General features: G+C 38.8%; 2 protein-coding genes across 3 annotated transcripts; both read right to left on the bottom strand.

Annotated features, from left to right (window-relative positions):
- Positions 1 to 19,052: 19,052 nt before the first annotated feature.
- On the bottom strand, positions 19,053 to 38,384 carry DEPDC1B (DEP domain containing 1B). Of its 2 annotated transcripts, XM_061480120.1 has the most exons (11): positions 38,234 to 38,384; positions 37,348 to 37,613; positions 33,087 to 33,222; positions 30,721 to 30,848; positions 29,055 to 29,185; positions 27,142 to 27,189; positions 26,580 to 26,720; positions 22,735 to 22,901; positions 21,118 to 21,294; positions 20,294 to 20,476; positions 19,053 to 20,043 (listed from the first exon to the last, which is right to left on the bottom strand). In XM_061480120.1, exons 1-11 carry the CDS (start codon positions 38,279 to 38,281, stop codon positions 19,882 to 19,884), a joined length of 1,587 nt encoding a protein of 528 aa, XP_061336104.1. In that variant the 5' UTR covers positions 38,282 to 38,384; the 3' UTR covers positions 19,053 to 19,881. The 2 variants fall into 2 exon arrangements, with proteins under 2 accessions (XP_061336104.1, XP_061336105.1); XM_061480121.1 differs by lacking the exon at positions 27,142 to 27,189.
- Positions 38,385 to 42,645: 4,261 nt separating this feature from the next.
- ELOVL7 (ELOVL fatty acid elongase 7) lies at positions 42,646 to 64,541 on the bottom strand. The gene is made up of 8 exons (XM_061480122.1): positions 64,460 to 64,541; positions 54,953 to 55,046; positions 52,391 to 52,581; positions 49,865 to 49,945; positions 49,401 to 49,457; positions 47,189 to 47,294; positions 44,320 to 44,456; positions 42,646 to 43,041 (listed from the first exon to the last, which is right to left on the bottom strand). Exons 2-8 carry the CDS (start codon positions 55,014 to 55,016, stop codon positions 42,838 to 42,840), a joined length of 840 nt encoding a protein of 279 aa, XP_061336106.1. The 5' UTR covers positions 55,017 to 55,046; positions 64,460 to 64,541; the 3' UTR covers positions 42,646 to 42,837.
- Positions 64,542 to 72,089: the final 7,548 nt, after the last annotated feature.

The following is a 72,089-nucleotide window of genomic DNA, read 5'->3' as shown; positions in this document are numbered from 1 at the left end:
ACAGGTACCTTCTGGTACATTCTCCCATTAAGGAAAGTAAACAAATCATTTAATCCCAACTGTGACAACTGCATTCTATAGGCTTAACAAGTAATGGGCCAAAACCAGCTTGTGGTCACATCTGTTTATCCTAAACCACTAAAATTGTGACAACTTAATGAAATAATTGCCATAAATGTGTAAGCTGTCAAGTGCAGAAACGATGCTAAGCTGCTTTTAATAAAAAACAGAGTGAGAACTGGAAGTTGTAGCACCACTTTACTTTCTTATGTCTTCAGTTCTGGTCACTTGATATCCAAGGGAATACAGCATAAATTGGAATGGGAAAGGACTACCAAGGTGTTCAAAGGTACTGGGAAACTTACATATAAAAAGAGAATTCATAACATAAGCTGTCTTTGGAAAAACAGAAAACATATTTGTCCCAAAAACACCAGAACCAGCACACATATACTAAAATTAAAAGGCCATAAGCTCACAGAAAGTTGTTTTATAATTTGCTATTAGAGATCCAAGTATTTTAAATATGTATAAATATCAAAAAAGTTATCTTATGTCCAAAGTAAAAGTTTGCATAATTTTCCATTTTTCATATTCCAGAAAATGGCCCTTCAAGCTATATCCACGTAAGGAAGAGATTGTCCATACAGCTATACCACAGAGTAATGAATAGGATTGGAAGTCCCTTTGAAAATATTTTTCATTTCTGGTAAAGAATACTACTTTTTTCATTGGCATTACCTGTTATCTTAGGAAAAAAGATCAGCAGTGTTAATATGTTTCTAGGTATCTATATGAAATTAATAACATAACCTTTTTAGGTGTCACAATGGAACAGCATTCTTTTCCTCTTTTAAAAAAAACATTGTTCAAATAGGTTGACAACAAAAACGTTAAGACAGTCTGTATCCTAGCCAACTGACCTTTAAAATGTGTTGCTTGACTATGAAGCACTTTTTAATAAGTACGGATTTGGCACTAGACACATTCTTGCATAATTCTTGTTTCCATTATACAGACGATATAGTTCAGGAGCTATTGAAGAAAAATACTCTCACAAAGTAGGCTTTGTCAATAGCTGAACCATAGCTTTACGGTTACTGAGCCTCCTCTGTCCCACCTTAATGCCAGCAAATATCAGCACAATGGAGTCCTTCATTCTCTCAGACTAATAATGAATCTGAGAAGGTACAACTTCTTTGAATCTACTGTCTTTTCCCTCAAAAGGATATAACAGATCAAGATTGTCTTGTCCTGCTAAGCCAGCATGAGAACATATTGGATATAGAGTTTGGTAGATCAGTAACGCCTAAGTGACTAATCTGTAGGTGGTCTAAATAAAGAGATATTTAATGTTATTTATAAATAAAACCTTATTCCATGAAAATTATCTACAAGCTTTATAGACAAACATTTAAATACTTATGTCATTTATTTGTCAATATATTGATTGCTGCAGAATCTATAATGATCCAGTGTGACAGACATTTGATATTGAATCTTGCTAAAGCCATGAAATAGGAGGGAGACAAAGATTTATGTTTCGCTAGAGTAAGGAGCCTAGCTAGTGCAGTATAGAAGGCAATAATTAAGTAGAATGGCTGAATGTCTCCTGAACATGAAAAAGTAACATGATTTTCAGGAAGGAAGACTAACTTCGCAGAATTTTCAAGTACTACTCCATACTTCTGTGGAGATTCTTGCTGAAAATCCACTATAACCCCTCTGTAAGCATTTTTAATACTTAACTTTTTCTACTAGTATAATAAATAAGTGGGTCCTAATTTCTAATCAAGGTTTGTCTGAATTAATTTTCTACTTGTTTCCATCTCACAGTGTTTCATCTCATAGGTGATGAGGCTCCTATTACTAAAATTTCTCTCTTCAGAATTATAAAGTCATCTCTTACAATACTCTGAATGTTATGCAGACCTTTTGTTAGGGACATTATTACAAACTACTGCAGTAAATTAGACGGACATGTCCTGTAGGAAGCCATGACAATTAGGCATAATAGATGAAAATTCTCAACTCCTATATAATACAGGAGACAAGCTTATTTTGAAGCTTCAACTCAAAATCCACCCATCTCAGCCTTTTGGACAAGCTACCCTGCTTGAAATCATACAATGTGTAACTGTGTAAACATGACAACCCTTACCTATGACAGTCTTTTGGGATTCAAAGACTGCTTGCCAAGAGGGGAATTAAACAGGGTAACAATTAGGAAACAGTTACAAAGAAGTACAATTACTAAAGACAAAAGTGTTTGCAGGAAAACAGGAAGGGTGAAATAATTCAAGAGGTTGCAGCCAGAGAAGCAAAGATGGTTCTGGCTTTAAGATGGGGGATACAAAGAATCCATGGGGTGGCAGGGAACAGTAGAGTTGTTGCAAGGAGAGCAGCGTGCCACACTGAGGGTGATGCTGAATAGCTGTAGTTGATCTGAGTTTTGATGCTTAATGAGCCTGGTAGGAGCATGGGTCTCACTGGTATAAGGCTCTGGGGAAAAGCTTACCTATTAACTGAAAGAACTGCAGTTGGAAACAGAACCTGGAAATATGTTCTTATGCTTTTCAAGAGGCGTGGCACAAGCTTGGCACATACTGGAGGGTTGGCAGCCCTGCAAAGGCAACTGCAGCATGCTTCAGGGTGCCAGTTCAGTGAGATTCACAGGCAGCTGCTCCAAGCAATGGAAAACCAGTGCCTCAGCGAAAACCCACAGAATGATTAATGTGAGGCATTCTGAGCATTACTAGCAGTGTGTGTGTAAGATAAAAAAAACATTATGCTTCTTTACCATCTAGGGCAATGCCTCTGAAGAACTTCCTTCAGTGTCAGGACAGCCTGCAGTGCAGCAAAATTATTGTTTTCCCACCCCTATATCGAAGTGCCAGGTCCCAGAGATACAGTGACCTTTCAGCAGGGGCACAGTATCTTCAAAGCTAAAGGAAGAAGATACAACAAAACAGAATTCCATACATAAGGGATTTCCACAGCACTGAACAGACTGGAACTGCCCTAACTATCAGAAGCAATAATATAGTAATAAGAATATCTAAAGCATATGGACAAATCCTGTGCACTTTAGTATTCATACACAGATTGTTCTAGTCATATTTGTTTCATTAAAAAATGGAACAAAAGGTACTGTTATGTCATACAGTTTGGACTCCTACCTGTAATAAAACATCATCCTCACACATTCCCTGAAAAAAAGAGTGGCAATTAGAGCCTGGATTGATTTTTGTTTGTTTACAAGCATTTGTAATCACCAGTTACAAGTCTCAGAACTTTTACGGCTTTTTAAACAAAGAATATAAATGCCCCTGTTGAGATTCGAGGAATGCTTGGATTATTCACACAATAGTGCACTTATTCTCCATACTTCTTTTTGAGGTAGCTATGGAATAACAGCAAAACATGCCTGCATGCTCCCCACAGACACAAATAGACAGCTATGAAAAATGAATGGTGACAAAGTTCCTAATTTAACCTACCGGTTTGTAACTGCCACGAATATAATAAAAAATTACTTCATGAAACCTAGATGGCAGTTAGCACCTGCTAAGCTTTTAAGGCAATCTGAGGAAATAGCAGTCCTACTGCTCTGAAGAGTCCATTTTAAATGGGGTCAGGAATAAAAAGGCATGTCTATTTGTGGACACACCACAAATGCAGAAGTTTAACCATCAGTTTTTCTTGAAACCTGCAGCAGTTAACCGCAATTTAAACTACAGCACAGTATTGTGAAACAAGCATTCTTACAAAAAATGTTGCCTGCAATACACAGAAAGGGAAATACTAACAAGACTAAGAACATTCTAGATGACATTCTATTATTTCCATTTCCTTGTGTTCTTTAGATTGTGCTTTAGAATTCATGTGATTCTGGTGAGACCATAGCAAGGTCGCAACAGTGGAGATACACCTCTCATTCTAAAAGGTAATACACAACAATTCATAGTTTCAGCTTTGCTTCTGAAGGTGCTTAGTGATTTTGCTTTCTCTCTTCAAGTAAGCTTCAAGGGGCTTTCTTGAATACAGAACATGCCGTGGTTCTACTGTTTGTTTCAAATTAACAATCCTTGAAAAAGTTGCCTGAAAGAATCTTTCCTGCCTCCTGAGCACAAGTCAGCTTTCAATATTTTTCCACAGGGAACTGCTGGACACCTTTTCCTTCCCACAGTTTAATATTTCATTTTGGCAAAGGCAGAAACGTGTCTTCGATAGAAAACAATTCAGCCAACTACAATCCTTCAGAGCAATATATGGAAAGAATGATGGGCTTTCCTCCTCCCTGGTAAAACCCTAGCTAAAAATCCTAGGTAAAAACCCTAGGTAGCCCCTCTCTCTTTTTCCAAGCCTTCTCTTATTTTAATTGTCATTAAGAGAATGTCAGACTCAGCTAGTCTCATTACAGAATCCTTTTGCTTACTCTCTTCTGTGTTATTTTGGTTTCTGGTGTTCATATGGGCATGTACAATGCTGAATGAACTGTATTCAACTCTAACACTGCCAGACAATTCCCACGTGGCTACAGCAGGCGTCTTGACAGTCAGAAAAGTTTCCACTCCCTTCCAATATCATCACTCCCTTGATTTTGTCCAAACAAAACCTAATCTCATGGCTCACCTTTCTCCACACACCTGATTTTGCCACATCCTCTTTTTGCATTACTCTCAGTGATTGAACTTACTGTGCCAAACTTGCAAAATGCTCTCATGCAGTGTTTCAGGATAACACTAAGACAGTCCTGTTACTTTCGGAGGCAATCAGGCGCAATCACAATCATACTTGGAGAACAGACTTCACAAGAGTCAAGTTTGGAGCTAGAATTAGTGAGGTCATACAAAGACCTGGTCCTTACTCTGGTAACAAATCATGTCTAAGGGTCTGATATATCAGCATCAGAAAAAAATTGTGAGAAAAGAGGAGTTTCTGCATACACTACATTTAGGCAATTTCCAAAAAAGTAATAACCATGTTAGGGCAAGAAGTAGAGAGATGGGAAGCTGAAGATACCATCTTACTTAATGCTTTCAGTGGCATAGAACATTTTTTGGCAGAAGCTTGTATTAATAGTGGCTGTTTTTCCCTGAGCAAAGACACCTACAGATACGGAAAAATGTTTCCCACCAAAAGCAAACACCTTGAAGGATAAGTGTTCAAAGCAAAAAAGAACCAAACAAAAACCCACCACCACCACCAACAAAACTTTTCAGAAAATTGAATGATTCACAGTTAGTGTCTTTCTCCCCCATCTGGACATGTGGGTAGCATTCAGCCTCGTTTGCTCACTTGTCTTAAGAGAGCTTCTACTCTGTGCTAAGCCTTTCAAATGTTACTGTAGCATTACTAATGCATAATTTCATTTAGTCTTTGAGACAACCTACTTGTACCAAGTTTTGGCCACTCTCCTCTGCTGTACCCATGACATGCTGCAGCATTATTGTCAAGATACCTCACCTCCTCAAGCATTAGAGCAATTCCTTCGTCTCAGCTGAATGGCAGCAGGCAATAGTCTTTTTCAATTTCTAAATAAAAATGAAGTATGACCAAAATTCCTCAAGTAACACACCAGAGGTAGCACGAAGAACAGAGGTACATGTGTGCCCTGTATTTAGCAATCAGTGACATGACACCTATCTCTCCTATGCGAACACTAAGCAGAGTGCCCTGAGTCAGCAACACACTAGTCTTTGCTACTCTTAGACATCAACAGAGAACTCCACGAGCCAAAGCTTTAGGGCAAAATTTTAATGGTGTGCTGTGAACCATTATTTGTACGGTTTTCAGTTTCTTACTAATTTTATGTCCATGCAGAACAAGAAATTTAAGTTCTTACTATGTCTCTGTCCTCTCAGGGCAATTTATCCCTGTTTCTGTTTTGACTTTCAATTTGGCAAGAATAATAAGCTAAAATAAAAACCAAACAAACAAACAAAAAACATTTCCTTTGCATGTTACATTTATCATTCAAAAACTTCTGAGGTCAGCATCCCTCCTGCATCCTTGACTGCTTAATGTCTCCTATTAAAACAGTTACAGATCTTATATAAATGTTTATGCAATTTTTTTTTACTTCCCTTCAGTTATTTCATGGCTGTGTACCCCGTTTATCATGATTCCTGTGTCAAGTTGGTTTTGCCTTATCTTGAAGAAAATCCCTTTATACTTGTATGACACACCACTTTTCACAGATAAGTAGAGAATCAGAGAAGATTTCAGAACACAAAATTTCTTTTCAAGCCTTTCATTTTTCCCTAAGTATACTTCCATGCTTCTAAGTATGTGCTTTAAAACATGATAGAATCTTATTTATCTCAGAAGTAATGTAGGATTATCACTTCCTTTCTTTAAATATATGCCGGTAGTTCAGCTTTACTAAGATTTTTACAATTTAAGTATACAAGCAAGCTCATGAATATTGTATATAAAACACTGTAAACCTAAATTTGGATTAATGGTTTCTTAAAGAAATTCAGGTCAGATAGCCTTTAAAATCTTCGTTCTCCAAAATACGTATTTCCTATAATATGACGATGAAAAAGTCACAGCTTTGAGTTAAGGAATCATTAATAACAATCCTAGAAAAAAATCATGACAGCAAGGGTTTCTCAGCAGACCAGAAACCTGAGTACATCTCCATGACTCCCTGCAGGCTTGCATACTGCTTTGAAAGATAAGTTTCTTCAACTTTATCTAATGTTACATGTCGAATTAAATTTAGCATTTTATAGAGTACAGCAACCTTATATACATTTGGCTTTGTAAAAACAGAATAATACAATGGTTTTAGTTGGAAGGAACATTAAAGATCACCTAGTTGCAACCCCCTTGTCACAGGCAGGAACATCTTCCACTAGACAAGGTAGCTCCAAACCCTGTACAACCTGGCCTAGAATACTGCCAGGGATGGGGCAGCCACAGATTTTCTGGGGAACCTGTGCCAGTGCCTCAGCACCCTCATACTAAATAACTTCTTTCTAATGTCTGATCTAAATCTGTTCTCTCCCACTTTAAAGCCATTCTCCCTTGTCTTGTCTCTACAGGCCCCTCTAAAAAGCTCCTCTCCAGCTTTCCTGTAGCCCCTTTAGGCACTGGAAGCTGCCCTAGGGTCTCTCCCCAGAGCCTTCTCTTCTCCAAGCTGAACAAGCCCAGCTCTCTCAGCCTGTCTCCATAGGAGAGGGCTCCAGCCCCCTGAGCATCTTTGTGACCTTCCACTGGACTCACCCAAGCAGGTCCATGTCCCGCTTGTGCTGGGGCCCCAGAGCTGGATGCAGGACTGCAGGTGAGGGTCTCACGAGAGAAAAAAGTACCAGGCTGATGAATTTTATTTACAGTTTTGTTACATTCACAGAGCAATACAGGCACTTTCTGAAAACAATTCATCTCAAAAGGCAGGAGACAAGTACTCCCATAAAAATGGCAATAGAAAGGGATTCAGTTGGGATTTAGCTTTTATGTGGTTGAAGTTACATATAATGACTCCCAACCTAAATAAGAATAATTAGCCTGCCAAGCTTTCTCAACAACTCTGCCTCTGAATTTAAGTTTCATTTTCGTAGTTTCCAGCAACAGTTTTCTTCATTAACAAGAATCTGAACCAATGAGAAAATATTACAAAACTGATATTACATCTAAGAATATTTTATTCCAACCTTCCAAACACAAAGGTGTTTACTTAACGGAAGCCAGCTAACAACGGTATTCCAACATTTCATTGTTTTTAAAAATAAAATTGGAATAAATTTTAATTTGATTAAATAAAACTTTCTAGATGGCTGAAGAAAATTCCAGCAGATGCTATAAACCAAATGTATTTGTATCTTTACTTACACATTTGGCATTATGTAGCATAAAACTTTTTGCTTTGGTTCTATTTTCTGATATGATAGGAATCAAAACCTACCAAAAACTATTTATGTTTTGAGCAAACAGGTTGTCTAGAATAATTGTTAGTTATTTGATATAGACTGATATTTTCCAGATATTTTGAATATGTTCAGGCAGAATATCAACCAAATATGCAGAACAGTTTGGGAAATCATGTAGTAAAACATCATGCCCAGCACAAGCCTTGACTTCCTTCTTTCCTAACTGGGGGAAAATGAGCACAGCCATGGTAAGTGCAAATATTTTGGGGGTCTACAAGGATGCTGGAGAGGGACTCTTCATCAAGGACTGTAGCGGTAGGACAAGGAGCAATGGGCTCACACTTAAACAGGGAAGCTCAGGTTAGATATAAGGAAGTTCTTTACTGTAAGGGTGGTGAGGCACTGGAATGGGTTGCCCAGGTAAGTTGTGAATGCTTCATCACTGGCGGTGTTCAAAGCCAGGGTGGACAGAGCCTTGGGTGACATGGCTTAGTGTGAGGTGTCCCTGCCCGTGGCAGGGGAGTTGGAACTTGATGATCTTAAGGTCCTTTCAAACCCAAACCATTCTGTGATTCTATGATTACTTTTCCACACTGAGATAACCTGCATATCATCATTGTAGTAGACCCATTATTAATGAAAAGAAAACTACAAAAGGAAGTCAAAGGAAATTGAGCCTATTTAGCTCTAAGCAAGAAAAAAATCCCTCTTAGTAGTCTATCCTGAAGAAAGACTCATTTGAGTTAGAGAAACAGAAACAGGCATTTCCCAGAGAACAGAAGACTCACAGGTGAGTCTTTATCTTCAGAAAGTCAAACATGATTTCTGAGTCCACTCCATGTACCTAGTTTCTTTAAAAAAATAGAGGAAAAAAAAAAAAAAGCCTTTTTAAATTAAAGTGGGCACTGGCTACAATCATAGAATGTTCTGTTCTCCAAATCCAAGCTGTCTGAATATGTTGTATTCCTGCTTAAGTACACATGGTGCAACTTCGCTTCGCAGATTTGCACAATTACTCTTGCATTTTCTTGAGTTATGTAAGCATCATGTGTCAGATTTGCATAGCAACGTTTCAGTAGTAGGGGAGTAGCTTCTGCAAGACATTCTTAGAAGCTGCCCTTATGTCTGACAGAGCAAATGCCAGATGGCTCCAAGGTGGACCTACTGGTGGCCAAGACCAAGCCCATCAGCAACAGTGACAGCACCTATGGGATAACGCAGTTAAGAATGAAGGAGAGGGCAAAGGAGATGTGCAATTGCAGCCAGAGAGAGGATTGACAATGCGTGAGAAAGAGCTCTGCAAGCCACCAAGGCCAGTGCAGAAGGAGGGGAGCAGGTGCTCCAGTGCTGGAGCAGAGGTTCCCCTGCAGCACCATGCAGCAGTGCCCATGGAGGTCCATGGAGGAGCAGATCTTCACCTGCAGCCCATGGAGGTCCATGGGGGAGCAGATCGCTGTTGCAACCCGTGGAGGACTCCATGACAGAGTAGGCAAATGCACAAAGGAAGCTGTAACCCTGTGGGAAGCCTGTGCAGGAGCAGGCTTCTGGCAGGAGCCGTGGCTCCCTGGAGAAAGGAGCCCACACTGGAGCAGGTTTGCTGCAGGAATTGTGGCCCCATGGAAGGGACCCACACTGGAGCAGCCTGTTCCTGAAGGACTGCACCCATAGGAAGGGACCTATGCTGGAGCAGTGTTTGAAGAACTGCAGTCTGTGGAAGAGACTCGTGTTGGAGAAGTGCATGGAGGACTGTCTGCCATGGGAGGGACCCCATAGTGCACAAGGGAGGAGTGTGAGGAGGAAGGAGCAGCAGTTAACATGTGATAAAGTGACCACAAACCCACTTTTTCATCACCCTATGCCACTGGCAGGGAGGAGGTAGAGAATCCAGGAGTAAATTTGAGCCTGATATGAAGAAAGGGGTGCAGGAAAGGTGTTCTAAGATTCGTTTTATATTTTTCTCATTACTCCGGTTTGATTGGTAATAAATTAAGTTAATTTCCCTGAAATAAGTCTGATTTTCCTGTGGCAGTAATTAGTGAGTCATCTCTCCCTGTCCTTATCTCAACCCACAAGTCTTTCATTATATTTTCCTTCCCCTGTCCAGCTGAGGAGGTGAAGTGATAGAGCAGCTTTGGTGGACACCTGACATCTAGCCAGTGTCAGTTCAATAGTCCAACACACCTCTCCTCACCCCAGACTGGGAAAGCAAAGTAAATGTTACCAGATGTGTTGTTTTCTGATGCCCATGCTGTTTCTCTGCCTCAGTCTACCATGCTTATTTTAAAAGGACATAAAACGGCTGCTGTCTGGGTGGGGTTTTTTTTCAACTCAGGTGTGTAGAACTTCAGGAGTAACATGCAGAGTAAAAGCACTTAGGCTTTTTGAAGGTTTTGGACAAAAGCTTTGCAGACAGCAGCCCAGAGCCTAAGAAGTTGTGTGTATTTCCATTCACCTGAATTATGTGTTTGAGGTAAGTTTATGGATGAGTTAAGTTTGAACACCCTTTATGGATACGTATGTCTAAAGTCTGAAGAGTTTAATACCCGAGGCTTAGATACCTGCTGTGGCACGTTGAGGAACAGGCTTCTCTGTCAAAACCAGACCAGGCATTTCTGCACTGTGTTCTCACAATAAGGTGTCATGGTGAGCACCTTGCAAACATTTCTGATTTTCCCACTTAGATCATCTAAATTCAGCTGGGCTTATTAGTTTCAGTACACCTGGACCTAAGCTGATTCTATTCAGAGAACCTATTTCTGCACTCACTGTTGTTTCTTGTTGTTTAAGGAAGACTTATTAAACTGAAAAATTGCTCACAAATCTGGGGTTTCTCTTTAACAGCTGAAGCGTCATTGTGCCAAAGACAAAACATGCTTTTGAATGAGAAACTCTTAAGACAGCAGAGTCAAGTACTCAAGAGCTAAGAAGCACCATAAAATGAGACTTATTTATGCAACATTAATTCACAATATCTTTTCTTTTGCATACCTATTAGGTTAAGGTCTAATTACATAAGCACATATTATTAAGCCTACAGGATGCCCAAAGCATTCAACACTATTTCCATTTCAATAGAGTGAACAGGAACAAAAACATACCCTGTTGCTGATTAGCATTAAATAAGTTTTTTTTTTTTCTTGATACATTGTCTTTCCTATTCTCCAGAAAATAACAAACATTAAGCTTCCTCAATAACATATTCAAAAAGAAGGCTAGAGCATTCTGGTCACAGCACACTAATAAAAGCTTCCATCTCAGGAAAGGCTTCCATTTAACAAAGTTCTTATTTACCTCTCTCTCTAATTGGAGAACATTTTTGTAAGATAATGCTTTGTCTGGCAGGTTTTTGAGTGGTTTGTAACCATCTTTTCCAAAAGATAGACAAAGCAGCTGCTGTTGTTCTGGTCTGATCTTGCCTCCTTGAGGGCAAAATTAAAAATAAATAAATAAGAGAGAGAAGAGGATTTTAAAAGAAAAGCAAGCTTTAAAAAGCAGCCTCTATTTCTGAGGCTGACTACTTGCAGCCTTGCTGCTGCGAGACACAGAATATGATTTTATTACTCCAAAAGCTCAGAATATTGTTCTCATCAGTGTTTTTAATGTCTGAAAAACAACTTTAGAGTATACAAAAATGCAGTAAAAATAAAGGAGTACATCTTCACAAAGTTTAGAAAAACTGGCTAAACAAAAAAGGCAACATTTTCCCTGTTCCCAACTCCATGTTCAAGTCATTTAAGTGCGTTCTATTGCAGAAGACTCAGTTGCAGCCTTCACAGTGCTGTTATATTGCATATTCAGTTCTACTGTTTAATTGGATAAAACTACTTCGGGGCTAATTCAAGGTACACAGAAGATTGTGTTGAAGAAAAGCAGAGCAAATACATCAGCTGTTGTTGAGTCTGCCAGGTGAAACTAGATTTACACACCAGGCAGTCAGCCAATTTAAGACAGGATTACCCCTATTCCTGATGAAGATTATAATTCAAATCATCAACTTGATATACAATTAGACTCTTATTAGCATCAAAGAAACCACAACAGATCATTCTATTATCATTATGTTACAACATAGGAATAACATTTTACATTATGACAAATAATTTGTGTTTCTGAGCTGGTTTATGAATTCACCTTCATTCACCAACTTTCACATTTTTAAGCATCACAGAGGAAAAGCTCTTTTATGGAAAGGTAATAACTCCTTTTATTCTCATAGACTCTTGGAAAGAAGTGACAAAATGCTTGCCTATTCTTGCCACCACCCTCCCCACTTTTTCTTACCCTGCCACAATCATTAGGGTTACACAGACGCACTACTTCAAGAGGTCATTGTGAACCTGAAGCATGTACAATTTAAACAAGTTTCATGTGTTCCCTCTTGATTTCAGTTTTCACTGAACTACATAACCAAATACAACAAAATACTCCAAGTAGGTATTATAGTATACCAATGAAGGCAGCATTTAAGACAATTTTTAACAATTTCACAAAACAATAAACATTCCTATTACATAAAGAGTAGTTACTGAGATATTTAAGCCACAGATCTAGCTACAATAAGAATTCTGAGCTGAAGGAATATATTTTATAAAACAAAATTCCAGAGGCTTTTATAACAAGAACTTTGGCTCTACTTCTTTTCTGTGAGTGTATGTTATTTAAAATGTCACAAGGCTGACCTCTGCTGGGTCATAAATTGCCAAGCATCTAGACCAATGCTTAAAATATTAACTAATTATCAAGGAGGAGAAATGGAAGGAATTTTTCATAGTATCCCAAAATATTTTCCATAGATTTCAACATTAAAAGAGCATACTAATCTTCGCACAGTCCCCTGTGACAAGGTAGTGAATATACTGAAAGTCATTATAACAAACAAACAACTAACAATCCCACTACTTATTCTCTTACTAGCATTTAAATACAAAATTAGCTACAGAATTTAGGACTACTGTTTTTTATGGTATCAAATTTAAAAGCTAGCACTGCATGTAAACTTTGAAATCATATATCAAAACTTAGTCATGCACAAGGCCAGATCCTCATGTGAATAAGCACAAGGAAACAAAAGAAAGATTTGCAAACATGTACATATATTACATTGTGCCTTTTATTCAGCTTCAAAGTCTGCCTAAAAGTGCCAAGGTCAGTCCTTCCTCTTCTCAGCAAGCAAGCTCAGAAAATCATTGCCAGAATCTTCTCTCTCAGTTACCACTGAATTATCAGAAAACTTTGCAGTGATTTCAATCCACAATTGTAAAGTATAAAGAAAAAAAAATCACAGAAGGAAGTAGCTATAGGGAGCCTTAAACTAATGCTAAGACAAGAGATACTTCAGGATGCTCTCGATGCTCAAGAATTGTCTTTCATAGATATATGATCAGTTCAGCACCACATAATCCCAGGTTTAAAAAAACAAACAAAAAAAACCCACAAAACTAAACACATGACTAAGACATACATTTCAAAATACCTACTTAGATTATAAAGCAGCAGTGACTGCATTACTGTAATTCAAACTACATTACATTTTTATGTATTTTATTCTTAATCTCAGGAAAACAACTGCAGCACACAAGAGACATGCCTCACCCTCCCTGACCAGAGCTGGGCAGAGCAGAGTTGATTTTCATTGTCCCTAGATTCAGCTGTTTCCTGGAAATTCAAAAGATGACCTCTTTTTGCTATATTTACTGAGGTTTGGCTGAAGAACAGAAGTAACAAATGCTGTTTTCTTTAATTGCCTCAAAAATCAAGAGGAATGGCAAATCGGCTGTTTCACATCACCTCCTCAATATCACATTGCTGACTGAAGCTAATGACTTCAACAAAGTGTGTGACTCACATGTGAAAATCCAGACCATGTGAAGTCACGTGGAGTCCTGAGATTTTGTCCAATCATCCACTCAACACATTATACAGTCATTATACTTCCTCTCTGCTCGCCCTGCTCTGAGCTCAATGACTTGGGTTTCAGTAAATATCTACCAGAGTTCTTGCTCTGAAGATACCAGGAAAAGTAAAAATTCACCACATTCCTATCATTCAGTAACTCAACATAAAAAAAGCCCAACATACCCAGCTCCATCTTCCACCCACTGAGTATTACTCCCTTCTTAACTCAAGTCTTTACTGCTTACCAGTGTAAGTACTTCAAGATAACCAAGTGACCTCCTGTTCTTGTTTCCCATAAATGAGAAAGACTGAAGTAATGCAAACTCCCAGTTTAAGGCAATAATTCCAAATACTCTCCTTGCATCATCTACAGTTTTATAAAAGCTGCAAAACCTGCAATGTTTCAGTGTCAGTCAGCCTTGATGTCACACAAGATGAGTCAGCTGATTTTATGTAACAACCTCCAATTTAGACCTTCAAGAACTACATTAGCCCTTTGCCTAATGTCAGGAAGCCTTGTTCACTGTGGGAGACTCCTTTTACAGAGCTGTAGTTTTCCAGAACAGAGTCTTTCCTCCTCTTTTTTTTTTTTTTCCATGACCTACATAAATTGTTCTCAGACGTATAACTTTGAAGTGAGCATGTTTGAAACAATTTTCAACCTGCACTGCTCCATATTAATGCTTCTGTTATTACTGACATCTGAAAACACTAATAATATTACCTAATGATGCCAAAAGTTATTTTTGTATTTTTTTTCACATCCTTAAGGAAAAAACTGTCTGTTAGAAAAATCTAATACTGCTTTCCTGAAAAAAAAACATAAAGAGTATCTCCATCATGATTCCCTTGTGCCTACATTTAACATTTAGCAGTTCCTAACCACTTACTGACATCATCCAAGAATACTATTTTCAGATGCTATTAAAAGAAATGCTATAAAAAGCCTATTGTAGACACAAATTTCAGCCATATCCATGGCTCCATCAGTACCTCCAAGGAATCCATAAAAAAACAAATAGGAGCAAAGTCTGTTGTCTGTTTACCTCCATCAATAACAAAAGCAAGCTTGCCATGCTCTCTCTAATAAGAATTAAGAGTACATTGACATATCTTTAGCTCTATTACTGTGCTTTAGGTTTTTCCAGTAAAATTCTCTATCAGTTTTTCTACTGTTTTGCCCATATTTGCCATTAGACACGTTTGCAATTATCTATTTCTATTATTCTTAATTATTCTCTTGAACAACAATGTATTTGGCACAGTTCTGTCTGTTATTTTTCTGCTTTTGTTAGGACAAGCAAGAGATTTTTTTTCAGGCAGCTTTAGATACCTATTCCAAAAAAGCGATGAAATTGAATATTACTGTCCCTTACTCAATACTGTTTTAATACCCTGCCTCTTTCAATTACTTTTAGAAAAGTATTCATGAACATGTATCAGCTTCCTTTTTAAAACAGACTTGAGCATCTCCTTTATGTTATTGAAGTATCTTGTTAAAATTAAATGGAAGTTAGGCACCCAGACAGAAACTCATTAAGGACTTACTTCACCTAATTTTATATGTTTGTACTTTGTAATTTTTTTCAACTCCTTTTACAGACAGTAGAATGAAATACTTCCCAAAAATGATTCATCTAGAAAGAGAAGATAAATAGTGTCCTGGATGCATAACTATACTATAATCTGAGTTTGGGAGAAGAGGGGGGAGAAGGAAGCAACAGAATTGACATTCAGCACAGGAAGAGATGTTGATAAACAAATACCATAGTGCAGATAATTAAAAACAGTGCTAAAAGCTTGTATAAATTCTAATCTAAATTTTACAGGCTTTGTTTTCCTGAAAAGCTTGTCACCTCACACTTCTGTCTCAAGGCCACTGAACTGATGAAAATAGTAATATTAATGCATGACGTGGAATAAAGTATATCAGTTATTCCAAGTTGATAACATTAGTTCAAGCGCACTTACATACCTAGAAAATGGTATCTATGAGTTTGTGGAGTAAAATCTAAGAAGCATGAGCTTACTTAGAACTACAATAACTAGAATCATCAGTTCTGAGGCAGTGTTTTTAAAATTGTGGTTAAGAGATAAAACAAGTAATCTGAGTAAGAACGGACTCAGTGAAAAAAAGATGCACTTACAATGTAGAACTTTTTTAGGAAAAAGGGGAAAAAAGCTCTGGCATATCACACCAATAACTTTAAAAGTGTGGTATGTTAGCATACTACAGTCTTCACTTTAGTTTTTGTTTCCACTTATTGGAATGAGAGGAGAGCACACAGATTTTGCATAAGCTTCTCCAATATGAAGTGAAATAACATCTGAAACAGTTTTAGAAAATAACATCAGTTATCAATTGTTCTCTAGTTACAAGTGTAAACAACTGATATCTCAATACCGGTAAATTAGGTGATGACTTCATACAACATATGAGTAATTAAGTGATTTTTCTGTGTTAACAACTAATAACAGAAGCTACTACTAAAATAACATCAGAGGTCTAGAGCAGAAAGAGAGACGTGAACTGAAAGGTTTACCAGATGACTGTTAGTTTAGGAAATGGAGCAAACCATCATGTAAGGAGAGAAACCAATGTGACAATTAGCAAGAAAGATGTATGTTAAGCTCCCTTCTCAAGAAAGGAAAACAAATACTGTTCTTCCCTCTTTCAGGAAATGCTGGTGCAAAGTTGTGACAGATGTGTCACTAGGAAACAATTGGTCAGGAGAGATGTTATAAACAAGGTAGGCTACATGGTAAGGAAAAATAGAGATTGCTCTACTAGAGGCATAACAAAGAACAAAGCGAAAGAAACCCCCAAACAAAAAAAAATATTCAAAACCAAACACCCCCACAAAATAGAAGCTTATAGTGAAAGTCCTTGCCCAAAAAGCCTAACAGTACCATGACAGCTAGCAACATTACACTAGAAGTTTCAGTACTAAGGAGTTAAACAGTATTGTCCAAATTCAGGAAGAAATAGGTCCCACTTACATATGAGCTTACAGATGGGTATTGCAGAAGCTCCTCTGTAGATGTCAAACATTGGTCTGACATGCTTTAAAAAGAACACCAGCTAGCAGTCCATTTAGTGATCCTCTTTAGAAAATAGCCACCAGCTTAAGCAAAAGAACATTTGGCTTATGGTCCTCACAGGTCAAGGGAAATAGATCAAATAAAGCCTATGCTGTTCAGTCTTGACAACATTAGGACACCACAGGCTGAATTCCTAAGAAAGTTAATATTAAAACTCTATTGACTATACTTCATGGATACAGAGCCTGTTTATTTTCTAAGGTACTTCATAAAGTCCATATTCTTCTCTGAATTAGTTTTCAAGGTTTCTTTTTCAAATCCACAGACTGAAATGAATAGGCACTTTTGTGCTCAAATCATGAGTCTTGCGTATTTGCAGTTGGTTCAGTTCTGAGACTAGGAAGAGCTGTAAGCAGTGGTCATAGTCACATGTGTCCTCTTACAAAATAAGCTTTCCTAAGTGTCTTCCAAGATAGGGCAACAGCTAAAATTCAGTCTGTGAAATTATGAACTCTCCCTACAGCCCCATCAAGGTTTTAGAAGGCATTTTGTGGTGGTATTTTTCATGGGCTGGGGAATTGTAAGCAAATGGACTTTCTTGTCTTTACTTACTTTAAACATAGTCAAGGAAATAATTCTTTGAAAGAAAAGTACAGTTGGTCCATAGAAACATGACATAGACTTATAGAACAGTTAGGGTTGGAAAGGACCTTAAGATCATCTAGTTCCAGCCCACCCAACATAGACAGGGACACCTCACACTACACCATGTCACCCAAGGCTCTGTCCAATCTGGACTTGAGCACTGCCAGGGATGGAGCATTCACAACTTCCCTGGACAACCCATTCCAGTGCCTCACCACCCTTACAGTAAAGAACTTCCTCCTTATATCCATCTAAACTTCCCCTGTTTAAGTTTTAACCCATTACCCCTTGTCCTATCACTACAGTCCCTAACGAAGAGTCCCTCCCCAGCCTCCTTATAGGCCCTCTTCAGATACTGGAAGGCTGCTATGAGGTCTCAAAGCAGCCTTCTCTTCTCCAGGCTGAACAGCCCCAGCTTTTTCAGCCTATCTTCATATGGGAGGTGCTCCAGTCCCCTGATCATTCTCGTGGCCCTCCTATGGACTTGTTCCAACAGTTCCATGTCCTTTTTGAGGACACCAGAACTGTACACAATACTCCAAGTGAGGCCCCATGAGAGCGGAGTAGAGGGGCAGGATCACCTCCTTTGACCTGCTGGTCACGTTCCTTTTGATGCAGCCCAGGATACGGTTGGTTTTCTGGGCAGCGAGCACACGCTGAATCTGGCTCATGTTCAGTTTCTCATCGACCAACACCCCCAAGTCCTTCTCCACAGGGCTGCTCTGAATCTCTTCTTTGCCCAACCTGTAGCTGTGCCTGGGATTGCTCCCACACAAGTGTAGAGCCTTGCATTTGTCATGGTTAAGCTTCATAAGGTTGGCATCAGCCCCAAGCATCACAAGCATGTCAAGGTCCCTCTGGATGTCATTCCTTCCATCTTCATCTTCCATTTTCAACTTCTCATGGAAACTAATGGGCAAACTGTAATTGTTGTTTAAAATAGGCTCAAGGAAGGCTATACCTTTTCAAAAAGTAGCAATGGGGAAAAATTCAACATGACATTAGAAGGCTTATTGGCAGGCAGCGAGATTGTTTCTGGTGGCAAATAGATTAACTCCTACTTCTCTGAAATTTAGGAACTGATGTTTAAGTTTCCGCTTTTACACAATACTTGCTTTCCAGCTAGCCTTACTCATTATTGTACTTCATGGATTAGTGCTGTAGCCAAATTACCATATAGGAGTAGTCTAGTCATAGTCAAAGCATACACAGAATACTAGGAAACATCTAAAGGTCACCCTTGAAGACATAGTACAAAAAGCAAGAGGTGGCCTCAGACTACTTTAGAATTAATATTTCCTTATTATTTGAAAGTGTACCCCTTTTGTGCCAATTTCACTTAAGAAAAAGATGTAGCGTACATCTTAAAGCTTATTGACTGGTTGGAAGTTTAGCAAAGTGAAAATACTGTCAATATTGCATTACAGGATAGTCACCACCATGTTGCCTCCTAAAATGTGAGATAGAAATTTGTTGAGATGTCAGCTGTCTGCTCTCCTGCATAGACTACTTTGACACTCAATAAGGTATGAAATGCTGCTCTTTAAGTCTGTAATGGATAACATGAAATCACCACTCTAAGAAAATACAGGAAAATGATAATGCTTTAAGAGTTCAAAAGTGCTGGCAATCACATGAGATGCACAGTCAAATTATAGGTACAGTGGATTTCATAATGCAAAACAAAATTAATAAAGGCACGTGTGCTTCAAACTCAATTCAATATTTAAACTCCATTTCCAGAAAAAAAATCCAAGGCTTCAGATTTTTTCAATAAAATCTGTTGTATTGTCAAGCATGCAATTTCATATGACAATATTTATTAGAAGCACATGGGAAAAGACAGGGTTTTAAAGGGTAGGTCAGCACTTCAGAAGTGAATGGAATTTTAATAGTGATTGGCTCAAGCTGTAATGAAGCATATGAATCAAAAATTAGGAATGAGTTTTTATGTAAGATTTTTATTTTGAAAAACTGTAAAGAACACTAAGGTGTACAACAAAACAAAATCCAGTGTTTCATACTTACTCAAGCAAATTAATTCCTCAAGTTACATGTGAACAGAGGCTAGTCTGTGCAAGAAACTAATTTTCAGGGGAAACAAAACAAAGGAGGCTGTTTATTAGTTGCCAACAACACATTACACAAGTACATTTAGACCTTATCATGACCGTAGATTAATCCCCTTGAATTTTTGTTTTTTTTTAAATAACTGACATTTTAAAAAAATTATTTACAAAAGTACTCCAAAGGTTCACATTTCTACCACCTCAATACTTTCCTCTTCTTTCGACCATTTCTACCATCTCAAAAGTATCCCCAATGTTTTTTTTCAGTAACTACATGGTTCTCAGGCTCCTTTGGCATAAGATCCATTGATATACGCTCTGACTCAATCTATTGATCTGTTTCAAACCTTTTACATCCGAAAACTTCTGGTTCGGTGAAATGGTTGAAAGGGCTTTTTTAAGGCCCACCTCAGTATTGGTGGCTTCTGTTTAGTTTTTTCTGGAAATAGCACCGCTTCAGTTTCAGGCGTGGGAAATCGTACTCTATACACTTCAGGGTAAGATTTCTGAAACTGGAAAAGTACATCGAGTTAAATGAAGAATTTACTCAAACTTCTATACCTCTATATATAGAAAATTAGGTGATCTTTTCTAATATGGCTTGATGGATCACAGTACCATTATTCCAAACAATTAAAAAGTTTGACATCCCCAAGTGTATCTATGATTTTAAATCTCAGTATTTCTCTGAAGGTCTACATGTCTGAAACTTGATAAAACTTTGAAATTAGAATTAAAGACTGTGAAGGAATTTTTATTTACTTGCTTAAGCTTCTTCTTCTTATCTTTCACAGATATTTCTTTATTCATTGCAATTTCTTCCAATAAAGCTGCCAGTGGTTCTTGAGAGCCAGTTGCTTTTTGATATTCAAATTCATCTGTACTGATTTGGTGGCAAAATGATTGAGGAAATGTTGCATCAGTATCAGCTCCAGCATATTTTATCTGAAGAAAGATAGAAAAAAGAGCAGCTATGTTTTCCACAATAGATTTTTAAAACTGGCTTAATCACCTGAAGTCATTAATTAGAAAAGATATGGAATAAAGACCTTAAATTGTACCTCCTATCTCTTGCACTAGTTGAGTTTTAGTAAGTCAAATGATGACACAGATTGAGCCTTTTTAACTCTTGGAAAAAGTAAAAAAAATCAGTTTTTCAGTAGCAATTAAATAAGAAAGAACTGAAAAGAAGCTTTGAACAAAAGAAAGTATAGTATCAGGAAAAATTATATTAAACAGCTGAGCAAGTAAGGATGGCTCTAAAAGAAAATCAGAACATTAATGGAAACACTTATTAACCATCCACAGTTTTTTTCACTACCACAACCATAGCTTGCCCATTCCATAGAAAAGATAATGCTGACCTACAGAAAACATATTTAAGAGTTCTTGATCTAAAGTATTCAAAGTCTGCAATTTACACTTAAATACATACTTATGTTTTAATATAGCAGTCAAAATTAATAAACTGTTCATAATCTAACAGACACAAAAAAAGTCTTTAAGAACTGTCAAACTTCAGAGCAGAAAGGATAGATTTAATCTAGAAACAGAGGCATAAGAGGCTTTTTTTGTTAGACATCTACTTGGACTCTCTGGAGATTAAGAACATGCTCCTCTATAGAAGATTTTAAGGTGGTGGGAACACTTAAGATCTCTTGATAATTGTCCATGAGAAAAGATACTAGTTTAGCAGCAAGCAGTTCATCCAAGTCCATTTCATCCTTTGAGCAGAGAATACAATGGGAAAATGCCTGAACCATCTGAGGGGAAAGAAAAATAAAAAGAAAAAAAACAACATAAAATTAAATTGCAACATTACTGTATATTTTTCTGTTTGGTAATGGGGAATCAGGCTGTATTTAAAAACTGATGTTTTAGAAAAAGAGCTTTTGACAGCACAATACTTCAGATACTTCCAAAAAACTTCAATTCAAGGTGGGGAGAGTAAAAAGTATTGTTATCTGGGTGGACTGAAGATGTCTCTTGTGTCATATACATAATCTAACCCTGACTTTAGACTTATGACTGAATTAAGTTTTATTCTAAAGATTTCATCAAATGGCCACTTTGTGTCTTTTCCAGTTAAACAGGGCACAAACAATTCAGAGATTTTAAAAATAACAAAGGAATTTGACAAAAGATAAGCACCAGAGGTGAAAAAATTATAGTTATTTTGAAATCGAAACAAATTTCAGGTCTAGATCAATTCATGTAGTCTCATGCCCAAATATTCAGTTACAAGACTTTTCTGAATGTGCTCCAGTAGATTCTAACAATAAAAACACAGAAAGCAATCAAGACTGTCATATACCATAGACTACACTGCTGAATTAAAACTTAGTACAAAATACTTGGACTGTAAAGCATTCACTTCCAAAAATAACATTTAGATAAACATAATTACTTTCAAAGATCATTTACAGTTAATTAAATTTTAACCTTGGCAGTCAAAAAAATTATCTTTTTTTAATCAAATACTATTCATGGTTAATTAAAAATGCAATTCCTGTAGAACAGATTTACATTTATGCATGCTACTATAGTATTTTTATTGGAGTGGCTTTACAGCTTAGCTTTCTGCAGCCCTTCTTACAAAAGACTTTAGCCAAAATAAATACATGTTCTTAGACAGTCAAAATTGCTAAGTTTTGCCTAATAACTTTGTAATAACATGCTGTTGCAAACATCAGTGGTAACTCTACAAGAAGTCCTACAGAAAGAGTATTAACTCCTGAGGGCTTTGTCAAAATCTGTAGTTGAAGTGATGAAAAATACTGAAATAAACTGGTAGGAATGTTTTTCAAATGGCTAAAACCAAGTAACCAAAGCATTCAGCTGCATATTTCTAACTATGACCGAAACAGGCAGTCTGTTTCTCTCTCACACTCTCTGCAGTGATGAAGAACACCAGAAGCCTTATCTACTGTATTTTTTCTTTTCTACTCAAAAGGGAAACCTGTGGCAATTTAATTTTGAAAGATATGGAAGTCTCCAAATTCTGAGCAAATTCATTTATTCAAAACTGACCAAGAAATCCCAATTTATTCAAATTCAGAGTAGCTTTCTAGAATTTAAACTAGAATAGACGAACTATTCTTCAAACAAGCAAATTATATTTTGCACAGCAAATGCAGAGAATCTTTTATCTGTGCTACTCCAAAAGCCTTGCGTAGACCTTTTGCCTTACACACTATACGTACCAAGGTTCTGGTCCTCACTGATTCAGAAAGAGGTGGTAAATCCTTGTTTAAGCTAATTCTTGCCATCATCCTCACCAACAGCTGTAGTCTTTTCCGATTTTCTGGTGGCAGCAACAGACAAGATATCTGAAGAGCTTCTATGGCCTTGCTGTGTTTTTGCAGCAGACCTGTTTTATGCAAGATCAGAAGTTTGAGCAAGATTTCTTAATTACGTTTCCATAACAATTAATGTAACATTTTAAAATCTGTCTTCCCACATTCCTTTGCTACTCATTTGAGACTACCTTATAACTCCGCTCCCCAACATGTTTAGGAAAACACCCATAGAACTGGACTAGTAGAACTGGGCACCTTATTTAAGTATTCACAACATTTCATTCTGATGCATCAGGAGATATTAATAACCATAACCAACAACTCTAGATAGTGGTAGACATGAAAAACTACAATGGTTTTGTCCATCCTTTGTTTGTTTATAGCCCTTAGCTTTAAACACATCTGAGATGTATGCACAGATGTATCAAGCACATAAAAAAAGTTCAGTCTGAGGCAACAATCGGAGAACCTAAATAAAACGTGCTTATGTACTAGTGACAACTGCGGCAACACTGACGTGTCATTCACGCCTATAGAAGTTAAATCTATGGCCAGTTGTAACTAGAAACTCTTGAGAAAATGCAGATTGTGAGCATGGCATTGATATTTGAAGACTGGGCAGGCACAGTAGTCTCTGATAGTAGTTTAGGTACCTATAAAGAAGTCTCACCACCAAAATGTCATCCACTTTTGGGCTTCTAAGGCTCATTGAAGGAAGCATCTACTACACATTTACCTAAATAGCACTAGTATCAAAACAAAGCAGAAGTCAGGACCAAAATATCCACGAGTGAAGTCTAACAGCAACTTCTCTTAAAAAAAAAGAACAAGGAAAATGACAGATACATTTTATTTTTCCCACATAAGATTATAGAGGTTGGAAGAGATCTCTGGAGATTATCTAGATTTCTCTGCTCAAAGCAGGGTTACCTACAGCAAGATGCCCAGGATTATGTTCAATCAGGTTTTGAATTGTCAATTGTTCTATTATTGAATATCATCCATAGAAGTCTGGCTCTCTTTGTTCTCCCCACATCTTTTATAGTGTCTTTTATACACATTAATAAGATCCTCCCTGAGCTTCTGTGCCTTCTCTTCTCCAGGTTAAACAGTCACTGCTCTCAGCTTCTCCCCACATGATAGGTTCTCTAAGGCTTTGATAGCTTTGGTGGTCCTCCACTGCACTCACTGAATAGGGGCGAGATAAACTCCCTCAACTTGCTCCCAATGCTCTCAAGGTAGCTAAGCATGTTGACGGTATTCTTTGCCAAAAGGACACATTGCTTGCTTATTGTCACTTTAGTGCCCACCAGGAATGCAAAGTCCTTCTCAGTAAAGCTGCTTTTAAGAGTCAGCCCCAGCATACACTGGTGCATGGGGCTATTCCTCCCCAAGATGCCCTGAGAATAAATAATTAATAAGAGTTGTTCATAAAGAATCACTATAACCTGTGCAAAAAGCAAGTTTAATCTTACCAAGTTAGTGAAATATTTGATGATTACTGACACCTTAGTCCTATTTTTTTAGCTATTCTTGAAAACTAATTTCAGCCAGCCTCTTGGAAGGGAAGTGCTCTAGACAGTCTTCATTTGACAACAGAAGCAAGTGAGGCATCTTAATATGTTTACACAAATAACCTGTCATTTCTGCAAACATTTCTCAGGTTTTAAGATGGAACTTTTAGACATGTGCATATCACATCACGGCTGCACCAAATGACTAAAAATACAATCTAATAACACTTTCTTTGCTATTTACTGAAGCCCTCCACTAAACAAAGTTTATCCACTGAAAAAAGGAGCCGTGTGGGAAAGTTGTAATTCCCTGAGGGTAGCAATATGAAAAGTTTAAAACTCAAAGATTGAAATTCTGGTTTATAAAATTCTTTATCTTAAGAATTACTACCAATTTAGAAAGCCATACTCCATTAAAAAAAAAAGGCGCAAAAATGAAACCATAGACATATTTTCTAAATGTACGACTAAGGAATTACTGCTTCACTGCTGGCATCAGTACTAGCATTGTCACTTACTATAAAATAGTATTCTATGGAACACGCATAGAATCATAGAATGCTTTGGGTTGGAAAGGACCTTAAAGATCATCTGGTTCCAACCCTCCTGTAATGGCCATAGACACCTTCCACTAGACCAGGGTGTTCAAAGCCCCATCCAGCCTGGCCTTAAACACTTTCAGGGATGGGTCAGCTACTTCTTCCTCTACATTCACCTGCAAATTCATAGTTGTTTGTACATTAGCCTCTACTGTTAAGACTTAATTACTTATTGCACAGAACAAAATTCCTGCCCTTTTTCTCGCAGCTGACATCACCCACCCACCCCCACCCTCCCCAGTCTTCTCCTCTTTCCCTCCAGCACTCAAGAATCATACCTCAAATCTCACAAGTGTGAGAAGACCTTGCTACCAAAACTACAGATCAGACATCTCTGCCTTATATTTACTTTTTTATTTTCCTACAATTGGTTCTAAGTAGTTTGGGGTACAAAAAGATGAGTTAGGTTTTAGAACAGGTATGATGAATTGTCTTCTTGAAATCTGTCCACCAGTTAGATAGTTAGCATATTCTTGAATTAAAAAAAAAAGTGGAAAAGATACCTGAGAAACATGACATTTTCAAATATATATTACCAGTACTTCACAGTAAACTGAATAAACATGAAGATTCAATACAAAGTAATTCTTGAAAGTCTGCATCCCATGTTTTTTTTTTTTTTGTGTAAATCTATTTTTGTTAGTAAGGAAGTATTCCATACTAGTGCCTCATTTTTTGAGAAACATTTTTTTTTACTTTTTGAAATAGTGCATGGTTTGCTTTCATTTCCACATAAACATTGGCATGAATTCTTTCTCCTCATGTTTACATCTGTGAAATACTGTGAAATGAAACTCTTAAAACCTGAAAGATGTAAAATACAATGGAAAAGCAAACAGAAAGGGGGTATGAATTGACAGCAAGAATTCTTAGGAGATATTATCAAGAGTATCTATTGTGGAAGAAAAAGAAGTCAGAAGAAAAGGAACTGCATTCAGTTTGAAGCAAGATCATCAACTAATAACGTATAAAAATACTAAATTCCAGAAGCCCTTTTTCAACTCAACAGTTTGTTAAAAGCAGTGGTGTTCCCCATTAAAGCAGCTCAGAAAAGTGACATGCTACAAAGCATGCTTACTTTTCAACCCAGTTGTTCTATTCTGAAATGTAACCATAAAAAATAAAATACTTTCACATTTACTGTCTTTCGGTAGGCCATCTTTAGCTGCAGTATAGCTGAATCTGATATAGCATGAACCCTTAAAGTTAGCTAATACCGAGACTATTGTTTCTGTAAGCACTAATGTCTACTGTAAGTTTAAGCAGTAAAGTATTTCCATTTCCTTCAGATATCATATTGCCATAGTTAAAAAAAAGTCCTTACAGCCCTAATTTTTTTTAAATGTAGACATCAGTCAAGCAATTTATAAAAGCTCCTGTGAGTTTCTAAAATGCTTAGGCATTTAAAAAAAACCAAACTGTTAAAATTCATCTGATAGGTGTGGCAGCACTAAGCAATGAACAGAGGCCTTTAAAAATCATGAAGACAAGCAATGGAAGACTTGTGATCTGTAATAAATTTTAATATTAAACTGTTCACCATGTAGAATGGACAGGACAGGTCCTAAAGAAATGAGTTGTGATACATCTGGATATGATGAATTTAAATGAATAGTTTATATCTTAAACTACTTACCTAACACACTAACAAAAACATCAAAAAAATTAAATGTGAGAAGAGGTTCTTTCATCTGGCCAAAGTAGTCCACTATAGTTTTGAAGACATCTCTTTCAAAGCCTGAGTATGTAGGCTGCTTCAAGTCTGAGCAGCTGGGCCCTAGAAAGGAGGGGGGGGAAACAACAAACAAATTGAATTTGCAGCCATCAAACAGATCACCATTTTCTATTCCTGCCATTTAAAATGCAACATCAAGTAGAAAAAACCCAACAACTTAGACTCATTATTCAACATAAAAATGAATAATGTATTCAGCTATTGAATTGACCAATTTCCAGTAGGTCCAATGGAAATAGATAAAGTTAAAATAGGAACAGTTAAACCTCTATATATTCCATTGAAATAAACTGCATTAGTAGAATATATGCTGGTTGACCTTTTCCAGCTTTTAGGCAACAATCTGAAAAAATATCAACTGTGAATATAAACAGGATTTGATAAAGCAGTAAGGCAGACAGTTTAACTGTCTTCTATGAGGGTGGGTTGGCTTTGTTCCCTCTCTCCCCCCAAAAGGACTTACAATTTGCTAGACATTTCATTGCTGATAATATCCAGTGAGGTAGTTCTTCTGCATTGAGGAGAAACAGACAGAAATTAAAAGGACAAAAAAATCTGAGAAAAATTTAAAGATAAAAGTGAAACAGAAATTCTTTAAGAAGTTCCCCCTCTCTGGTAGTGCAACTGATTGCAAAGGCAGGCTACACCTTAATACAGGATATAGCTTTAATTATATCTTACTTGAGTACCTCCAGTACTCCCTATCATCAACCAGTTGTGCCTACAGCTCTTACAATTCAACCAGCAAAATTAATTGTATCTCAAATACTTAACCTGCCCCTGCAATAAACAGCCAAACTAGTTCAAGCTACACCTTCAAAAGTGCCTTACAGTGAAATGTTTACTTTGCATTGAAAATGATGAAAAGCACTCATACATGCCGTTTCATCATTTTTGCAAGGAGATGGTTAACGTCCTGAGGTGCTCCAATTGTCTTTAAAAGGAATATGTATATGCTCTGGAAAAGGGTTCATTTACAAACCAAAACAGGTTACAATCTCATAGTTTAATACTCTACAAATCTTCCGGAAAACATGGTGACAATAATATTGTAAGTGATAAATCATAGAATTATAGAACAGGTAGGGTTGGAAAGGACCTTCAGATCATCAAGTTCCAACCCCCTGACATAGACAGGGACACCTCACACTACACCATGTCACCCAAGGCTCTGTCCAACCTGGCCTTGAACACCACCAGGGATGGAGCATTCACAGCCTCCCTAGGCAAACTATTCCAGTGCCTCACCACCCTTACTATAAAGAATTGCCTCCTTATATCCAATCTAAACTTCCCCTGTTTAAGTTTGGACCCATTACCCCTTGTCCTATCACTACAGTCCCTAATCAATAGTCCCTTGCCAGCATCCCTATAGGCCCCCTTCAGATACTGGAAGGCTACTATGAGGTCTCAATGCAGCCTTCTCTTCTCCAGGCTGAACAGCCCCAGCTTCCTCAGCCTATCTTCATATGGGAGGTGCTCCAGTCCCCTGATCATCCTCATGGCCCTCCTCTGGACTTGTTCCAACAGTTCCATGTCCTTTTTATGTTGAAGACACCAGAACTGCACACAATACTCCAAGTGAGGTCTCACAAGAGCAGAGTAGAGGGGCAGGATCACCTCCTTCGACCTGCTGGTCACTCTCCTTTTGATGCAGCCCAGGATACAGGTGGTTTTCTGGGCTGCGAGTATATGCTGAAGCCGGCTCACATTCAGTTTCTCTTTGACAAACACCCCCAAGTCCTTCTCTGCAGGGCTGCTCTGAATCTCTTCTCTGCCCAACCTGTAGCTGTGCCTGGGATTGTTCTGACCCAGGTGTAAGACCTTGCACTTGTCATGGTTAAACTTCATAAGGCTGGCATCAGCCCAAAGCATCACAGCAGCAAAGATGCTTTACTTTCTCCCTGATGTGCGAAGAATTTTTAATCTCAGCACTGGTTTCAAAACTCATTAACTGAAAATCAAACCAAATTTTACATATTTCTCAGCATACATTCTGATTTTTTTCTCAATTTTTATACACATTTTCTTTATGTAAATAGTCCAGTTCAGGCAGTTAAGGCCTGGGCTGACAAAGCCAACTTGAAGTGAGTAGTATCCTTTTCTTTATAAAGGAAAAGTTGCTGCTTTTTTACTTTAGTCTTTCAACCCTGCTGAAGCAGCAATATGTTTAAGAGAGTAAATATGTAATAAACACCAATTCTGACTATTGGGTTGTCAGAGTACAACAACGGCATACTTTGTAAAAACTGTAGTATAGATTTCATCGCACAAGTAGAAAGATGTTACCTGTTACTATAGATTAGAACAAATACTTTTTATATACTAGTAAGCTATACTATTAAAAAGTTAAATGAAAACTTCTAAAATACTCACTTGATTTGTCTTCTAAAATGACAATGCCTTGCTTATTGACATTGTACGCATTTTGGAGTATATGCTTTGAGTTCACAATTTTTATGTCTAACACTTCATTCAGGGAATCCAAACCCAAGACCTTTTGTAATCTGCAGAAACACATAAACACACAGTTCATACATCATGTAATCTGAAAAAAAGCAAACATGTAATTTCAAGATAGATAGGATTCTGAAATTGAGACCTCTCCATTTCATAGACTTATAGAACATTGCAACTCAGAAGTGACCCATAAGGATCATTGAGACTAGCTTGCTGCTCCTCACAGAACTAGCTAACACTAAATAACATGACCAACAGCATCATCCAGACACTCCTTGAACTTTGACAGGCTTGGTGTTGCCACCACTTCCCTGGGGAGCCTCTTCAGTGACCAACCACCCTTTCAGTGAAGAACCGGTTTCCAAGGTCCAATGTGAACTTCCATTGACACAACTTTATTCCACTCCTTTGTCATCAGAGAGAGATCAGCACCTTGAGCTCCATTTCCTCCCTTGAGAAAAATCGAGGCTGCGATGATGGAACCCCTCAGCCTTCTCTTCTCCAAGCTGAACAAACCAAGTTACCACAGCAGCTCCAAGTCCAGCCCTCAAGGCCTTTCACTATTTAACAGGAAACTGTTAAAAGTGTGCTTCATCTGGAAACACACTTAACAGATTCATGAAGAGCTCCAAAACCACACATAGGAGTAGAAGTGGGGCCACACCCATGCAGTGTAGGGTGGATCAGTTACCTCCCTCAATCATGTGGCTGTGCTGTGCTTAATGTACCCCATGACCCACTTGGTCCTTTTGGCTGACAGTCTTTTTTTTCCTTTATGCAAATAATTTTGATGCAGGGTGTAGGACAACTTAACCTTGGTAATACCTCCAATCAGGATGAACCATCATCCTCATAATTGTTCAGTTCCACATATGCAGAGCCTCATACTTATTATACAAGGGCATTGGGAAAAGTGGGGTAGTCACAGAGGTGACATGCCTGCTGTGTTGGGCAGGAATTTGTCACCATTGCCCCCTATCCCTTCAGTCACTGTGGAGAGGATAGGAAATCCTGCAGATCACATGTGCTGTCTGCCTGCTGGGTCTGTCTCACAGAAGGTAGGGTATGATTCCATGTATATTATTTTTTCTCCTGAATAAATGTTCTAAAGCAATGTCTTTAACTTTGTATAGATATTCCTTTTGGAAATAGCAGAGAATATCTGAATCCTAAAGCCTTCAGCACCCAATTAGCGACTCCATTTCTTATCTCATAAAAAGTATTTTATTTGTTGTTGAAAGGTTTCATGGTATTGCACTTCTACAGATGTGCTTTTATTTCATAGCAACAAGAAAAAGAGGAAGACTGCGGAGAAAAGTGATTAATAAAGACAAAGCCTACATAACAAAAGGACTTGTGTAACACAACAGAAAAAAAGTCAAAAAAACTATTAAGCACAGTAAAGTTTCTTTGCAAGCTTTATTTGCTCAACTCGTTAGTCAAATAATAAGCATATAGTTAGTCCAGCCATTATGGCTTTAATTGCAGCAATGAAAAGTGAACATTATCAGTGAAGACAGACAAGACTACTACTTACTACACAGTTTTACTTTAACAGCAAACGGCTCACAAACATACTCACTGTGACAAAGTCTGAGATTTCCATATCTCTTCTATATTTGCTTGTGTTAGCTCTCTGCGGAACACAAGCTTGCAGGCTGGTACTTCCCCTATAGCTATACTATGTCTCTTATACCACATCTCAGAATTCTGAAATCAGAAAAGACAATCTTCATTAACTGGTGACTTTTCAAGTACTGAACAGTGTAACTGTATATTATATATATATAGTATATAACAGTTTAAATTGTATGTTTATGGTACAGCATGCTCCTTATTAGAAGTATTCTAAATACTCCTAAACTCCAATATATTCCCCAGGATGCAAGTGAGTGTTCAAGTTTCACAGGCATGCAGAATCTTTTATCATTTACATAATTTTTCAGCTTGGGTAAGTTATGTGAGTCAGAATAGCCATTAAAGCTCAGGAGTCAATGGCCTCTAGCCCTGTGTTCAGATCCTTTCCGTTAAAATCAGTTCAAGTCACTTGCTTTCAACTACCATTCTAAGATTAAACATCTGCTCACAGAAAAATTGTTGGAGAATTATTAGATGAGATATCTAAGACTGATATTTCTCCCTGCTCAGTGTATACTGATCATAACTAAACATTAGTTTGTTAACAGGTTCTCTACATGAAGAAAGTAAAACCAAATAGCTACAGCGGAAGACACTCTTTAGACCTAGTCCAACATTATAACAGAATATAGCAAAGCATAGAATGCAAGAGACTACTATCCTGTACTCAAACTTCACATCCAAGCTCAGTGCTTGAAGATTGCCATCAATATGTCAAGAGGTGAACATAAAATACAGTTTGTGTCAGTGGTGCACTTTTTTAGGCAAAACTCCTAGTCATTCACAGTTTTTTGATTTACATCACAGAGCAGTCCCCCACCAACAGTATTCCTTGTAACCTCAACCAACCCACAAAATGCACTCCAGTAATGCGCTTAATTATTCCAAGCACTAATCATCTGTAATTCCACAACAGTGGACTACAGCTAGTTTGGAACAAATAGCACCCTCTGAAATTACAACCTGGTCTTCCGCATCAGTAATTCATTACACAGAATGCCATCAAGCCACACAGAGCCAGTATGTGGCCTGACAGATGCTGGAGCAATTTAAAGTGCCACCACTTGCAGCTACCTGTCTACTTCACCATTCCAGAGGAAGTTACACCTTTCTGTAAAAAAGCCAGTAATAGAAGATCTTTTTTTTTTTTGTCTCAGTTACACCAATTTACAGTCCACTGTATTAGCTAAAACTGATAATAAAAGAAACTTTGAGCTATGCCAGAATGTATGCTGTTGTATATTGCTAATTCTTACCATGCCAGGAAGCTTGGACGGACATTTTGAGCAGACAGTTGGAGGCTGCAACATGATAAAACTGCAGCAGATACTTGCTCAGTAACTAACATACTCTACCCTCTTGACTTTTTTCTTTCTTCCGTCTTAAATCTTCTACCTACTGCTGAAATTCTAAGGACCTTAATGCTTTTTCCTCTTCAGAAAAGTGCTGTAAATGAAAGGTGCACTGGATCTACACATACGTAGTTGATTTACAAATATGGAATAACCATTCACATTCAGGACCTCTAGATATCCAGCAAAACGGTAGGAGCTATTTTTCCAAACAAACTATCAATCACCAAGAAATCGAAGGCTAGTGTCCTGCATTGAGAAGCATTAAGGAAAAGGCCAAAATTATCAATGAAGTCCCAAGAATTCACAAAATTTGAGAACACTCACATACAAGGTAACACTGGAGGGACTGTTCTGAATATACACAACTCCAGAAGCCTAGGCTTTAAAGATGCCCTGTGGTGAGAGTTGATACAAGTTTTGTTTACTAATAAAAGAAACAGTCGTTTCAACAACTTTGCAAAAGCTGGATCAATCCACATAAAAATGGGGCAGGATGATTCTCCAAGCTGAAAGGGCAACAATGAAACCAGGATAACTTCTCCTTAGCTACAGCATATTCCTTTATCAAAAAGGAATTCTCCTAACAGCTAAGAAGGAAGTAATACTGTATATATTCTGCTACACAGTATCTGAATAAGAGTTACAGCATAAACGACAGTATTTTTCTTGTAGTGTAACAAATGCCATACCCGAATTTGAACAAGCTGGAATGAAAGCATTCTGGCAAATACAGCCATGCTGAACTTCAGATGCTCAGGACATAATCTGTAGCAGAAAGAACACTGAAAGCCAGCATCCCCAGCAAATCATTAACAACTTTACTTCACATAAGTTTAGAATAAAAGTATGTTGCATTTAATTTTATAGCTAAGTATTATGTGCAACAACAAAGAAATCATTAGTTCTGCTTTCCAAATATGCTTATGTCTGGGGAAATAAAAACTGGATATCTTACCATTGCAACTGTTTTCACTAGGATGTGGTCTTGAGAAACACCAGCCTTTGCTTCATTCCAGTCTGGAAATTTAATTACTTGATTTCCACACGAAGGTTTCTTTGGATATGACTTCAGTGGTGAGGAAGGAGGAAATCTACAATTAGAGAATATTTTTTAATGTCTCTGAACTCCACCCTATTCCATATTTGCCAAAGCAAAACTGTAGTAAGCCTTCACATGCAAAAAATACAAAAAAAATGCCTTGGACATTCACAGTGCAACCTAATTGCCTGAAGACAGGTTTGAGTGACACATAAAACAACTCAAAGTGTCTTGTTTGGTCTCCATCTGCTGCTCCAGAACAGTTTAGGTTCTTTGCACCTCCCATGACACAGCTGAACCATGGGTGAATGTCTGATATCACAGTGCATCCCAAATAGCAGCAGCTGCCTATGCATAGCAAACTAACTCAGGTCTTCACCAGAAAACACTGACTCTGCTGAAAAAGCTGTGGGTAGATTTTCTGCATGTCAAGTGAACTGCTAGCATGCATCATCTCTTAAAGCAAAGCTATCTAAGTCACATAACTTTTAAAAGACTTAATTAGCATACACACATGTCCACACAAGGTTTTGTCCATATTACCATGTTCTTCTGTGTTTACATGGTTCCTATGTGAAGACCATATCCAGCAGTTTTTTTCTGAAGTCTTTTCCCAGCTGACTATGCAGGAAACTCATTCAATTTTTAAGGCATTTCAAAAAGTGTCTTGAAGAAATCAGCAGAAATAAACCCTAAGGTAGCCCTTGCAGAAAACAAGGAAAACAAACTATCCCAGGTCACATTCAGCTCAGTCACATCTCCAGCTTGACCAGAATTAAATTACTGCTAAACCTAGGTCAGAGCACGTATAAGATAATTAATGGCAGCACATCAAAAAGACAAATCAGTTTGGTGGCATCAGCAAACTGGCCCAGATCAGATCTTATTTATCTGCACTCTGATATCCCCGAGATGATGAGATCCCTGATGCTTCAAGAAAATGCTTCCACCTCACTCTTGAATATAAAATAGTTATGTCTGTGACCATGCAACTAGAACTTGTTTGCCACTTTATAGTATGTGTGTATATAATAGAATCACAGAATCACAGATATAATGCAATTCCAAAAAATTTAAAGCCCAACAGCTTCTGAAATTGTAACTTCTCTTTTATTATTGTAGACTATGCTGAGCCCGTAAGCCAGAATACACAGTGTTTGCAAATTTTTGAAGCCACAGTAGTTCTCACCTTCATATTTAATACTTGCCCAATACTATCAAACAGATCAACAGTTGGGAACATTTCTTTTCAACACTCAATGAGCAAGAGCAGAAAACTACATTCACATGGGAAGCTAATGAATGACAGCCGTGTTCCACAGTGTACAGTTACAGTAAATTAACACAGTAGTTTATAGAAAAGATATAAAGCATACGAAGGTTTCCAGAGAAAGCACTGCCAGTGGAATTAAAAGCAACTGGTACTGCTATCCATACCAACATGATGAAAACCGTATTTACAGCATAACATTAGGGAAGTCCACAAGAGGGAGCTGCAAGGACATTAAATACTTGAATAAGGCGGGCTGGAAAACCGATGTTTAGCTCCATAAACACGAGAAAAGCATGCTCTAATAATACTTAAAGACAGACACCAAAACCATGACTAGCATGCTGTTTATTTATACACCAAGCTGAGTGGGGAAAAAGCTAGCTTCACTTCAAGATGCATGAAAAATAGGCAGTTTTAATTAAAAAAAAAAATTGTTAGTAACTTCATTGAATGGGAGGTGAATAAAGAGCATCATTAAGACAGATACAACAAAAAAGCTCTGTTGTCCAACAGCAGATAAGTAGGCAAAGCACTAATAAAAATAATAATTACAAAGTACTAATAAAAGAAAAAAAAACACCAAAATATTTCACCCAACCAACTTCCACAGCCTGGAGCTCAGGAAAGTCATGGCTGAAAATACAAAGGAGAAAATAGCAAAATAATTTGAATGTGCCACAATGCTAATTCAAGAGACAAAAAAAAAACCACAAACACAACAAACGCAGACAAATAAATATAGCATAATACCAGTGGTTACCAAATCCCACATTTAATCGTTCAACAGAGTGAATGCCCAGAAAGAAAAGAGGCAAAGGACTTAATACCTATGGCACCAGTGAAAAAAATGTGTGCAGGTAGAGAGCTATCCTAAGAACAGACAAAGCAGGGCTGAGCTAGGAATATACCAAACCAACACCACACCTATGACCAAGTGCTGTACCAGTATCTAACTGCTTTTCTAACTCTACTTAGACAAGTAAAAACTAGTCCATGAGTAGGTAAACCACCACAATATTTTGCCCTTCTATAGCAGCCATAAGCAGATAGCCAGAGAAGAATTTAAGAACAGGACAAGCATACATGACACTTCCTCCTTTTCCAGCTCTTGGTCATGTTCAGTTCACAGACTGCAGAACCATATCTTGTTTTGAGATACTTAGCAACAGACTTTCTCAGGTGAGCTGCTCATAATATCTTCAGATACAAATCCTCTGGTACACTAGATCCTTCAAATTTGATTTCCAAATTCTAAAATTTAACATTTTCCTTGACTATTACTTGGAATTTCTTTTTATGGAGCTAAGCTTGGAAAGAACATTCATTTTTATTCCCCACAAATTATTTAAAACTTCTTCCATTAAATCTGATTTAAATATTTAATTTATTTGGCAGGGAAGCCCTAGCACTCAGTGCCGTTTTCTTCATAAGGTAGACTAAAAACCAGCTACCACTTTTATTGAAAGATATCATGCAGCATGAATCAGTGCTAATTTGTTACTGGAATTTAACAGAAATCCAACCCAATTTGACTGTAAATCAACTGAACTGCAGTGGAACAAGGTTAAAATAAATCACAGGTCTTTCATGAAAAAGAATCTTGACCCAAATTTGTTTATGACAAAGTAAAAGAATTGCATCTTTTAAAGTATTTCAAGTTACTTAGTGTGTACAGTTCTGGTGTCTTCAACATAAAAAGGACATGGAACTGTTGGAACAAGTCCAGAGGAGGGCCACAAGGATGATCAGGGGACTGGAGCACCTCCCGTATGAAGACAGGCTGAGAAAGCTGGGACTGTTCAGCCTGGAGGAGAAGGCTGCGTTGAGACCTCATAGCAGCCTTCCAGTATCTGAAAGGGGCCTATAAGGATGGTGGGGAGGGACTCTTCATTAGGGACTGTAGTGATAGAACAAGGGGTAATGGGTTAAAACTTAAACAGAGGAAGTTTAGATTGGATATAAGGAAGAAATTCTTTCCTGTTAGGGTGGTGAGGCACTGGAATGGGTTGCCCAGGGAGGTTGTGAACGCTCCATCCCCAGCAGTGTTCAAGTCCGGGTTGGACAGAGCCTTGGGTGAGATGGTTTAGTGGGAGGTGTCCCTACCCATGGCAGGGGGGTTGGAACTAGATGATCTTAAGGTTCTTTCCAACCCTAACTATTCTATAATTAAATAATACTAGGAGAGTAACGAACATATGCACATACAGCACAGGTGTACAGACTAGGGAGCAGAAAAGCTTAGGCACTCTCTGCAAAAGAAACTATTCAAGTTCATAAAGCAAAATGAAAAGATGATTTCATCCACACCAACTGGAAATTCAGATCTACCTTTCTGCAGAGACAATATTAAAAAAAACTTATTAAAAAAATCCATAAAAGGGTAAAATAACCAATTAAACTTTGCATCTTTCAAGACATTTTCAATCTACAACTCAAAGAGCACTGAAAAAGCTTACATCATGAATGACTTTTAGTTTCTGAAGGCCCTTCTCTCAGGAGTAGAAAGGCACTCAAAATAGCCAAGGGGCTGGGGAGAGGGAGAACAAGAGGAATTGAATGCTCAATGGCATCCTCATTCTCATACATATATTCTTGATATGCATTCTTCCAACACTGACAAACCTGATGTCTGCCAACAGCAAACAGAACTCATTACATCATAAAATCTGCAAAAACTTGTTAGCATTCATGGAATGCAATTGAATAAAAGTGCCTTTCAGAAATATCTAGAAACAAAGGAGGAGGAAAATAAAAAAAGGGGGGAGGGGGAACCCACAACAAAAATAAAGTCTTTAAGGGGGGTGGGACGGACACATTAACCCCTTTACAAAAGTATTCTACAAAAACATTTGTTACACCAATGAGCAATTACTTAAGTTTTTCAGACACCATATACAGTTTTACCTATATAAATGGCCATCATCTTGAAAGTCCTCTTTGCCCCATCTTCCTTTAATATCCTCAATAACGTGATTTTTCAGGAATTTTTTAAGCAGTTTAACCGTTTGATTGCGAGTCACTTCTGGGCCAAAATTTTGATTAGAGCCAAGCAGTTCATGTAAACAGTCCACTGCCTCCGAGGCTTTGAAGCAATGCTCGTAGCTTTTGAAGCGACACCGATGTTTCCGTAAAGGCATCCCAGCACGAAAATGTTCTATTATCTCATTCCACTAAAAAAGAACAAAGCAAACCGTTACAGCTATTCTAGAAGCACTGAGTCGTGCAAAGCAAGGTGGGGATACAACCAGATATGAAAGCAGAACTACACAAAATTTTTTATCATCTGCATTTACAAGCACACTGAAACCTAAAGCTGTGATTTAAAGAGTGAGACCTGAGAGCAAACACCAGATTGAGAAAACTGAGAGATGTTAGAGCCCCATGCTGCCTATGGCTGTGCAGGTACAGCTTTAACGTCCCTGCGGCTTTTAACTTGACAAAAAGCCGGACTAACGCTCCCTTCTGCCGGGTGCTGCGGCCGCTCCACAGACACCCCATACAGACACCGCGTGAGGAGTACCAGCACCCGGAGGGCGGCTGGGAACTACCCCGCCGAGTCCCGGCCACCCGAAATAGGCCTTGGCTACCCGGGACAGGCCCAGGGCCTGCTAAGGCTTGCGGCGCTGAGCCCTCAGAGACCCAGCCAGCGGTCCAGGCCCAGGCGGCCAGACTGCATCAAGGCAGCGGACCCGTACCCAGAAGGCTCTAGAGAGCCACCGTCGGGCATGGAGGCCCACAAGGACGAGATAATGCTGCACAACAGGCCACACCGGGGACGGGGAGCACTCACCAGGCGGGTGGCGCGGTAGGGCCCGGGGCCGACGAGCTGCGGCTCCATGGACGCGGCCGGGCCTCGCCGTCTCCACGGAAACAGACAGCCGCGCGCACAGCGCCCACCGTTTGAATCCGCGCCCGAGAGACGCCGCCCTCACCTATTGGATGGCGACTGCGGCACGTGACGCGCCCGCACTACCCGTTATCGGTGGGGCGGGGACCCGCTCGTCCCGGGCCGCGCCTTCGCCGGGATCAGGCCCGCCCCCTGTGCCCGCTACCGTCCCCAGGGCTCTGCCCGCCGCAGCCTCCCGCCAGCAGCCCGCCCCCGCTCCGCGGCTGGGGGACCGCAAGCAGCGCCAGGGGTGGGACCGGGAAGAAACACGGCTCCCGTCGGCCAGACGGGGCGGGAGCGGCCCCTGCGGGGCAATGCGTCTGCTTAGGTCTCTTTGGCTTCCCAGGAGGGATGTTGCATGTTAAACGAACATTAACTGCCCTCTGTTGTTTGCACTTCCTCGGCCGGTAAGTGGCTCGGAACAGGGGCTTGGGTTTGGAAAGCAGTCAAACCACGACAGCGAAATACTTCCTGGTGAATTGCCACCTGGACACAGAGAATACAGACTTTTCGTTAATTTGGAACACAAATAAAAGAAAGAAAACCACCCCAATTTACAGGACTCAATTTATTAAGAGAGGAGTAGCTAGCAAGAGCAGTGTTTCTCCTCCACCAAATCCAGGGCATACAATATTTCAAACCACTTCCCCTCACTGTCATTAACGTTCACTATAACATTAACGATTCTGCTGACTGTTGCACCCCTCTTTCTAGCATACTCAAATGTATATCACGATTCTGCATGCAAGGTGCACAACTGTTAGATAGGGGAAAAAATGTGACTATCCACATCAAGACTGCTATTCTCACCGACTGCAACATTGTGTGTTTACTAACATCAGAGGGGAGTGCAGTACCATTCTGTATTGATATACTAGCACAGTTACATAGTTACACTACATGCAACCTTTTAGGATACATCCACACAGCTCCCTGAAACAATGCATCCATGCAACTCAATGAAACAACTCTCTTTCTCTAAATGCTTCATAACTCACAGAAAACTAAACCAGCGTGCAAGAAATTACGCAGTAGGAATCTGAAATGGCACTTGCTGACAGCCCACAGAATGATCAGCATCTCCAGTTTCTGCTCCTGATTATTCTTAATCTCAGACAATTGCCTTCGGAGGCAGTTGGCTAATTGTACAACTGCTGGACTCAGCAGCTTTTCCTGGCTCTTTTCTGTTCAGCACCTGCCCATGCGCAGAGATCCTTACTTTTGACTGTGTTTACTTTCAGCTTCTACTTAAGCCCCAGTGATCCTGAGCAATCAGTTACAGACCTAGGTCCCAAACAGCACATCCGGCCCCCCACACCCAGCTGCAGGATGCACTCCTCCCTGTAGCAATGAGGGGTGGAAGAGGGGTGGAAAACTGTAAAATCAGAGACCAGAATTAGGACTTCCCCTGGCAGCGTGGGAGGAATCATCTGTAAGAATAAGAAGAAATGCCTGCTTCCCTCTTGTATTCGGTTTGCCTGGCAAGATCTTGAGGGGAGGAGGTGCGGAGGTGCTCCAGTGCCAGAGCAGAGATTCCTCTGCAGCACCGTGGTGCAGCCCATGGTGAGGCAGCTGTGCCCCTGCAGCCCATGGAGGAGCAGATCTCCACCTGCACCATGGGGACCCTATGCCAGGATAGAGGGATGGCCAAAGGAGGCTGCAACCCTGTGGGAAGCCTGTGCTAGAGCAGGCTCCTGGCGGGAGCTGTGGCCCCCTGGATAGAGGAGCCCACACTGGAATTGTGACCCCATGGAAGGGACCCACACTGGAGCAGTCTGCTCCTGAAGGGCTGCACCCTATGGGAAGGGACCCACAATGGAGCACTCTGCTCCTGAAGGACAGCACTCATGGAGGGGACCCACGCTGGAGCAGTTTATGAAGAGCTGGAGCCTGTGGGAAGGACTGGCAATTTCATGGAGGACTGATCCCTGTGGGATGAACCCCACAGTGGAGCAGGGGAAGAGTGTGAGGAGCCCTCTCCTGTGTGATGAACTGATCACAGTCCCATTCCTCATCCTCCTACTGTCGGGGAGAGGAGGTAGAACAAATTGGGAGTAAAGTGAAGTCCAGGAAGAAGGGAGAGGTGAGGAAAGGTATTTTAAGATTTGGTTTTATTTCTCATTATTCGAATTTATTACCACTCAAATCCAACTGATTTCCCCAGGTCAAGCCTATTTTGCCCATGACGGTTACCTGCTGAGTGATCTCCCCATCTCTCCCTTCCTTGTCTCCATCCATAAGCCTTTCATTATATTTCTCCCCCTGTCCAGCTGAGGGAGTGATAAAGTGGCTTTGGTGGGCAGCTGGCACCCAGCCAGGGTCAACCCACCACACCCCCAGAACGAGCAGTGGAGCATCATCCATGTTACAGTGCAGAGCAGCTATTACAGCGTTTCAGTTGAAAGCCCTGCATTTCCCAAGTATGTTTGAACCCACAGGCTCAAGGCCTAAAGGAACCAAACTGTCCCACTTTCGTCATTAGTACAGAGTTAACAAATTATATTTAAAAAAGCAGCTTTCAAGCTTTAAAAATACATCAGGAAAATCCTTTCAGGCTGCTTTAAAAAACAGCAATAGGTCTCCATCCTAAGATCACTCCCTACTTTGGAAGCCACAGGCATATACACAGGCTGGAGGGTGGTAGGCTTTGAGACTTTGAGTCAATTATGGCATTTGCCATTGAAAACATGTACGGCCCCTGATCAGCACCCTAGCTGATTTGGATTCTGTGCTACAGCACCTCTTTGCATGCACTGACAGGGAGCCTAAACTCTGCACTGAGAATTCTGGGATCAAGCATCTAAAATTCAGGGGTCAAAATATACATCTGCTATCCAAATCCTTTCTGGGATCTAATTTCAACCTGCCATGGCAGCTGATAGCTACAGTGATTAAATACTGGAAAGCTAAAATATAAATTATTTTTTATTTGTTTTATAAAGACAACTTGTATATAATCTCATAATAAATCATTTGCAACTCATGTCCAAGATAAAATTTAAATCCTTTTAGCATTAACAGTGCACCATAAATGGCAGTATCCCCATAAAAGTATCCAGGTAACAAAACTGACTTTCTTGGAATTGTACAACACATAGGTAATTAAAACCTGACCCAAAGTTTTGGGTGTTCGAATACTCCACAGATAGAACAAGCACAGAACAAACTTCTCCGTTTTTAGTGAACATAATAGAAAACAGTACTTTTAAGGATAACATTGAACACCTTCAACTCCACATTTGCAGGTCTGTTGCACGCACCAATTCCTTAATAAATTTATACAGTACAAATGCAACTTGAATACAAATAGCTAGGTCCTTTGATTTCCATACATGTGTGACCCTGACAAGCTGCTTAAGCATGGAAAGCAACATACTGGTTAATTCCACAGAGACTGGAGTCGTGCCCAGCCACCACTGCCTGTCTCACTCTCAGTAGCCCAAAGAATGGCACATACGTTTTTGCCCTGTTCTGGACAAGGTAACTGGTGCTATTAATAGAGAAACTTTAACCTTGAGTGGTTAAAACCAAACAATAACAAAACAAAAAAAAAAAAGACCAGCAAAAATCTTTGTAGGCATGTATTTCAATAGATAATGGAAATGGAAAAAAGTAGACACAGTACAAATCATGCTATGTGATACTCAGCCTTCAATCAAAAGTACTTTTTTTAAACTTACTCGACAACTAAGATTCTAGCTACTGAATGACAAGATTATTTTCCTCCCTAAACAGCCTAAGCTACCAATATCAAAATATATCCGTAGATACACTGAATAGTAAGTACATTAGGCTACTTTGGTGAACAAGTCAGTAAGATTTTTTGATTATCACACTATAAGACAGTTCAGATAATCTTCAAATCAGCAGGTTTCCAATATTCAGAACAATATATTTGTGAGTACAACATTAAGTGAATTAAGTTACCTTAGACAGTATATCCAAAAATCTATGATCTTCAAATGAAACGCGATACCTTGACAGATTAGCATACAATCCTTCCTTTAAAGTTATACAGTTTGTAAACAGATGTAGCAATGTTTATGTATTAACTTTATTAATAATAAGCTTGAGATTCTGTAAAAGGTACTTACTGAAGGTTCATTCTTTTAATAAAAAGCAGCTTACAGTCTCAGCAACTCACAACATTTAAGGTGAAGCAATATTTTTCTCTCAGTGTTCAAAGTACTCAGTACTCGTCATACACATTTTAGTTTCCCCAGTGAACATTGTTATTTTCAAGCATCTTCTAGAGATCATCTATCCATTGATTTCTTACACAACAGACATGAACAAGATGTTGAAAAAAATCCTTTAGAGATCCTCACTGCTTTCCTCATCCCCCAAATTCTGAATCCCAAATAACTTATGGTAAAAATACAAATTCTGTTTTGGACGAAAACATACAAAATATACACCATGTAGTGTGTGCACCTAAGTATCTCGATTGTCAAGCAGTTTCTACTTTGACGAATACACTTTCTTGATGTTAGAGATGAGAGTGTGTTTCACTGATCTTTGCTGATCCCATTTTTCGCCATTTTTGGTAGTCGTTTTCCCTTTGTGTAAGCGTGGTACCAGAAGTGGAGAAACAAGACCAAAAACAAAGAGCCATACACCCAGATAATAAACATGAAAATTGGATACTGGTATGGACAATCATCCATGAAGTAGATTTGTGCAATATGGCCTGTAATCAAAACAAACTGGACCTGGGGAAAAAGGTGAAGAAAATAAATACTTTTTAAATAAATATCAGCCTTACTACAGAAACACAACTTGCCTAAGGAAGAACAGAATGCCTTGGGGGAGAGCTCTTTTTAAAACTGACTGAGATGAACCTTTAAAGCCCCTCTTCCAAATGTTACTTCACTGAAAAACACTTCCATATAGAAAAGAAAGAGAAGTCCTGCGACAAACTGAATTATAAGCAGCACTGAGAAACCCATACTAGGAGAATGGGAGTCTGCCCTGGCCAGTTCTGAAAACAAGAGATGGGAGATAGCGTTTGACTACTTGAGAATGGGAGGCTCCTTTAGAAAAATTAGCCAGAAAAAACCCACCTGACCAAAAAAACAAACACATGAAAAGACAATAATTACAGGATTTCAGAACATGAATTCCCACCTTGCCCACATACTACCATGCGACACTGAATTCTTCAGGTCCCAAAGAACAATTTAATGGACAATTACAAATAAAAGTTTCCACATGAACTCAAAGTTAATAATCCACTGGTAGTTCTTCCAAGACAAAAAGACTAAGCTATAAATATTCAAGCTTAATTGTTCAATTTCACCTGGTTACATTAACTATTCTATTACCACCAGACCTGGTGCAAGCAGCCAGCCATGACTGTTTCTACCTGCTCCTTTCCCTCCTCCATCAGCATCCTTGCTCGGGCCAAACTAATTGTTTAGCTGGAAGCTGAATTTTGAAAATTCAGCTATTAAAAAGGCCAGGCATGAAAAAGCACCCAGAGTGGTAACCTTCTGAAAGTGATCTAAGGCTAATAAAACACTTACTGTAATTACTGAAAGGGAGAGTTTTAATGCTCTGAGTTAAAGAGAAGCAAGTTCTCTAATCACACATTTTCTATAAAAGAACAGACATGGAATTCTTAAGAAATACTTCTTTTTCCCTTTTGTTACTACTAGCCATATGTAGTCTGCACATCAGTTTTGTTTCCTTGGTGTAAACTACGTTCTAATCATTTTCATACAGGCAATGAGTTTTGTAAATATATTTACCAAGCACTGCACACCTAAAAAGCTCATGTGTCTAAATCTGTGATTATAGTGAATACTGAAGTCAGCATATTTAAGTATATAACTGAGGAGAGCTCACTTTTGTTTCACTCAAAACACAGGTAAACCTTGTACCAATTGTAAGCTACACACATGAACATAACTAAAGTACAAATGTACTGCATTAATTCTGTGTTAGCTACAATCAGCTTTGAGAGGTGTTTATTCAAACAAGTTACTCACAAGTTGCATAGTGGTCATGTATTTTTTCCACCACAAATATTTATAATAGGCTGGTCCCAAAGAACAGATTCCATAATACGTGTACATGACAACATGGACAATACAGTTTAGCAGTGCATGAAATGTTCCCAAACCACCTGCAATAAAAACAAACACAGTACCAGTATTATTGCATCAGGTATTTAAAAAGCTACCTCAGGTCCTAGTGCTCTGTTTTGGAGTAGAAAAACAAGGTACCACAAACCCTAAAGGCTTTGATTAACCCACAAGGTATTTAACTTGAACTGAGTTGACACCAATTCTGTGGGATTGTATCAGTTTCTGAGCATTTCCAAAACAGCAAGAAAACCAAGGTGATTGAATTATCTGTAAAAGATTTTAGTGGAATTTTTTGTTCTTTTGGTTCACTTTTTAAATTGTTTTTTTATTAAAACATATACATGATGGAGATTCAGAGAATATAGTAGAAACAGTGTTTTACACCTGTTTTACACCTGTTTGCTAGACATCACAATGAACTTTCCAGAACTCTGAAGGATAACTAATAATTCATTCCCCAACACAGATTTCCAGGTTCCCAGGGAAAGAATCACAATGTCACATAGTAAGTTTTTGGAATCTTGACCTAAGTGAGGATCTCATAAACCCATCATCCACCACAAAAGTATTCTTAGAGCAAAAAGGAAATGTAAGACCAAGTAGCCCTATTTATGGCAAACTCATGACTGAAACAGGTAAGATAAAAACATTTCACAAAGGAAGTAAAGAAATACTTTTCCTTTTCCATTGGATCAACTATGGAGTTAAATGATCCTGCTCAAAATTGTGTTATTTTAATGAACACAAGAAATTATAGGTAATAATGATCCAATAAGCAGCAGCCAGCAAAGTATTTTTAAGAGAAATATGAACATGAAAATACTGAGCATCAGAAGAAAGCAAGATGACAGAAAAACAGATATTTAGAGAGAGGGAAAAGAAAAAAAAAAGCCAATTTTCCATTAAGTACCATTCAAGTTAAAAAGAAAACATCTTTTGTGATTTTAGTAGCTCACACTAATCTTCCATCTTGATAGACCATAACTCCCCCTGCCGTGATTGTAAACTTTCTTTGAAACTTAGCTATTTATATTTTTAAAAATAATTCAAGTGTTCTTACAATTCAAATATATGTACTTCTTTTGGCTTGCACAGTGAGTATTGAGAAATAAAAACAAATAGATAAATCAGAACAAAAGGAAAGAACACCCAACTAACAGTACAAAAATATGCCTCAAAAAGCACCACCATACATAAGCTCCATTTTACAATTCCCTGTTTGAATCAGATCAGAGAAAAAAAAAAAGAGGGGAAAAAAAAAAATCTCTATCCAAATGCACTGGTTTTTTACCAGGTTGAAAACTTGATCAATGCCACCATTTAGAAGGACAAATAGTGATGAAACTGAATACACAATAATCATCAGCAGGACTGAAATTCTTGGAAAGAAAATTAAGGTACCAAACAGAACAATATTTGGAAAGATTGGTGTAAAGATAAGCAATACAGCTGTAGGAACAAATACAGCTCTGCATGTATACCAATGACTATTATTAGCAGAGGACAAAATGGTTCTTGCATACTTTGCTGAAAGTATTTGTGAAATTATCATAAGGGAAATCTGAACCTGATGCAAAATCAGAAGCCTGTAGCTGGTATATTGATACTGTCTAGATAAAAGGCAGAAAGTTAATCACCTATAAATGGAAACTTTTTGAGATTGAAGAGGAGGAACTGTTAAGTTGTTTGTGCTTTTTTGTGTTTTCCAAACATACTGAACTGTGTGCTGAGAAAACTACTCACAATTTCATCATTAACGAACTGAAATACCAGTTACTCAGCAACATTTTAAAAAGACATGATCAAAACACCAGCTTCCTATTAACAATAACTCAATAAATCCAGCAGAAACATATTCTTCTATACACTAGGAAAATCTGCACACTGGATATGTTCAAAAGAGTCCATCTACCAATTCTACAGGCTGCTTCCACTTGTTACTTTTGTATTCATGACAGATCAGATTTAATAAGCAATGGTTCTCTTCATCAATTTGTCACCTATTTTCTGGGAAAAAAAAAAACAAAAACCAAACACGCCAGAGAACATGAGTGAAGAAACACACAAACCCCCTATTTTTCAGGGGCAACTCCAAAAAAAAACCCAACAAACCCACAGCCTCATAGAGATGGACTGCTAAATGACTCTGAATTTCTCCACTCAGTGCTTCTCAGGCTATTCTCACAGTAACCTTTGTTTATTAATGGTGCACACTAATATTACAGCATAGGAAGATGCATGCACAGACATACAGAGCAGGAAAGGAGAAAGTCAAGATAAGATGGGAGTAGACAAATACTTTCAATTCAGTATAATTCAAATAAGTTTCTGTAGTAAGTAAGATCCAGAAAAATGTTTCTGTGGTTTTGTGGAAGTCAAAGTATGGGATGTAAATACGCCCCAGTTACACTACCTGAAGCCAGCAAAAATAGCTACAAAGGGGGACAAATGGCTCTGATGTCATTTCAACAGTCACCTGCCTCATATGTCTCCCTTAGCACTTGTGATTTTGCAGTCTCATCTCTGCATATGTAAGTTCTCTTCTGCACCCTTCACACCCCTAAGAAAAAACAACACTGCACAAAATGCTGTCAAACAGGAAAACTGAGTACTCCCCACCCATTTAAATAATTATGGTGATCTCAGATGCTTCATGAAATACTGCAGACATCTAAATTTTAAAACACCAATGTTTGCAATGTTTTTTTGTCCAGCATAGTTAACTTTTACTATCAGAAGATATGTACAACTTCAACTCTCTCTCCACTACCTGCAGCAAATTTGACTCCAAACCACCAGGTCCATGGCATGATGGAATGATGAAAGACATGCAGGAATGTAACTTGGTTGTTTTTCTTACGCAGCACAAAAAAAATCTGAAACAGATTTTTAATGAACAGAATGTTACAGTAGATAATCAAGCTGAACATACTTAGAGAAAACTATGCATTAGTGCTAGCTGCCCACTACTATACATTTAACAATTCTTCACAGTCTTGGAAGAAGAGGAGAAACTGAGGCTCAGGAGATGCAGACTAGTTTCCAAAAGTAAGTAAATTTGTATGTAAAATTCAGCTATGGCATCTCAAAAGCCAGAGCAATGTTTGAAAGCGAATGTCCAACGTTGAACCATCACTTACGTGTGCAACAGACAGCATAAGATGGACTTGCTTAGATTGAGAAGTATCTAGAAGCATCAGATTTTAAGTCCCCTGAGCTACTAATGCAAGGCCATTTGGGAAAATTGGCCAAAGGCCTAGCACCAGACACAGACAGTAGAAAATATCTGGTTAGAAAAAGCGCACTTTTTTTATGAACACTGACTTGGTTATCCTTGGAAAAAGGCAAAGTTGAACTGAATATATGTACGTCTTCTTAGTTATATTGATGGGACACATTTTAAAGGACAGATACTGAGGGAAGTGTAAAAGGAAGACAGGGCAAGAAAACTGTATGAAGTCAGGTCATGCAAAGGGGAGTATCAGATGGCAAGCAAATAAATACAGCAGAAAAGAAGTCTGGTGTGTCAGGGAAAACATTTGGGAACAGCTGACTTAAATACAGCTAAGAAATTATTTTTGCAATAAATCCAAAAAGCTGCTGAGACAAAAGTACCTGATTGGGTAGATTCAAACAACACAAACTAAAAAAAAAAAAAAAAAGACATTTCAGGCCCAGGACCAATTAAAAAGGAACAGACTAACCAGCGGGTAGTAAAGTAAAGGTAAATAGAGGACTAAACTTGTCAGGCTTTTCCAGTTTTAGCATTCCTGGCCCTTCCATTACCATTCCATTTGGCTCAGTCAGTAAGATCTTCCAGCACTGAATCATGAGTATTTGCATATGAAAGTTAGATGGCTAACTTTACTCACAAGATGTATAACATCCGAACTGCTCATGAGCCAGCTCCTGAATCACCGCTGTTGTGCCCCACAGAAGTTAAATCAGAGCTGATTCCAACACTCTGAAGCTAGCTTGAGAATAGCTAAGCCAACCCTACTACAGAATCACAGAAGAGTTAGGACTGGGAAGGACCTTAAGATCATCTAGTTCCAACCAACCTGCCATGGGCAGGGACACCTCACACTAAACCATCTCACCCAAGGCTCTGAACACCACCAGGGATGGAGCATTCACAACTTCCCTGGGCAACCCACTCCAGTGTCTCACCACCCTTACAGTAAAGAACTTCTTCCTTATATCCAATCTAAACTTCCCCTGTTTAAGTTTGAACCTGTAACCACTTGTCCTATCACTACAGTCTCTAATGAAGAGCCCCTCCCCAGCATCCTTGGTAAGCCCCCTTCAGATACTGGAAGGCTCTTATGAGGTCTCCACGCAGCCTTCTCCTTCTCCAGGCTGAACAACCCCAACTATTAGGTGTTGGTCTCAGGAAGAGGGGAAGCAGACGCTTGCTGGTGGCAAGTGCAGTCTGCAGACTGTTTCAATGCATTGCTGCTCAGACTTAAAAAACAGGTTAGAGTGCCAGCCTGACACCAAACATATCTATAGTCATGACTTCCAAGATATACACAGGAATTCAGAGCAGGTATGTATGGCAAATTTATGCTGCATCCAGAGCTGCTGATGCAAATATCCTGAATGTGGAAGATAAAATCTGAAGATGACATGGAAAAGATTCACCATGATCAGCTGTTCTTTCATCTGCAGTGTTGAGACAGCACTGCCGTAGCACAACAGGTTAGTGTACTCGGCTGTTAAACAGACAAGTTATCATGGCTCCCTAAGTTTTTAAAGGTGTGTTCCATTATTAACATTTTTCCTGACAAGCAATAAATGACAGTGTAACGGGACAATAAGATGAGAAGAGATAGTAAGGGTAAACACCTTGACAGTATTCCACTGATTGAAGATTGAAGTGCTAAATAAAAATCAGGTTATGCTCTTCAGTCCCCAACAGCACCTGTTCTACTGTGAAAAGGAAACATCAATACTTCTTTTATTAGGCTACAAATACTTACAGTGTCCAATAATTCAATGAACTTGGAAAAGTAGTAAAGCCAGCAAGTTCGTACCATCTGCAAGAGTAAAAGCCAAAAACTGTTTAATTGTAAGAGTCATTAATAAAACAAAGCAGCTGCATAAAAAAATAAAGTATATAAAGAAAAGTAGTGGGATGAGTAAGCAGTGTCACAAGGTACGCACTAAATATTTAACTATACAGTCTATTTTTTCTTTAAAAACACAAAACATTTAATCCTGCAGGAATTTTAAAACCAGGAGGAACAAGCCAACAAATACATTGACTTTTTCTTTCTACCAAACAATGAACCCCTCCAGTTAATTCACATGCTCCACATTATGCAAGAGGCTATTTCCATTTAGTACATTCCACTCTACTGCAGTGCATTTGGTTGTACAAAAACCGTTTCTAAACATAAAGTCAGTGTAGCATAACAATTAAGCTTTGTGTTTAGCAACTTACTCTCAGAGCTGTAGGTGACCTCGAGTAGTCAACAATATCACATCGAAATGAGTACCCTGTGGCCCAACCCGACATAAGAAACTGGAGCAAAGAAAAGGGAAAAAATTTGAAAATTTCATTATTTCAGGATTAGTTTTACAATCACTAAGCAGAAGCAGAAAACAATGTTAAAAACTTGTTGAATTCGCAGCTGTGTCAATCACCTACCTCTGTGAGGCCTAGCTACCCAGTAATCCTTTGCTGTTGCAAATTAATGAATTTCTAACTCCAGGACCACACCTATAGAAAAGAACTTTCCTTCTACACCCATAATTTCAGCACTAGTAACTGAAGAGGAGAAACAGCTGCGTCTCAAAACCAGTGCTAAAAAGGCAACTTACTGTGTAAATCAGACCACAAAAACAAAGCAAACATTTTGATAGTTTTTGAAAATTGCTATCACGGTCAACCACCTTAATACCAAAAAGAAACTAGCACAGCATCTTAATACTATAAGAAAACCAGCCCAACAGAAAAATATGGCTTGATATTATGAAAGACAAGGAACTGTATATTTTGTACCATAGTTTTAAAATTTTCCTTAGTTAAACAGCATGATTCATTTAGTCTTTCACTGATATAAGCAATGAGAATTAGGGGTTTACAATCAAGAGCATATGCATGACCAAAGGACTGTCTGTAACAAATATAATTTAATCTTTTCTCTTGGAATAAATTAAAGCTTGGCATCCACTAGGACTACCCTATCTTCTATCTATTCATAAAGTGTTTCTCAGCCATTGATCATCATCGTCCACTCATGCATGGTAGCAGGGAGGTTCAGCTCTCTTAACAGATAGAAGGGTTTAGTCCATTTAACTTCCTAGAAGGATCAGTTGCTTAAATAAAACAAGATTTGAAACACCACCCAGACAGCACAATACTAAAGCACCCACCAAATGGCTTAGTTCCAAAGAGGGAAAGAATCAGCTTTTTGCTGAGCACCAGACGATAGCAGAAATTCAATCCATCAACATTCAATCCAAGCATTCTTTCATGAAATTGTAACATGGAAGTCTGTACAGCAGACTAATCGAATTCTGTGTCAGTACCAGACATTAACAGAAGCTTAATATTGTTCTTTGGTTTTGAGGGTTATACCAAAACCAACCTGGCACCAAATCACAAAAGTTCAGTGATTTGTCAAAACAAAGTCTAAAGAGCAAACATGGACATCTTGCCTACCAGTTTCCCCAAAACAATCATGACACAAAGCAGCTGCTGCTGCACTGCCTTTAAAGTGCTGCTAAAAGAAACGTCACACAGTTCATTGTTAAATCACGATGAAACTTATGCAAATTAAGCTAACAGAAAGGTATCCTGCCAATTTGGTGCAATCCGACAACTTCATTACTAGTTTGCCAAACCTGAAATAGCCACACAGCCATATTTAACACAAAGAGGGTCAGTACTAGCATAGTGATGCTTCACCAAAGAAATGTATGAGATATCATTCACATTATTCCTAAATAGCTGCACTTTAAAAACTAGCCAACCAAAAAACTAGCCAACCAAAAAAATCCCCAACCAAAACACCAACAACCAGCCAAAATAAAAAAAAAAACAAAAAAATAAACCCCCAAATATTCACCCACAAACACCAAAACAAAAGAATCCAAACAACGACCAAAAAACCCCAACCCAACCAAGCAGAAAACTCAGCAGACATTAGCTATCTTAAGGATTAAGGCAGCAAATTAAAGATTCTACCTAAGTTGTACCTTCAGTCTATACCAAAGATTTTTAAGTCATTCAATCCATAACACTATAAAACTCATCAGGCTTTTCAAAGTCTAACATTTTGCTTGAGCAATGAACTACAGCAAATCTCAACATTCCTTTTTAGACAAAAATATTTGCTATATTTGGGGTAGGGAAAAATTAATGCTAAAGGCTTTCATGGTTTGGGTTTTGGGGAGAGGGGTGTTGGGTTTTGTTTGGTTTTGGGGTTTATTTCTTGTTTGTTTTGGTGGGGTTTTGGAATTTTTTATTTTGGGGGGGGGGTTGTTTGGTTGTTTTGGTTTGTTTTTTAAGATGAAGATTAGATTTTGTTAACTTCTGTCATTTAAAGGGCAGATCCATCTGAAGATTATTTGATAGTAAATATACCCAATACAGTGTTTGAAAAATCAGTGTCGATTATTACGTGGTAGGACAGAAATAGTTACAACAGACTAAGGAAAACAGTCTGCTTCACCTACTACAGCCCAGGGAAATTAAATAAATTACGAGAATTTTTAATTTTGTAAATTACATATGATGACACATATGATGTTTTACAATCTTACCTTCTAGGTATGACTTATTCCCTTTTTTCAAGTATCATCTGAACTAGTCTAGTATATTGCTTGGAGGAATATAATTACAGCAATCAGAATAATAGCTTTTTGAGAAGTGCAGAGTGGGAATTTTGTTAATAAATTTAAGAGAAGTTAGTAGTTAGCAACACAAAACATATAAATACATTACAAAAAAAGTAATACTTACTTCATAAGTCATATATAGAGAGAGGGCCACCACACTAAAATTATAAAATGCCATTATCTGCCTGAGTTCAAAAGGCTTTTTATTTTCCATGATTCTGGGTCCCAAAGAAGTGACAAAATAAATGTAGGTTACAATGATAAAGGTTGTTGGAAAAGGTGAAGACATGAGTGGCCATCCTTCCAGCCTTGGATCTATAGGAGAGGAAGAAGGGAAAAAAGACAAAAAATCAGATCTTTCCAGGACTTACTAAATCCTAAACCAGCTACAGAAAGGTAATTAATTCTTAATAGCTTTTTATTTTCACTGATCATGGTTTTTTATTGTAACTGATCATGTTTCAGAGTCCATTCATCTCAAATCCATACTGACTGGATAACAAGATTTAGCACATGTAGGATTCAACACTTCTCTGCATCAACTTTTCACATACAATGAACAGAAGAAACAGAATCATAAGTGGCACGACTAGGGCTCTCCATGAAAATGCTGTGCTTTCACACATGAACGGGGCTCAGAGGGCAGCATAAGAAGGCAGCGTACAAGCAGATCACTGAGGCTGCTTTTCCATGTGAGATTTCATTCTTCTAGAAAAGCATGAACCTTATTTCATGGGTTCAAGTCACAGGGAGCAGCCACACTTTGCAAGATCCTTGAACTTTATAAGCCACATGATGTTAAAAATACTAAGCAAAAGGATTTTAAAGTTCAAAGGCCTTCTGTCCCATAAATTGGTATTCATAGTTTAGTATTTGAGGCTTTATGCCTATTCAGTGCAGACATGTCACCACTTTACAGCACCATAAAACACACTTTCATATTACAAGCCTCCAAGCAGCAAAAATGTTTTCCCAGTTACCCCAGACAGAAGCATTGCAGAGTCCTCCTCCTATGTACACCCCACTCCCTCTCCCTGCAGCTGAGGCTGGCAGGCACTCCTAAGCTTCACCACACCAATGCACCCTTCTGTGGCCCATCACTGGGTCCCAGCTCATCAAAAACTTCCATATTTCTCCATAAGCAGGAGAACAGATTCGTGCTTCATGTTCTTTAAAAAAAAAAATCTATATATTAGTTTTAATTTCTAAAAACCAACTTTTGGCATATTAATTTCTGAATGACCCCAAACTTAACTAATCATAGAATGGTTTGGGTTTGAAGGGACCTTCAACAGTCATCCGGTCCAACCCCCAGTGATTCAGTAAACTGATGCTTTCATGGTTTGTAGCTGTATTTTGGGGGTGAAATTATACCACTGCAATTTTTGTTAAGTGCTTAATTCATGGCCAAATGTCTGAAGTCTGTGATTTTTCAACCTACAGCATTCAAGCACCATACCACCCAAGATACCTTCTGATTTTGTTTACAGCCACTGGAAGTTTTAAAACAGGTTGAGGAAGAAAACACATATTATAATGCTGCTCAGTCTGTCATGTGCCCAGTGATGCTGCCCACAGACCAACAAGGATTGTGAAACACATCACTAGGCTCCTGTATGTGTTGAACTGCAAGAGAATCACCAGCTCTTCGCAACTGACTGCTTTTTGTGCATCCACCCATTGCACTGGTACTACCAAAATTTTCCCACTGGTCTTCCCAGCTTGATTCTGACAAAACAACATCCCACCACTAGCAGTATGCCATGAAAAGCCACACAGAAGCACTGCTAGGCAGGGGGACAAGGAAGTCAAATTCCGAAGTCATGTATACTGCTGCAGAAATGCTCCATCACCCAGCTCTATCCCAATCCACTTCACCCCAGGAGTCATATTGATAAAACTCCCTTCTCACTTGTATGCTGTGGCTCTGCAGAACAGGACAAATGGTTCTCAGCTGTACTGGAAAAGATAAATTTGTAATTTTATTACCAAACCTTAACTGCTTCTCAGGTTTTCCCCAGGAGTCAGCTAATCCCTGTCACTGTGTGCCTACCACAGTGAGGAACATGCCTCTTCTACTGTGACAGATGGGTCTTAACCCAGACTTGAGATCATCTTCATCTTTTTTTGGCAAGTATTCAAACTACAGAACAACAACATTAAAGCACAGCTTCATATCTGTTACCAAGTGCAATAAGAGACTAACATTTTTTTTCAAAACAGAACTGTGTCAATTACTTTGAGGATTAATTTTTGAGATACTGTGACTTAGCAAGGTTTTTATTTTTTTTTTTTTTACTTTGAAAAGCAAAATACCATGCACCTAGCTCAATTAAGTGAAAAACACCACTATTTGGTAATGAAGACGAATTAAGCCTTTGCACTCAGAAGCACAGGAAAAATGCAAATTGTACAATTCAGGTAAGCCAGAAATCACTGTCTGCACTTAATTAAGTCTAAGGTTAAACCCATGAACTTGATGGGTTTTGAGTTTTTTTCTTTTTTAAAATGCACAAAATAGTCTATTTTTCATAGTTCAGAATGTCTATAGGTAACTTGGCAATTCTTAGAAATACTTACAGGAAGACAAAGATACTTTAAGTTGATAAACAGTATATCTGGAATAGCTACGCATCGCTATTCAGAATTATTGAAAGTTAGTAAGTTTAAGATTTAAATGACTCACCGGCATCTTTAATCCATTCATCATACAGTAGCACAGCCTTTGATGTCAGATTGCTAAAGGCCATTTTCACTTGATTAAGATTTTATGATCCTGCCTACAGGAAAACAAACCAAAACAGAAATACAGATTTTTTTTTTTTTTAATTAATAAAATAAAGGTCAAGAAAGTGTTTTGGAAAGGATATTCACAAAACAGAAAGAAAAAATTATAGGGGGCCAACAGAGCACCATATGTGAAATACAGATCAGGGAGCTTTTACTGACCATACCACACTATGCTTACGGCAATTTATAGCTGAGCTGTTATGTACAACAATATGACTTTGTAATTTCAACATACCAAATAAGATGGTTCCACGCTATAAAGTGTTATCTCAAGAAACCATGCTGTGGTTAACCATTACAGTTAAGGGGTAAATATAAAGAGCAGCTGCTTAAGTTCAGTTTTACTACCATCTCCACTTGACAGACCAAGTCACTGTTATGTGATCAAGTTCAGCTTTCCAACATTTAGTGTTGAAAATTTTAATTTTTCTAACCAAGAAGTATTTCTAAGGTAGGTGGGAAGGAAGGAAGGTGCCAATATGTCTGCATACTCCTTTTAAATACAATAATTACCTATGCTACAATTTGCATGCAAATCACACCCTGATGAATCAACTGTTTCCACAACAGGATCATGAAGTGTCACTGGTAATATCATTAACCCAAGAGAATTATCCGGCATACCCAGTTTGCCTGCAGCACCACCTACATATGTAAAACTTTTCAGAGAAGTATGTTTATATGAATGATGATTTTTCCTTCAAAATCAAATACTAATCAGCCCTGCCCTTGCCTCATTCCACCCAGAAAATACTTTTCAAAAATCCCAACACATTTGAAGAGTGTCTCTCCTATTCCCGCTCAGGATCTCACTTTGCCATATGATTTCCCTCTATACCCCTGTGCAATCCTCACACTATTTAGTCACACCTTTGTTAGTCCAGGCTGTAGCACACTTTGATAACCAGCTCCTTTGCTCAGGCTGTCCTTCTGCGTCTCCTTCAGACTAAGGGAGATGGAGGTTTGGAGAACCAGTTCTACCCTCATGATGGTAATGCATCTCTCCTCATATCTCCCCACTGTCATCTTATTTATCCTTACCTTAACACTCCCGAAAAACAATTTCACCCTTATCTCCAGGTCTACAAGCACCCTCTTGTTCACTGCCACTTCACAGGAGTTTTTAGGTGCCTCAAAAGTACACAACACCCACCATTCATCACAAGATGCAACACAGACAAGCTTCCCTTCATTAGAGTTCATCTGATCTACCTTTTCCCAGTTCTCACTTTGTCAGCCACTAGTTCTCCTGCTTGCAGCTCTGTCCTGTGTGTCTGATGAACATCTGAAACCACCATCAATTTTGTGTTCAAAAAATATTCCCTCTCAGTCTGTTTAAAGTACACATTTTCCAGAAATACCATCCTCCAGCATCAGCATTCCCCAACTCAATGTCAATGCCTTTATGCTGACCATTTTCGCATGCCCTATATTTTATATTACAATGTTTGCTACAAAGCTCTGTATTTATGAAGGTGCTGACAAAATAAGCAGCAGCATGGGATATCCTCTTCCTTTTCTAATGGAAACTTAAGTGGCCCTCTTCCTTTTGGGACCAGCAATCACATGACACAAAAGATTTTATGGGTAAAGACAAATTAAAAATATCCCTGCCATTTTGCTCCATAAACCAAACTATAAATTACATCAAGCATATGTAAAACCAATCCTGTTTTGTACACATATCAGACTGCCCAACTATGACAGCCAGGCATCTCAGCTGTAACTGGTGCTGAGGGAAGTGTCACAAAATCTGTACTTTGTAAATACTCATTTCAATAATTACACTGATTTCAATAACTTATCTTTAAAATCCGGTATTCCCATTTCAGTCTCATGAGAACAGTCTATCAAGAGATGAGAAATGGCAAATAGAAGGTACCCTGTTCAGGAGTTAGGACAATATTCTACCAAAGTCTATAGACACCTTGTGCACAGCATGGCTCAATATTTATTAAATATATTCACTGAATATGAATATTACATTATATTTAATCAATTCTTCAATAATAAAAATAGTTCTCTGATTTCACTGCCAGTCAGTTTTCTCACTCTCATCTGATGATGTTACTGGAACTCAGTCAGACCAGGTAGCTCAATATGCTGACCAAAACCTAAATGAAAGAAGTAACCTACTGCTTCAAAACATGCTTCCAAAAATCCAGAAAATTCTGTGTGAATGTTGGCTCAAAAAGAATTTACTATAAGCTTGGGGCATTGATTGACTTTTTCTCCCTTTTACAGTGCAGACCTCTCATCCTGAAAACTGCAACCTCACAATCACACAATTCTTTACATTTATCACTTGACTTGTTGACATCATTTTATTTTTGTGTTAGGAGTCCAATAAATGTTCTGTCAGTGTTTAAACAGAAACTCTTATGACTGCAAGGCACTGGGACCTAGTGCAAGCTTTTTATCCGGAACCAGACTACTTCCAACAGATTGCTTCTGCTTCTAGTAGAAAGGCAGCAGGTCAAAATAGCAAATCCTCACGTTTCCCAGCCTCTGCCATGCTGGTGGAGAGGCCTTTGTCCCACCTCCCCTGACTCCAGCATTTGCAGTTCTTCCCCCTTTAAAATGTTTCACAAGAGCTAAGACATCCTTCACGGCTCTCAGCCTTCAAGGTTTCTTTTCTGTTCATAACCAAGCAAGGAAGCTCCACAGTAGATGCTAAACTTTTTCTGGAAGTTTCCGCAGTTTAATTACTATCCTAGAAAGAATGATGCACCAGTCAGAAAGCAGATACAGCCTCAACACAAAGACATACTGACTGATCAATTACCTTGAATCTGAAGGTAAACAAACTACAATAAGGTAAAACTATTTTTAGAGTAGGAGTAATGTCTGCCAGAAACAGTGCTGATCAGAACTTTTCTACAGTTAAAAGATTCATTTTAAACCAACTTTCATATATAACACTACTACTTTGCTTTCAATGGGCTTTACAATTCTACCTGTTTTCTTAATCAGGTACCTAGTTTTCCCTTGGAAGCCCATTTCTATGAACAAATGTTTGCATTATACTGTTAGCATTTCAGGATTCTTTGTTTGTTAGCTATCCACAAGTAGGGTTGATGGCAGCGTGAAAAGTATTTTGTCTTATCCTGTTACACCTAGTTCACAAATTCATACCTACTGGAAAAGAATAGGTTTAAGGCTTGTTTGGTTTTTTAATAGAAGCATAAAAAAAACCCCACATGCCACACACAAAATAAACAATTAGCTTGTGCTTCAACAAAAAACCCACAGCCTTTTTTAACGACTGCTTTCTTACAGTACAACACGTTGTTAAGGAATAACCTGATAACACTTTGACCATAATGCAACCTTCCATAACACTTAGCAGTTTTGAAGTCTACAGACCTTATCCTCTAATGTGAGACTGGAAATATTTGGCCTGTAGGGATAAAGACTCTGGGGCAGAGAAGGACACTTGATAAATATACAGCTTTATTTCTTCATTACGTAAACTCATCTGAACATTAATCGTTTGTATAACCACAGTTTCATCAGGAAAATAAATATTTAGTTTTCAGACCTTTTAATGTACTTACAGAATCAGCACATCAGCACTTTTATTTCCAATATTCCACTTTCTGCTTTTAACAAAATTTAAAAATGTAACTTAAATGCACTAACACTAGGGAATTTTATTCTTAAAATAGAGTGTCTAGAAAGTTCACATTCTCAGAATTAGGGAAGTCGCAAACCAGATTCATTTTCAAAATTAGGTTCTTTTAAACGGCATATTGGAAGAAATTTACATAAACTTAAAAAAATGCAGTCATGTAACTTCAGTCTGCTTAGCTTGAAAAGTTCCTTAAAACACAGAGGCAGTTCTCTCAAGCACATGCATTCGGAAAACAATCCCTGAAATCACCCCAAAAGCATATGCAATGTACTCAGCTCTTACAAAGAAATTAGCGCTATTTTTCTTTTCTGTATTTTTATTTTAAAATGCCATTGGAATAGTAATATTGTTCACCTAGGTTCATGCCTGCTGCACTAACATAATTTCTGAAGGCATCTTTAAACAACTGTATCCTTACCATTATAAAAATAGGGAGTGTAAGAGAGGCAAAGGAGAGAAATGCTAAAAGACCAAAGTAATTTGCTGGACTCTGGTCCCCTGCAGCTCAGCAGACAGCTGAAAGAGACCACTAACAGTTAAGGCATCTAGCTTGGCAGAACCAATTTCAAGTGGGACTATTACTTTTACTGAAGAGGCAAAGGCAGCTGATAAGATCATTTACACAGCCAAAAATGCCACAAATACCACACCAAACTATACGTGAATGAATGTCTCATGATGACAAGTAGTATGTAACAAGCTGCTGGAAGTGCTCAAGTTCAGCTAGCACACAAAACTATTAGTGATTCTTGTTATGGGAATTACTGGTATGCCTCAAACATTCCTTATTTTTAAATGAGAACATGAAGTTTCTCACATTCCTTTGCTTAGCCCACACGACAGATATTTGCCATTCTTGATGCTCATTTATTCCCCCTACATATTTTTTAAACATTAAAACAGATACCAAGATTTGCTTTTAAATAATAATTCTACAAATGTTTTGTTTTGATGGCTACTGAACAACACAAGCAAACAAAGGAACTTGACAAAAAAAAACAAGTAAAGTGAAACAATCTAATGTAAGCTCTGTCACTTCAGAAAACAAATTCCAAAACTCAGCGGGAACTTAAGAATTTGCACTAGAACTTGCTAAGCTAATTATTAGTAAGACAAAGGAGCTACCTTTACAGGGACCCCCGTATAACAATACAGTTCAAACTTCAATGGAATAATTTCCACCCAAGGCAGACCGCAAAAGCAAAGGTTCTGGAGAATGTGAGAAGCAGGCAAGTAGGTAATGATGGGGGCACCCTCCACCCCAGAGAGCCCACTGGAAGATGGGGAGAGTCTGTAGAACACATTGACCCATGCAGGCCTGATTTCAAAATGTTAGCTTAAGAAATGACAGTAATACTGGCTTACATATTCAGGCACAGTTATGAAACTTCCATGTTTCAGAATCACTTGGCATACTTTCGTTAATTCTGCTCTTGAAGTTCAGAGGGTAATTAAATCAAGACATTTCACAGATGGTATCTTAAGTTTTACCTGGGAAATACCAGCTCTGCCCTTCCTATTTCCCACGGCTGTGTGCTTACATAATTGCAGTTACTCTAGCTACATTCCTCCATATGCCATTTGGCAAACAAATACAAACTGCCTTACATTAGACGGGTTACTCACCTATATTCTGCCACAAGTTTTATACTTAGCTGGATGTCTCCTGTTGTTAGGGGTTTCCTTCAGAGAAGTTTCTATTATCTTCCCCATCCTTTATGCCTTCTGTCGACCACCCTTTTGAAAAATTCATCTCTTAGGCAAATTGGCTACATCCTGCTCAGCATTTGGTGGCCTTTTCTTCTTTGCTAATGTTGCTGTTTAACACTGTTGTTCCTGTCAGATGGCAGTTCTGCCCAAGTAAGTGACAAAAGATGACAAAAGTGACAAAAGAAAGATGACTGTATGCTGCAGAGGTATTTTGAGAAACTTCCAAACTTTGAGAGAGGTACTAGTTGCTACCTTTATTAAATTTCAAATTCTGTTTCTGAAGCCAGTCCATTTTAAAACACCAACCCTAACTCTCCAGAATGCATCAACAATCTCTGCAAGTACGCTTTAGAGTAGACATGGGGAAGAGAATAGCAGATTTTAAGACAAATATAATCTCTTTTTTAAAAAAGTGGGCATGCTAAAAACTGATTAAAGAGTTTTAGAAACTATATTAAAACATCTACTTGCAAAATTACCCATTGGCAGTATTCAGTAACAGATCAACACATCTCTGTAGACACCCTTACTGAATTATTTACACAGTATCTCTTTAACGATTTGCTTTTTAAACTAGCATCAACTCTCTCATTCACTTATGTGAATCGTCTGTTAGCAGCAGAACTAGTGAAAACACGTTTCATTTCAATCACACTCCCGATTGCTTTTCTGCCAGACTAATGGATTTCCTATTCTGATCTTGCATAAAATAAGAAGTCCAGCTTGTATTTCCTTCCACACCTGCCTATAAACTGTTAAAAGAACTGACACTGTAGACTTCATAGCAAAGCTGAACACTGGCAACAGGCACAAAAAAGCTGCTTCCTGTGAGAAGCTGTGCCCAATGCCCAGCCAGAATCGTAACAGCATTTTCCTGGTCCACATACACTGATCAATCACCAGCAATGGCTGAATTGGGAAGCTTCAGTGTGCAGTCCCACAGCATCACTGCTGGCAGGTCTGGCAGCTGCAGGATATGTCACAGCAGCTCAAAGCTTAGTCTTCTGGAAAAATAAGCTATTTTTCAGCCAACCTGCACCCAAAAGCATTGAGGTTCACGTAAAGTAAACACAGAGGTAAAAGAAATGCAATGCTGTAGGCACAGAGAAAGGTGACAGTAACAATCCTGTCTTAGATCCCTTTAAGCTGATAGTGAAATCATGTAGGAAGGACACAGAATTATCATGTCCAGTCCTGCTTACTCATAGACAATCATGTACTGATCTGTTGAAGTTCACACCCTGTACCACAAGTCATCACTCTGTCCATCACAAGCCACATGGGACACTCTACAACATGACAGCCACAGCCACAAAAATTACATTGAGCTACAGCGAGGCAGAAAAAGATCTGGCATCACCAACATCTTATATGCATCACTAGGGGTTGCAGTGACACATGCAAAAATTATCTTAGGGACTGATGTCCTACATCACATAAAAGACACATCAAGTCCAAACAGTCCCTGCAATCATAGCCTGGAAGAAAGTTTCTTTGTAAGTGAGAACCCAGTTCAAGACCTGAACGCAAGTTACCAGTTTAACTCAAATATGAGAAGATCTCTGGGCAGGCCCCTAAAAAGATTCCCAGTTTCAGCTAGGACGTGAACACCACAAAATTAAGTGTATCTTCCCCAGTTTTCTCTCCCTCACCATGTTCCCAATGTTTCAGAGGAAGGCAAAAAGATAAGCAGGCGGAAAAAGCTCCTTGAACTTATTACCAGTGCTCCCCTGTCTTTACAAAAACTCCTCATCATTTGCATATCAGACATCCTGCAGCCAACTACTCTCACCTGCCTACTCCTGTGCTGCAGTGAGTGGCTCTTTATCCTGGGTTCAGCAGCAGCAGTCATTTTTCTCCTTCTTAGTAGCTGGTGCAGTGCCATGTTTCTGACTTTCCGCCTCAGAATAGCACTGATAACGCCAATGTTTTTAGTTGTTGCTCAGTAATGATTACTCCAACCAAGGACTTTCTGAGTCTCATGCTCTGCCAAGGAGGAGAGGAAGCCGGGAGGAAGCAGAGGCAGGACACCTCACCCAAATGAGCCAAAGAGGTATTCCATACCACAGCACATCATGCACAGTATATAAAATGAGGGCAGTTACCCACAAGGGCTAGATCGCTGCTCGGATCGGGCTGGGTATCAGTTGGCAGGTGGTGAGCAGTTGTATTCTCTTCCCTTGTTATTTCCCTTACTGTTACTATTATTGGTGGTAGCAGCAGTGGTTTGCGTTATACCTTAGTTACTGGACTGCTCTTAACCCATGGGAGTTACATTCTTCCAATTCTTCTCCCCATCCCTGCAGAAGCAGAGGGAGGAAGAAGGGGGAGAGAGAGCTAGCAGCTGCATGGTCCTGAGTTATCAGCTGGGCTTAAACCATGACACTCCTGCACCCAGCCAAGGGCAGAAGCTCTTCTCGGTGGTCACAGTGCATGACTTGCACTCCTTCGATTCCTGCTCAGTGACACCAGCTCAGGAAGTGAGCCCTGTGGCACGTATCACATGACAACTTTCACCTACGAGTCAAAATAAGGTTCACATAGGATGTAATTCTTTTTATTAATGTAACTTCCATTAGCTACTGATATATCATACCCTTATCAAATACCTTTGGGAAAGTACCGATTTAGTAACTGGTCATATCCGAACCAGGTTAATCATCTCCTTGAATAGATTCTCCTTACCCCTATTTGCTTATTAGGTAACTAGAAAACTTTCTGCTGCATTTCAGTCTTTCTTTCAAGACCAGATCAACTAAGCTTTGGGTCACTTCAAACAGGTTTTCATAAAATGAGAAGCAGGGGCTAGACAGCAGTAACACAATCTAGTATTTTCAGCTGCGATACACAACCATGCTAACTCCTACATCCAGTACTTCCCATTCATTCCTACAAGCCACCGTCTTCATAATAAGGTGAGCTTTACCCATTCTGGGTTTTATTTTCCCTCTTCAGTAGAGACAGCTCTAATGTAAGACTTGTTTACAGCTGTACTGTTTCTAAAGCGCATACACATTGTTCGTAACAAAGCAAACCAGAATATAAAGCTCTGTACTGAAGTAGAGGATAAGGAGTGGAACTCACCTGCTCTGCAATGACAGCACAGCCTAGATTTTTAAGACAATTTATAGGCAAGCCCTCAAAAGGCAGAGGGAGTGCAAATGCTAACAAAATGCTTTGAATGAAAGCATCAAAGATGGCTGACAACAAAGGTTTGTGTTTTATGAGACTAAAAATGAAGGGGCATCCACAAGCTAGGTCTAATGACATTTAATTTCTTCTCACTGTGGTGGTGAGATTGCTTGTTTTGAGTACATGCTGTAGTTACTTGAACGTTTTGGTAAGACTCTTCAACATTCTACAAGACAGATAAAAGCATTCTCATATAACTTATCAATACCTTCCCAGTACACTCAACAAAGCAGGCCACAAGCAACACATTCTCAGCTAACGTTCCCAAGATCTGTGATCAGACTAAAGCTCTCTCTCTTTACTCCTTCCCGCTACTGCTAACCAAAGTCTGTATCATTGCTGAACCTCTGGGTAGGATGGCTTAGAACTGACTCTGGTTATTAGCACTATTGCTTAAATCCATCTGCCCGATTAAAGTCACTCATGTCCAAATACAAAGGAACATGAGTGACTGTCCCCTTCCTTCAGGAGCAAGCTGAATCACTGAGTTGGCTCTTTGTCATCTATCCTCATTAACAGTTAAGAATGCATATGACTTAACTCCATATGAGAAACTCATACATCCCATTAATTACAGTAGAAGCAGTTTGCTACCAAGGACCTGTAAAGAACTTAGTTTGTGTTTATCCATCACTTAACAGAACAGTGACATAAATTGTCATTAAATAACCAGAGTGGGGGGCACTCCATGGAAGTTAAGCAGAAAGAGAAATGCAGAGCTAGACTTCACCTTCCAGAAAAGAATCCTTAAAACAAATGGGAACAAGACTTGTTACACAGGTAACATCTCAACAATCTATAGGAATGGAAAAAAACACACAAGCCTTATTTCCAAAGGCACCTACTAACTAATCAATGGCAACATACCTGTAACTATTCAGCACTGCAGAAAAATAGATACAGAAAAATCAGACCATAAATTTCCACCTGTGGCAGACAAAGCCAGCCAGACATTGATGTCTTTTGTAACAGGAAAACACAGCAGAAAGAAGTTTCATAGGAAGGGGAGACAAAAAATACATAATTACCTTAAGAACACAATACCTTAAGAAAGAAGGGGTGTGCAAGTAAAGTGAAAAAAATTCACCATTACTAAAAAAAGAAGTATTTTTCTACACTCCCATCTTGCCTATAGCATACACTTAACCCAGCTACTGCCACTGCAGCTGCCATGACAAAATGACATTGCAAAGTCAAAGTAATTTTACAGAACTTTTATTGGACCATCTGTAATCTTGCTGGGTTCAGATTACTGGTAAGTAGTAATGCTGGTAACACCACTGTGGAGTTCCAAAATACTATTTTGTTCACTCTTTAATGCAGCAATTTGCAAAAGCTGAATTGCTCCCACGCTGCTTTTATGCTGATGTGGACTGATTTCCTTTACCATTGTTTCCCACTGCCTTGTACTTGCTCCACCTACCCACCCTCTGGGTCCTAGGCTGAAATCCCAAGCAGCAAAATACCGCGTTCCTTCTGCTCCAATTTTGATTGTGTTGCATTAGGCAGGCATAAATTTTAAAGGCAGCTGACACCCTCCCTTACTAGCACCTCCCTTTTCTTTAAGCTACCCTTCAACATAGCGGACATGCTGCTGAACACTGTATACATCAGCAACTGCATCCTCCCTAGGAGGCTCTTCCAAAAGAAAGCTAGAACCAGCTGTGCCAGCACCTTCTGCAATGACCCGCACAGCACAACCATGAACTTTGGGAAGCTTGACACAGGCAAGGCTGCACAGAGGGGAGATGGCTGAGCTTTAGGGTGACAAAAGCCTTTTTAAAGGAAATCTCTGCTAAGTGTTTTTAAACTAGTCTCAGAACACTCTCCCCACCCAAGGAAGTGTGTTGACAGTATAATAAAAAAAGCTGCTGCTCCCAAGTTCACTCTTGGCACATTAAATACTGTTACAAATGTGCTTTTTGGAGTGTTCCAGGAAGCTACTGCACTGCCACATCCTAAATCTTTCCAGTCCAATCTGTACAGCTGCAGTTGGAGGTTCCAAATCACTGAAGGATACACAATGAGATATAAAGGCCTTAGGTTTGGGGAGGTTTTGTTGTTTAAATCAACATTCTTCAGCATGATGAAAAGTCCAGTTAAATCACTACAAAACATACTCCTATGAGTTTCAGTGTCAGGCAACCAACAAAAGTACATCATACTATTGTTTGGAGACTCAGGCCTCTCAGCCAGAACAGCTAAACACAGCAGTAAGAACATGAACAGCCTTCAAATTTCTCCTGACACTCCTGTTTTTTCTCCTGCATTCCAAAGATGATCTCTTAAAAAAAAAAAAAGAAATAATCAGTTTATACTTGACCAGAGTTACTGCAGAATTGAAATACAGTTTCAGAAATCAAGGTGAGGTGGAAAAGCCAGGTGCTTTCCAGTAAGTGTCAGCTGCACTCTGTACTCAAGGGAGGGATCACAGACAGCAAAGAGACATCTGAATGTTAGGGATATCAGGAGGAAACGACCCTGCAGACTCATTCTGTAGTCAAAGCCAGGTGTAAAGTTTGCATTTTGCCTATACTTTGAGTTCAGGAATGAATGCATGGAAATCAGTGTATTACAAAATCCCAGTTGATTTTATCTGAAATTTGAGTAAACTTTTGGGTAGCTGTCTTGGATGCTGTTTACACTACTTCATGGCCAGTAACTTTCCACAGCACTTTCCCCTTTTGAGGTGCTTGCACCCCTTGGATGGTGACCCAGTTTGACAGAGGTGAGGCTCACAGCGGGAACACAAGAATGGGAGCACCCTTGCCTTGACTCGGTATCAATAGCACTTCCAGAAATGCTCTTTTCCACTTGTTGTGAAGGTACCCTTCTAAGGATCACAGAAGTGTTGGACTTCCAGAGGGTTCACATGGAAGCCCTGGGGGTCAAGACTCAACAATCAGTATGGCATAGGGGTAATTGTAGCTGCCTACAAGCACTAGAGAGAGGACACATCCAGTGAAGGTGATTCAAGGGCAGTCAAAGGCCTATGGAGACAAAAGAAAAAGGTTGCTCCGCAGGCAAAGCAATGCCCCCCAGGACAGTATTCAGATGACAATGCACCTCCAAAGCTCACTTGAAAACAAACTCTAAAGACTACTACTCTAAGACCATTCACTGACTTGATAAGCAAAAGAGTCTCACAACATTTCTTAAACCAGACCTTGATATAAAAAATCCAACTTTAAAAATATATCAGTTCTTTGCTTGGTTTCCCAGCAATCAACAAGCAAGAGTCTGCATAACAGAAAATGCAAAGTAGAGGCTGGTACTATGGGAAAAATACATTAATGACATTACACAGCTGTGAAGGTTTCCTCCTGCTGCAGATCTAGTCAGTTACAACTTAGGTCCTTCGCTAAGAGGAATTTTTAAAAGTCTTCATTGGTTTGCATTTTCAGGAAGCTCAAGAACAGTGTATAAGGCAGCATTATGAAGGCTGTGCATTTGTAACAGCAGAGCCTTTTAAAATCAACCTAAAACATCAAATTATGTTCATTCTTCACAGAAGAACAGAATGAAACGCTACACAGGTGTGTTAATCGCAGGTATGTTGTAAGGATTTTAAATCTTCTCTCAGTATTTTCCACTACAAGAGAATGTAGTTTTTGCCATCTTTCCAAACATTCAGAGACCACTCAGCACCACAAGACAACTCCGTGGTTTAAAATAGATCAGCATGCAGGAATAAACCAGCTACATCTGGCCAAGTCAACTGCACTTGTTTTTTTCTTCTCTTTCCAATCCTGAAAGATTGCCAGATACAAATAGCTCAAAAAAAAAATGTATCACATCAACGAAGTGCATTAGGCAATGGATGTGCCACACCAGAATAACACGAGACAATAATATACTTCCAGCACAGCAGCTTGGCAAGCAGCACAGTACTCAGCCTAATACCAATGTTCCTGTAAAACACCAGTATACAAGAAACAGACAAGTGTCTAATAGTCTACTCAGCATGCAACAGCAGTAGAAAAGAAGAAAACTGGACCATCTCCAGAACAAAGGAAGATTAGGCTTATATATCACTGTGCATTTAAATTATCAAAAAAAGTCTTAGACAGCATTTTTCACATACAGGTCTCAGTGCCCTGCAGAAGAGGTCAGCATGTTTAGTTCACTCTCTACATGGAACACTCAGTCACCAAAGGAAAAAAGGCACCTTTTCCACCTGCCAGCACTGTAAAGGTGTGAACAAAATCAAAGTGTTGGGTACCAGTTCAGTATTCCAGTTACTGTGCAAAACTATCAGGCCATGCACCGCTGTCTGAACCTAAAGTTACTTTCCCACTGAGTGGAACAGAGGACCGGGCCTCTTCCCACTGCTGTGGTCTCAACAAGTGAGCCAAGCTCACATAATTTCAATTAAGTTTTGTCTAATGCTCCAGCACCTTGGATGAAAGCAACCGATGGCATGCAATCATACTTCACAAGGATACAACGTAAAGTCTCCGCAAGTACATCAAACTGCACAATTCCCATGGCTCCAGAGGCAATTTTCCATCCCATATTGTTAAATGTAGTTCAGAGGAGGTATCTAAGCTGTTTGGTTTTAAAATACGGTAGCAGCCTTATTTGAGATTGGGAAAAACTCCAGATCAAACCAGAACTTGGCATAGTTCAGGCCATGCTCATGTAACTTTTTTCTGCAACTTTCAGATAAGGCTTCCTAACTGATCACGTTATCACTGATAACTTGATCACTGATGACTTTGGTTTATGAGAAGCAGTTCCAAAATAATCTGAAATTGAGCTGGGGGATTTTTCACCAAGTAAGATTTCAAGCACTCTTTAAAGGACCTGCTGAAGGGAGGCAGAGAGAGCTCTGTCTAGCAGCTTCTATGTTTTGTCTCCAAAATGTCAAGAGGCACGTTAATGGTTGGAAGTTAAAATGAGCAAACTTCCTGAACACCAAAGCTATGCATAAAGTTATTTACAGCCTTGCCTTACAGTTTTATCACTTCTTTGTGTAAAACAACAAAACTCAAGCAGACTCCTCTTTAACAATCTAAGCTGGTACAGAACACAAGGTGCTTCAGAAACAATGTTGTTAGCACAGTAGTAATAATGCAAGTGATCAAAGGAATAAATACATGTGACAAAGCTTCTGAGGAACACAGGTCAGAAGTAGTTTTGTGAAAGGTTTAATTTCAAAGATGATGGTGAACACTGAGCTTACTCCATTAGCCCATTGGCTTCTGTACACAGCGTCTTCTATACATCTCAGCCACAAAAGACAAGGGTAGGCAGGGCATCTCTAAATGGCAAATTAAGCTCACTAGACCAATTCCGTACAATTAAGAGTTTCAAAAGTGAATCTTTTGTATCAGTACTGGAAAGACAAGCCACAGAATTCCAACTACAAAAGTGATTGAAGAATGTATTTAACTCAGATATTTTAACTGTACCTCTAAACAAAAAAGGAATTGTAATGGATGCTATTAAGTGCAAATACTGTAAAATACACTACAGCATTCATTTGCACCTGAATTACACCTGAATCCAAGTAGTTTTCACCTGTACAGAAGGTGGCAACATTACCAGCTGCTACTTCTCTGAACAGACTATAGACATTTCCATGCTGCCCACCCCCATGTGATACCATATGGTAAAGAAATACCACAGTATTTACTTAACAGAGTAAATAAGCACATCTGACCAATTATCCTGATACTCTACAGCCAAAACCTTTTCATTGGAAACAATTCAAAAACCATTTCACCAAAAGAAAACAATTTTCAGGCACTTTATTTTTTAAACAGATGAGACAAAAAAAAACAAAAAAGAAAAAACCACACAAAAACAGAACAACAAAAACAACCCCAACAAAAACAAAAAAAAAGAAACCCGCTTCTTGTCACCTCAAACAACTTCCCTGAAAGAAAGGGCACGGTACCAACATGAACCATACCCTTACTGTAAAAGCATAGAGAAAAGCACTGAATCATTTTTTTGTGACTTTAAGTCATTTCAGGACTAATGATACAATGCAAATTATTTCCAAATCAACAAGCTGATCTTTGTGTTTCAGACTCCAATGAGAGTTGTCCCCTTCTTTTGTTAGAAAACAAAGAATAAAAGGCATGGAGTTATTCTTAGTAAGCCATATTTCATCTTGGACATACTCATAAACCCAAAATACTGTCACAGGGATAGGAGCATTCTCTTGAATTCCAGTCCAGAAGATGCCTGTAGAAACTCAACACCTTTGCGCACTGTATATTCTACTCCTCTGTACAGGTTTTTGCAGGCACAACACAAAGTTATGCTCATTCACACACTTTTGGTTAAGTACTGCATTTAGAAAAAAAAAGAAAAACAAGAAAAAAAGAGGCTTTGAATAGACAGTCCAGGCATGGGGCCCAGTGTGCTAGGCACCATATCAATATAAAAGATAATCCAAACTACAAAGAATCCACAATGAAATTAAGTGCACGCAGGCAGCGTATAAGAATTCAAAAAGCTTCTACAAGCAGCTTCTCTCGTGCATAGCCTGCTCATGCAGAGCAAGTCTGTTTACAATCTGCAATTGAAAGTGCACTTTTAATGGTAGCAATGTCATTTTAATCAACCTCTCCCCCATTACTCATATCTGCTCCTATTTCAACCTTGTCTTGTGCTGGAACAACCATTTTTCTGGCTGCATAATAAAATAGATTAGGAAACTTGTCCAGGGCGGGGGAGGCAGCCTCGCAGGAAAGGAAAGGGTATTTTTAACCCAGACCAGTTCCTCAGTGCTTTTCAGCACCAGCCTTCACCGAGGGATATATCAGCACAACAGAAAGGTGACACAAGGGCAAAAGCACTCGGGATAAAAATGCTGGTGAAACTACAACATCAGGCTAAGCTGGTAACATGAGTGGAGTGGAGATAAGAGTCAGAGTTCACTGCTTTTACCATGATGAGTAATACAGCCCTGACACAGCTAAGAGGGGCAATTTGAATTGCTCCTGGCAAGTAAGATGATTCATAGAGTTTATTGCCAACTATATTTGTTCTTGTGACATCTGTGCCATTCTGCAGATGGAACCCAGAGCTTACTTTGGGCTGGATAGGCTTTACAAGTAGTTTTTAAGAGATTAGTTTTGTATACCAGCTCAAGATTTCAAAGTTAAAAATGCTACCGAAATTCAGTTCCTCAGATTCTCATCCAGAACCAAGATAATAACCATGTAACTTTTTAACCTGTGCTGCTCTAAACTGTGTATTCTTCTCACATTACTGAATTTACGAGCGCCTTACAGGTTTTTTTCTAGTCAACATCTTCAGTGATAAAATGTTTCATGTAACTACAAGCCGACAGAACAAAATACGTGCAAAAAAGAAAAATCAAGACATACATCAACAGGTACATGGAAGGCATTTTGCTACACAGATTTAGCAAAAAAAAAAAACAAAACAAACCAACAAAAAAAAAAACCAAACCACAAAAAACCCATCACAAACAAACCCAAAACTGTTCAGCATTTCCAGTTCATTGGTCAGCATTAAACACTGAAACCAAAGAGAAGAGACATGTAACTTGTTCTGGTGTGTCCTATAAGCAGAAACTTACATAATTAAGTGATGAAATGATTTTTTGCTTTTTGGATCTCAACTAAGTATCAGAAGGATAGAAATAAAAAAACCTTTACTACGGCACCTGCAGTTTTGGAAAACTTGCTGTAAATTGAAAACCAACAACAGGCTACAGAAAATAAAACTACTGCATGACCCTCTGAAACATCTCACCTTTTAAAGGAACCACATTTTAAAAAGTACAATCAGGCTTACAGATCAATTCTTTTGTATTATTTTGTTCAAAGAATCTCATATTTTCAAGGAGTGAAAGGTTTACTTTTCACCATTTAGGCTGCATTTGCCCTCCAGATGCAGCATTGAGCCTGGGTGCAGAAGAGAGGCCCTTGGGCAAGCATCTGGGACCTACTCCCTAGCAATGTCCAACAACGCAGTGTACATAACCAATTTCTAAGTAACACGCAAAGTAATTTAATTGAGCAGAAAGATAACAAAATTAAACCTAAAACCACTGCAAAGTTTTTGTAACATGCTGTAAACCTATTTCGTGGCAACAACTCTTCTTAGTGCTGGAACAGCTTCTCTTTGAGTTTCTCACTGCTTAGCTACCACCCCTTTCCGAATCAGGGACAGCTTCCAAGCACAGATCAACTTCCTCCTAAATATTCAGAAAGGCTGACCAGAACTGCTGTTTGAAACATCCATAAATTGCAGTAGATGAAAACATAATCAAATTTGTCAGTTCTCACTTTTAGTAGGTACTTGGGCAATGGGGAAACTGATAAAAACAGTGCACACGTGTGTGTCATCTGCTGTGACTTCAGGAAAGAAAACCAGAGCAGTAACAGCTGCGGTGAGGAACAGGAGAATAGCATGTTAGGTTACATGTCTTCCTTTTCAGATACCCACGCTTTGGGAAGTAGCTTAAAGCTTCAAACATCCACTAGCCTGAAGTCAAGTGAGTACTGGACTA

This window comes from Pezoporus flaviventris, unplaced genomic scaffold (assembly GCF_033815535.1).
Source record: "Pezoporus flaviventris isolate CSIRO_AGI_PZ_B2104156 unplaced genomic scaffold, CSIRO_AGI_Pfla_v1 ptg000172l, whole genome shotgun sequence".
NCBI lineage: Eukaryota > Metazoa > Chordata > Aves > Psittaciformes > Psittacidae > Pezoporus > Pezoporus flaviventris.
Note: the sequence above shows the minus strand (reverse complement) of the source record. Positions and strands in the feature narration are given on the sequence as shown.

Bases quoted from the DNA above. Each gene is read 5' to 3' on its own strand.
- DEPDC1B (XM_061480120.1), bottom strand. From the start codon at position 38,281: ATGGAGCCGCAGCTCGTCGGCCCCGGGCCCTACCGCGCCACCCGCCTG. The intron at 22,902-26,579 runs GTAAGTAGTTTA...TGCATAAAACAG, and splicing joins TGTTTTTGTTAGTGTGTTAG to GTCTGCTGCAAAAACACAGC. The intron at 20,477-21,117 runs GTAGATGTCTAA...ATCTTTCTTCAG, and splicing joins TTAATCTCCAGAGAGTCCAA to ATAAAATATGCTGGAGCTGA.
- ELOVL7 (XM_061480122.1), bottom strand. From the start codon at position 55,016: ATGGCCTTTAGCAATCTGACATCAAAGGCTGTGCTACTGTATGATGAA. The intron at 52,582-54,952 runs GTGAGTCATTTA...CCTCTCCTATAG, and splicing joins TGAATGGATTAAAGATGCCG to ATCCAAGGCTGGAAGGATGG. The intron at 47,295-49,400 runs GTAAGTATTTGT...AATCTGTTTCAG, and splicing joins TCATTGAATTATTGGACACT to ATTTTTTTTGTGCTGCGTAA.